The sequence below is a fragment of the Cibotium barometz genome, chromosome 3 (genome assembly GCF_041138505.1).
Source record: "Cibotium barometz isolate CiBa-2024 chromosome 3, ASM4113850v1, whole genome shotgun sequence".
Lineage (NCBI taxonomy): Eukaryota > Viridiplantae > Streptophyta > Polypodiopsida > Cyatheales > Cibotiaceae > Cibotium > Cibotium barometz.
In genome coordinates, this window is record NC_141048.1 from 37073750 (window position 1) to 37145838 (window position 72089).

A 72089-nucleotide genomic window follows, 5' to 3' on the forward strand; every position below is an offset into this window, starting at 1 on the left:
GAGAAGGTTGATTTTTTTGGGTTCATGGAAGATGAGGCCCAAGTAAATTGGAATGCCATAAGAGAAGTATACAATGAAGGGCTAGAGATGAAGGGTCGAGAACAGTCATGCTTGTTCCACTGGGCACAAAGCCTCAACCTTCATACCACAAAGTATGTCATGAAAGCAGTCCAAGGTGTACACAAGAACATGTGTGAGCAATGGCAAATGGCAAAGATAAAAATAGTAGCACAAGCGCAAGCTCATGTCATCCGACAATGGTGGAAAAGTGGTATTGTGAGTGATCGAGACATACCTGCTATGGACATATGGTTCAGTTGGTGGGAAATTCGTATTACCCATTGGGGCAATATAATGATTAACTACTACCCCTATCTCTTGTTAAGTTTGGGTTTTTGGAAACATAACCTGTGGAGAAATTATTATCATTAGCTTATTTGAGTAATTATTATAGGTAGAGAAGAGTAATGATCAAGCATGCACACCACGCTCAAACTTATCAGAATCCAAGCATGGAAGTTGGCTAGCTGGGGAGGGTTTCAAGCAAAGAATTTCATTATATGATGCTTGTGTTACAAACATGGCCAATGCCCTCTTGCAAAGTGCAAAACAGAATTCTTGCAACCTTGACAAACACATTGGAGTAGGGCCTAGTCTTGAGAAGCTTGTTGAAAGGGCAAATTCTACCACTCCTAATCTAGCACAGGTCATAAATAATAGACTATGAAAAGAAGCACTGCAAGTACTCCCATGTACTCCCATGTAGGCACCAACTCCTTTAAGTGACTGCTTGCACTTGTCTCTTCATCTAAGAAATGAATCTTTCTAGGTCTTCCAATTGGTTTTCTATCTCGAATATACACATTAAACTCTCGCCTATGGCTTGCATCATTCTCCACATTAATTACTACAAAAGATTACCTCTTACACCTTGTTGACTCTCGATCACCAAAATCCACATATACTAGTGTGGTGGAAACACCAATACATCAAACCTTCTGGGGTAATTAGGAGGACTCCAGAAAATAGTAGGGTCAAATGTCTGGGGCATTTAGGAATGATGGGAAAATGTGGGCGAACTATTGTGGGATGTGCAAAGGGGGCACCTGCTCTCTCATTTTTTTCAACAAGGTCACATGTGGCTGGGAAGATTAGTTAGATGATGGTCAACATAGATGTAATGCACACATGGGCCATTGATAAGAACATTGATCATCCTCCACACAAAGTCCCTTCAATTTGGCCTGTGGTGGTGGCAGAGGGTACCAAACTCTTAAAAGATAAGGTCGATGCATTGCTTCTTGCAGGTTTCAATTTGCAAATGAAGAAAGTGGAAGGACAGCTATCCTCCTCTACAATACAAGGAGTGAGCTAGGAGATTCGAAAGGAGGAAACAACAGCCAGCAAATGTCACATCTCGAGAGGGGTGATGCATGAGATACAGGACTAACATCTCAGAGCAAGCAGCGAACAAGAATTAAAAGAGCACTCAAAATGAAAGCAAGGGTAACACAAGAAATGGTGATTGAGTCTAAACAACATGAGGTTTTCACTATAGAAATTTTTGGGGAAGGCGTAGAAGTTGGTGTAGGGAGTGTAGGGAGTGTAGGGAGTGTAGGGATTGGGTATGGAGAGGAGAGAATGTGAGTGAGGGAGATAGATACATACTATGAAGAGAGTAGAGAGAGAGAGAGAGGAAAAAAGCACTCGCCAAAAAGGAAGATTTGCTCATTGGAAATCGCTCGCCAAAAAAATGTGTTCCTTTATATGATGCAGTTGTTTCAGACCTCACTAATGCCATCTTGTAATCCACAAAGAATCATGCATTCATGCAACATAAATATCACGGTGCAGGCCCTACAATAACAAAGTTAATGGGAGAAGGCCAAAACATCAAAAGCTCCAAGTCTTTCAAGCACTAGCAGATTGGTGGGGGAAGCATGAGTAGCACACCAATGCACATGCAACCAAACTTTTTTGGTGATAACATTACTATTAGCCGATGTTGAAAACCCACAGTTATAAATCTTGAGAAAGATAACTCATCACATCGTCCAAAGTATGTCACAGAAAACCAACCATGCAAGAAACAAGGTAGGAGATTAAGCTTTCCACCCACTATTCCTTTGACTACAGGTGGTCAACACAATGTAGAGGGAGAGACAACTGAAGCAGAGGTGTAAGAAATTGTGGAGAGTGACATACACGATTCAATGTGGGATATACGTCAAACATCTCTACACAGCAAGGTAACTTGCCAAGGATGGTTAGGTGGCCAAGATGGTAAGTGCAAAAAGAGCATCAACAAGAAGTGCGGGCAAGGTGTTCTAGCTCCTTCTTTATATGGTATGAGAGAATGGCATGAGTGAACAGCAAGAAGCCACTGTCAGTGAGGCCACACAAGAAGAAACATAGCAGATGACTCCTCCTCAAATCCCAGCTCAGCTAATTTTCAAAAACCTATCTCCGCTCAAGAATTCTACTATGTCAAACACACCTGGGGGATGTAGCCAATGGAATGGAGTGAATCATAAAGCTCATATTAGGGAAAATTCATCATGGATTAATACAAGGTTAAGGATAATCTCATACAATGGCGATGATGCCTAAGTGAGTTAACCTCCCACCAAGAGGATGGAAATAGCCTTCCATAGCCATGAGGCTCCAAGAGTCATGAGATGACCAATATCAAAAGATATCAAAAAGTATAATGATCAAAAAGGTACAATGTCCATCATCCCTATGCCTCATATAGGATCCCCTAAAGGTACACATGTAAATGTCCCTAAGCCCAAGTGCCTAGGCCCCATTCCTCATGTGCATGTGCACCCAAACCTACTACTTCATTACAAACCATCCCCTCCTACAATGATTTCGTCCTCAAAATCGAACGATAGTCATGCCCAAAGAAAACATATACAAGTGGCTGTATATAAAAGCCAAAAAAAAATCACATTCATGACTGAATGTACCCGAAGACCTGTGCATGAATCATATGACCCCCTGGATCAAATGGAACGGATAGAGGACTCCTGATAATGAGGCTATATATGCAACCTCCTAGATCAAAAGGAAATCCGAGGCATACAAAATCCAAGGCAATGGCTCCATAATAATCTCGTGCAAGTGGAGTAGATAAGGAACCATTGTCAATGACGAATCTAGTCGAGTATCCTCCAAGATCAAAGGGATATGTATGGTATATACCCTGAACTATTGAATCCCACACTGCATGTGGAAAAGCACCAATGTGCTCAAAATGACCAACCATGCATGAACAAGGGCTAAAATGCACGTGTGAATGCCCAAAATACACCAAATGGCCTAAAATGTGCACGTGAACGCTCAAAATACACTAAAATGGTCCAAAGTGTGCACGTGAATTCTCAAAATGTACCAAATCAACCACACGGCACACTATCCACCTCCAGGAGGCTCAAAACATGTGAACAACCCCAAATAAGAGCATCAACATGTGTGACACACCTCACACGTATGAACAATCACCCAATATGCCCACTTGACTCATGAAATATCTCCACAAACTCAAGGCATGAGGACGAACCCCATCTCCTCATGTAAACACCTCTAACTCAATAGTATACTAGCATGCGTGGGAGCTACCACTAGCACTAGCAAGGGTGTGGCAAGGGTCAAAGTGTGCAATGGCGAAAGAATCCAAAGGTTGAGGGTGTGGAATAGTCAAAATATCAAGGGTTGGGGTGTGAATGGCCAAGGGATCTAATGGGAGATGTATGGGCAAGATGGGTTAATGTGAAAAAGAAACGAAGGGACAAGATGTAAAGTAGATGGAGGGTGGAGATGTAAGTGAAAATCTATACAAAATAAAGGTGTGTGTCCTATAGGCTGTGTGTGTGTGTGTGTCTGAGAGAGAAAGAGATAGTGTGTGTTAAGATAGTTTTTCCTACCAGAAATGGTAGGTTCTTAGTAAACGGCTATAGGTCACAGACAGAGAAGTTTTTTTCCTGAAAATGGCTACAGGTCATTCTTGAAAACGGCTATAGGTTAGAGACAGGAGGCGGCAGCATACAAAGGCTTGAAGGAGGAGGTTGGGATTGAAAGAAGAGGGTCATGTGAGGATGAGGGTTACCTGTGTGAAGGTGATGTACTAGGCGAGCTGTATGTAGCCCTAAAGTTCAACATTTTCGAGGACGTACATTGGAAAAACTGGGTGCAAAACTATCAACCTTGGTTACCATTTCGACACGTACGTTGGGAAGCGTTCATCATGAGTTGACCACTATTGCTGCTTCCAGTGGGAACGCCTCCGGGTTGCCCTCCGTTCATGGATCACACAACTGTACAAAATTAGGGCTATGTAATGAAGCCCTTTAATCAATCATCCCCTATAATTAGGGCTACTTAATTCTACATGTAAGCAAGCTATGAGTAAAGGGTTCTCAAAGGAAGTGAAGGGGCATTTACTTGAATTCTACAACATAATAGATCTTAAGTGCGAGCTATAAAAGGAAGGATGGGATGATGTGATCAAAATCTAATATATAGCGACAATGGCACATGTGTGAGTTATTATGTGGGGAGCATGGAAAAGCTAAGGAGGAGGGAGGTCATTGGAGGCTTTGCAACTGGCTCAGAAGTGATGCCAGGAGTCGAATCGCATGCACACACACTCACCTTCGCCTCCTCCAACTGCTTCATTGCTTAAGGTCTTTTATTTTTCTCAAGGTCATTTTTTAAATATATAATATATATTTATAGAGGACTACCTAAAGATTCCAAACAAAATGTATTATATATATATATATATATAGAAAATGTATTATATAAACAAAGTGTATACAAGATATAGGGAGAGTGTAGAATGATTTGTTTTGTTTTAAATAAAAGATATATATATATAAATATATATATATATAGAAAGAGAGAGAGAGAGAGAGAGAGAGAGAGAGAAAGAGAGTGTGTGTGTAAAATGATTTTGGATTTTTTAAATAAAAAAAGATTTGTTTATATGTATGTATGTATGTATGTATGTATGTATGTATGTTGTATGTATGTATGTATGTATGTATATGTGTATATATATATACATACATATATATATATATAGAGAGAGAGAGAGAGAGAGAGAGTAGAATAATTTGAGTTTTTTAATTAAAAAAATGATTGAGAAAAAGCGATTGCATTTTGCATTTTAAAGATTCAGATTTTTGAAAATTTTGGTTATTCTATGTATCCCAGGCACCTCAGCCCCAACAGCCAGCTCTGAGCTCCACGTGGCTGTGCCTTCGCCTCCTCGAGCTCCTCAACCGCCTTCGCCTCCTCCAACTGCTTCATTGCTCAAGGTCTTTTATTTTGCTCAAGGTAATTATATATATATATATATATATATATATATAGAGGACTACCTAAAGATTCCAAACAAAATGTTATATATATATATATATATATATATATATATATATATATATATATACAAAATGTATTATATAAACTAAGTGTATACAAGATAAAGGGAGAGTGTAGAATGATTTGTTTTGTTTTAAATAAAAAAGCATTATCATATATCTGACGACCTATAATTACTAATTAAGGTCAAATTGTATACATGAGTGTTGTAATGAATTGTTTTATAATTAATGATGTAACCTAATATAAACAGCAATTCAAAACCTTTCTAAAAAGTTAAAGAATGATGACTTTTGATTAATGTTAGTGTGTACATAACCCTACTAGAAAGTTAAGGGCATGATTAATTCGGACCACTGTTAGTGTACAAAAAACGTAATTAGAAAGTTAAGACTAGGATGAATTGTGATTAATGTTACTGTGCACTAATCTTTTCGTGGCTACTGTTGATGACCTGCTTTCACTTTCCGCACATCACAAGATCTGGCCAAGATTAATCACTGCCTTGGTTTTTGTTGTGATACCTGAGAAGCCCATGGGACCAAATCCCTTCTGCATTGACGGCTATTGCCTTGCAATTGATCCTGCAACCTGCATGATGATTGGCGTGTATGTCCAAAGGCTTCTTGGTGTTGGTGACCAAGAGAGCATTTCCCCTCATACCTCTTATGCTCGAATTATCAACATGAACGCCTTGGAGAACAAATTTCTTTATGAAAGTTGACACAATATGTGTCCTCTACATGGGGAACATGCATGTTGTTCAAACAATATGTGTCCTCTACATGGGGAACATGCATGTTGTTGAGATAAAGAGAGTGGCTCTCACGAGAAGTGTAAGGGAGTTCACTAAAGAAAAACACTCTAAATGCATTGAAGGAGTAGTTTAAAACTCTTTGGTCTATGAAGCTTGATGTTTTAAATATACCCATTTTTCATTGCTACAGATGTATCTAAAACTTACAACTTTTTTCATTCTCTGTTGTGGATGTATGTAAAACTTTATGTAAGTTGATGAAATTGTAAGCCCCTTTTGTTTAACTCACATGATATTTTACATATTCCTAGGTGAATCCCTTGATCCCGCACTCTCATGATATTTTATATATTCCTATTTTACAAGATAAAGGAAGAGTGTAGAATGATTTGTTTTAAAAGATATATATATATATATATATATATATATATATATATATAGTGGTTGCATTTTGGCTAGCCTTCAGATTTTAAATTTTTTTGGTTATTCTATGTATCCCAAGCACCTCAGCCTGCAAGCTTTGAGCTCCACGTGGCCGTGCCTTGGCCTCCTCGAGCTCCTCAACCGCCTTTGCCGCCTCCAACTGCTTCATTGCTCAAGGTATTTTATTTTATTCAAGATCATTTTATATATACAAGATGTATTATATAAACAAAGTGTATACAAGAAAAAGGGAGAGTGTAGAATGATTTGTTTTGTTTTAAATAAAAGATTTATTTATATGTAATATATAGAGAGGACTACCTAAAGATTTGAAACAAAATGTATTATATATATCTATACAAGATAAACCACAACCCCACCTCCCTCCATGTGGGCAAAGGAGGTGGGGTTAATTCAAAATAAAAAACATGGAGGTGTTTTAAATATACCCATTTAGTTAACTTTGAGGTAATAAACTACAGGTTAAACTTACAACTTTTTTCATTCTTTGTATTTTAAAAATCAAAATTGTAAGCCCCTTTTGTTTAACGCACATGATATTTTACATATTCCTAGGTGAATCCCTTGAGCCTACACTCTCATCTATCTTTTTAAACGAGTTCTAAAATTAGGTGAAAGTTTGAGACTTACAAGAAGGTACCATCGCTTCATCGCTAGAAATAGGACCTCATATAATGCAGCTAGAAGAGTAAATGAGGGTAACGTAATTACAATGTCTTCCTTTTCTGTCCATGTATGTATGTATGTATTTGTATATACATAAATATATATGTATATGTATGTATATATATACTGAGTGATCCAAGGATGTTATCTTCTGGTGAGAGAGTACATGCACCATTAAATGGAGTTACTGAAGAAGCCAATATATTTGATGAGAGAGATGAGGTAGATTGTCTAGGATGAAAAGATGCAGGGGGGAAGAGAGCTTGAGCTCTTGCAAGCACACACACACTCACAAAACCCTAATAGAGAACACACAAGGTGAGAGGCTGAAAATCTTCTTCTTCTTCACTCAACACTCAACACACCATATACAAGAATAAGAGTACACACAATATGAAAGGTACTCAACCAAATACATACACGGGTTCTCTATAGTGTGAACCCGACTAAATGAGCTGGCGCTATAACTATGCCAGTCTCTAGAATGGTTGTCACGCAGCCTGTCATCCCACTGGCCGCATATCACCCAAGATCTCACCAACCATGCCAGTGGTGTAAGTGTGGGGTCTATCCCCCAAGCGGGTCATCAGTGTCCACCGCCTGACTAGACGAGCTTGATATCTCAACACTCCCCCTCGAGCTCAACTCCATCTCATGTACACCAAGCGAAGCCCTGAATCTGCGGAGCTTCTCTATACCCAATGCTTTGGTGAAGATGTCAGCTACCTGATCCTCTGTGCTGACATAAACAAGGTCAAGATCTCCTGCCAAGACCTTCTCTCTGATGAAGTGGTAATGGACCTCTATGTGCTTCGTACGAGCATGAAAGACTGGGTTCCTAGCCAACTGTATACTGCTAATGTTGTCACAGAAAATAACAACTTGTCTATCCACTGATAGACCCAGATCTGCAAGTAGCTTTCTCAACCAAGCTACCTCACATGCTGCCATAGCAGCTCCTCTGTACTCGGCCTCTGTACTGGATAGAGCAACCGTAATCTACTTCTTGCTGCTCCAAGTCACAACAGCACTCCCCAAAGAAAACATGAATCCACTAGTAGATCTTCTATCTGAGATACTACCAGCCCAATCAGCATCTGTGTACCCATGTACACATATCTCTGTCCCAGTCTCATAGAATAGTCCACAGTGCAAAGTAGACTTCACATACCTCAGTATGCGTCTCACTGCATCCAAATGCGGTTTCCGTGGAACCTGCATAAACTGACTCACCAACCCAATAGCATAGTTCAAATCTGGTCTGGTGATCGTCATGTAGATCAAACTTCCTACTATGCGCCTGTACATAGTAGGATCCTCCAATATCTCTCTTGAATCTACACTCAACTTGCCATTCTGATCCAATGGTACAAAAATAGGCTTACAGCTTATTTCTGGCCTATCATACCATACTTGGACATGTCCAAGCCATACTGTCTCTGCAGTAATCCAATACCATGTGGTGACCTAATCACCTCAATGCCCAAGAAATATCTGAGCTCCCCCAGATCCTTCATCTCGAACTTCTGTCTAAGCAAGATCTTTACATCAAAGATCTCTGCATCATGGTCCCCCGTAATGATCAAGTCATCTACATAGATGACAACAAGCACAACTCCTCTATCACCATGTCTCACATACAACGAGAAATCTGCATTGGCTACATGAAAGCCAATAGTGACAAGATATTCAAAAATCTTGTCAGACCATGCTCTTGGTGCTTGCTTTAAGCCATACAAGGCTTTCTTCAACCTGCAAACATGCTCAGGGTGACCCACATCCTCATAACCAGGTGGCTGCAACATATACACCTCTTCTTGCAAATCCCCATGCAAGAATGCATTCTTTACATCCATCTGATGTAAAGACCATTGCTTTGACGCAGCCACTGCTATCACAACTCTCACCGTTGCCATCTTGGCAACTGGGCTGAAAGTTTCCTCATAATCAATCCCATATGTCTGTGCATATCCTTTGGCTACCAATCTAGCCTTGTACCTGTTTATGCTTCCATCACTGTTGTGTTTAACTTTGTACACCCACTTGCATCCAATGGCTTTCTTGCCTTCAGGCAATTGCACTAAATCCCAAGTTTCATTTCCATATAGTGCATCCATCTCCTCATCCATGGCTTTCTCCCAACACACATTTCCAACAGCCTCATCAATGCATGTGGGCTCAACAACCTGCACAACTTTTGCCATATATGCATAGTGATGTGCCACATAACCATCATATGTAAACCTCTGCACAGGGTTTTTCACTCTCGCAAATCTTCGTAGCTTTTCATTCATTGCTTCCATAGCCTTCTTTACACCAGCAGGTGTTCTCATAGCTGGGATCCCAAGCTCTTCATCAAGGCTCATATCTGAACCACTAGACTCTCCATCAACATGAGAATGCCCACAGAAATGTCAGGCATACCAAGGGGCTCAACCACTTTCTCTTTCCCTTTACGTGATGTACTAATCACATTTGCAGGACTCGTATTATGACGCAGCCTGCCACTCCATGGTCTATCAACAGACCCACTAGATGAGGACTCTCCTGGTCCACTCAAAGACTGTGATTGCTGACCTGCATTCTGTGCAACCACACTTCCACTCACATCAGCCCCAACAGCTTCTTTTTCAGCAGCATACCAACTGCTCATCTCATCAAAAACAACATCCTTGCTTACCCTCAACTCACGTGTAGCAGGGTTATAACACCTGTATCCCTTTTGCTCAAGGGAGTATCCAATAAACACACATTTTTCAGCTTTTGGATCCAGCTTAGTTCTCAGCTCATCTGGCACATGCACATATGCAATGCATCCAAAGACTTTCAGATGAGACAAATCTAGTTTTCTGCCAGTAAACCTCTCCTCTGGAGTTACATCATGTATGGCTGCAGTTGGAGTCCTGTTCATGATGTATACTGCTGTAGAAACAGCCTCAGCCCAATAGCTATGCGGCATATTCTTCTCTTCCATCAATGCTCGTGCAATCTTAGCAATGTGCCTGTTTTTCCGCTCAGCAACTCCATTTTGCTGCGGAGTGTATCTAAATGTAAACTGTCTCCGAATACCATTCTTCTTCAAAAATTCAGAGAACTCATTGGAGAAGTACTCTCCCCCTCCATCTGACCTTAGGCACTTTACATATTTCCCTGTTTGATTTTCAACCAAAACTCTGAAATTCTGAAAGTGAGTGAATACCTCACTCTTCTCCTTCATGAAATATACCCACACTTTCCTTGTGTGGTCATCAATAAAAGTCACATAGTACCTGTAGCCTCCCATAGATATGGTCTTTGTAGGACCCCATACATCTGAATGCACAACATCTAGTGCATTTCTGCTCACATATCTGTTACGTGGAAACACATGCTTTGTTTGCTTCCCAAATTGGCATGCTTCACATATTTTCTGCATACCTTTCACTTTAAATTTTGGCAGCCCTGTCTCACAATTCCCTTAGTCTGCATAGACTTCAATCTCTGCACATTCACATGTCCAATCCTTTTATGCCAAATGTCTGTGTCTGCAATAATTCCTGAACCATTTGCAAACATCGCAGCACTCATTTCAGGCATGTCTACATTCAACGTAAACATTCTGCCCACTCTGTTGCCTTTTGCAACCAACCTGCACTTGTCTTTGAAGTCTTCGACATAACAACCATCAGGGTTAAACCGAACCTGCAAACCCTGCTCAATCATCTGGCCAACGGAAACCAGATTCTTTGTTATGTTCGGAACGTGAAGTACATCTGCAAGGTACTTCACTTTGCCATCCTGCATAGACAATGGCACATCTCCAACATGGGCAATTGGATGAGCGGTGTCATCCCCTGTTTCCACAAAACCTGGTCTTTCCGGGTTTTTCATCTCCTTGAACCACTCCCCATGACTTGTCATGTGGTTCGAAGCACCTGAATCCACATACCACACATCATTTTTTTGTGCTGCTTCAACATTTTCAGACATGGCATTCAGGACATGTTGCATAACAAACAACCTTTCATTATCCTCATTATTTCTGCTTGAGGATGCATAGTTGTTTTGCTGCACTTTCCCATTTTGCATGTCAGCTTGCTTTTTATAACATTCTGCCTGCACATGTCTAGGCTTACCACAATAATAGCATTCACGTGCATCATTATACTGCCTTTGCCAATTTCCATGGCCTCTTTGACTCCCCCTGCCTCTGAATCTACCTCTTCCACCTGTGTGTTGTTGTTGTTGCTGCTGCTGCTGCTGGCCATAATTCTGATTACCTGTTCGGCCACCTCCTTGACCGCGTCCACGGCCTCCTCTACCTCGTCCTCTTCCTGAACCTGTGTAGAAGTCCTGTTGCTCTGAACTGTTTTTGGTTTGTGAAAACTGTTGGTCTTCACCCAAGCTCTTCTCTTCTATAATCAGCATAGACACCAGATCTGTAAAGTTGGGAATGTTTTCCCGAGTCTGAATAGACGTCTTGAACGCCTTATATTGTGGCCCGAGACCACGTAGACAGACTTCCACCTTGTCATCATCATCTACTGACACACCAATAGATGCAAGGGATTCCACAATACCCTTTATCTTCAGCGCATAGTCATTCACAAACATGCTCTTTTTCTCTACAGTATGAAGTTCATTCTTCAACTGTATCTTAAGTGCCTTGGTATTTGTTTCATAGAGCTTTACCAAGGTGTCCCACGCCTCCTTGGGGGACTTGGCATCCTGAATGTGCCCAATCATGGTGTCCTGTATACTAATGGAAAGCCAATACATAACTTTCCTGGCTCCTTGGTTCCAGTCTTTAAACTCCTTCACATCTGCAGACAGCAGTCTGTCCGGTATCTCTGGTGCATCTTCATGCTCACCTTCTATGTAGTCCCAATAGCCTTTTCCCATCAAGAAATTCGTCAACCTAAACCTCCAAGCATGGAAGTTATTCTTGTCAAGCTTCTCAACCACAATCTGAGTTATCCCATCATTTGATATCTTGCCAAACACACAATTTTACCAGAAACAGCACTCTGGTTTTTCTGCACAAATTGCTATATTTTCTGCAGCGGTACTGTAGTACTCTCAAATGTCATAACCAGTGACTTCAATGTGCATACATACACCCAATGGCAACTGTAGACCTCTTTGCAGCACCCACAGTGTCTGCACAGTCAATCTGTCTTCCTGCAATTCTTAAAACAGAGTTCTGCAGAGAATCGATGACTTACTCGCAGTGCTGGAAATCGCCTGCTTTCTGAAAAACGGAGGTCCAGACGCGCCCGAAACGAGTTTTCGGCCCTGAAATTTTTGTCCGATAGGACGTTATAGTTGCCCTATAGCTTTACTCCCGCGAAGAAAGCTCCTCAATCAGAGATCGTTTGCCGGTGCCTCCCGTAGAGCTCCCGACAAGGGTGTAGTCACCAACACAAATAGGGAAGAGTAATTGCAGCTCTTACCCTCGTACCGCTTCCTGTGGTTCTCTTGCTTGTAGCTCAGCCCTTAGCACGAACCAGGCTCTGATACCATGAAAAGATGCAGGGGGGAAGAGAGCTTGAGCTCTTGCAAGCACACACACACTCACAAAACCCTAATAGAGAACACACAAGCTGAGAGGCTGAAAATCTTCTTCTTCTTCACTCAACACTCAACACACTGTTGAAATATACAAGTGAATAGGGTGTGTGTGGGAACAAGCTCTTGGATAGAGGCTGTAAAAGAGGAGATGTAATTGTGAAAGAACCTGTGAAAAGGTTAGAAGAATCTACTGGGAGAGAATAATGGGTAGCATGAGGGAATTTAGGAGTGTGGAGATATTCTTGGAGATATTCAGGGAAAAGAGAAGAGGTGGAGAGAATCAGGCAAGAGGTGGAGATATTCTGGGAATGAATCATGGAGAAATCAATGGGATTTGATGCTTGATGTAAACTCTATAAATTGAGGCATAGCCCTAATGAGAATTTGCTGGTTTTTGAGTATCCATGCCTACATTAATCTATTTGCTAATTATTCACTAATTACATCTTAATCATTTGCTAATCACTTTGTTAATGATGTTGATTCTAGTGTTTGATCCACCATAGCTCATCATTATGCTCAAATTTCAACATGGTATCAGAGCCATGCCTAGAATCAATTAGGTTTATGATCCCATTAGTTAATTAATTAGAATTAGTAGAAAATTAGCAAAAAAATAATTTTTTAGTGAGTTTTCACTTCTCCCCTTCACCCCCAGCCAGTTTGGAGGATCTCTAGCACCTTGCACACTCTAAATTAGGGCACAAGCTTCTAACACAAGCTAGCCAACTCCTTTGGCTACAAGCACATCAAGACGGCGCTGCAAACCGCGAAGAAACAAAGCAGAAATCAGCGATTTGACCGGCACGTTTTTTCTGGAGGAGAATTGAGATTTCTACTTGCTCAGTTCAAATGTCTCTAATTCCTCTTAGCCCAAGGGGTAATCAAGCATGCTCTACAAGCTGGTGAAGACAGAAATCAATTTCATCAAGTCTACAGTGAGATCCAAGCTCTTTATCAAATCTGCAGGTGACTTTGGTAAAACAGAGATTAAGCTTTCAATATTTGGTCAAATCTTGTGTTTCTTGGCTTAATCCTCTACTAGACTCATTGCTATTGATGCCTTTGAAAGCATTTGAGCTCATTTGAAGTGGAAGGTACCAAATCTGGACTCTCCGCATACTCTGTTTTCTGCACACAAACCAGAGCATTAATTTGCTAATCAATGATTAATCAGTGCTAATCACTGTATTTTGGTACAATTGAGGGTTCACATTAACCATTAGGTATCTGATACAGATCCTTAAAGCTTCAGATTGCAAATCAGAGTTGGTTTGATACTCCAACCATCTTGTACAAATTGGTTACCCTTAATTTAATGTAATTTCTGGTGATTTTATGCTGATAAAATTATTGTAATCATCTATTAAACACCAGATTGAGTTGTAAAAGGGTAGACACTGCCCTTGAATCTTGAAATTGGATCAAGAGGTAAGACCCCCTTCACATCACCACCATGAGTTCAGCACAGGAAATAGCCAAATTTAATGGGGAACAGTTTTATACATGGCAGACAAAAACCATGTATTTGCTGATGAGGAAAAATCTGTGGGGATTAGTTTGAAGGGAGAGATGAATGCCCAGAGAGAGGAGAAAATGAGTGGAAGAGTAGGAATGAAAAAGCATTGGGACTTATTGCACTCAGTTTAAATGATGAAATCATTCATCATATCACAGGGATACAGTGGGCAAAAGATGCATGGGATGAACTCAATAAATTATTTGGTACACAAGCAAAAAATTCCAAGATAAATCTGTTAATGCAATTCTACAAATTGGACATGAAGGAAAGTGAACCTTTAATCACACACTTGAACAAATATAAAAGCATTAAGCAACAGCTAGCAGCTATTGGCAAAAAGGTAGAAGATGATGAAGCATTAGCTGTACTTCTGAAGAGTGTGGACAAAGGAGATTATGAAAACATTGTAGCAACAGTAAAGAATGTACCTGAATTGAAGATACATGAGATAGAAGCAGCTCTACTAGAGTAAGAGAGCAGAGGCAAAGAGAAGAAAAAGGGTAGACACTGCCCTTGAATCTTGAAATTGGATCAAGAGGTAAGACCCCCTTCACATCACCATGAGTTCAGCACAGGAAATAGCCAAATTTAATGGGAAACAGTTTTATACATGGCAGACAAAAACCATGTATTTGCTGATGAGGAAAAATCTGTGGGGATTAGTTTGAAGGGAGAGATGAATGCCCAGAGAGAGGAGAAAATGAGTGGAAGAGTAGGAATGAAAAAGCATTGGGACTTATTACACTCAGTTTAAATGATGAAATCATTCATCATATCACAGGGATACAGTGGGCAAAAGATGCATGGGATGAACTCAATAAATTATTTGGTACACAAGCAAAAAATTCCAAGATAAATCTATTAATGCAATTCTACAAATTGGACATGAAGGAAAGTGAACCTTTAATCACACACTTGAACAAATATAAAAGCATTAAGCAACAGCTGGCAGCTATTGGCAAAAAGGTAGAAGATGATGAAGCATTAGCTGTACTTCTGAAGTGTGTGGACAAAGGAGATTATGAAAACATTGTAGCAACACTAAAGAATGTACCTGAATTGAAGATACATGAGATAGAAGCAGCTCTACTAGAGCAAGAGAGCAGAGAGGCAAAGAGAAGAAAGGGCTCGACTCAACAGCAGGAGAGGAAAAAGCATTCTTCACCCGAGGAGGATTCTCTCGAGGACGAGGACGAGGAAGAGGCATAGTAGGAGGGAGGACCTTCACTTGCCATAAATGTGGAAAGCCAGGACACATGGCGAGAGACTGCTACAGCAAACCCAGTGAAGAAGGAACGACATCGGCAAACTTCATGGAGGCTCCAAGGGAAGTGGAGTCGGATCATCTTTTCTGAGAGAGTGAGAGAGAGAGAGACCCCACAACCCAATGTAACCTGCCCCAATAAAGTAAAACCACCTCTGAGCCACCGATGATGTAGGCCAAGTGGTAGATGTATGTGTGAGCACTTTAGTCAAGGTTGCGGGCACTTATAGTAGCCTTGGACACATAGAGAGAGAGAGTGTCAAGGACTATGGAGTTTAGGGACTTGAGGCACTGGTCGCGGGCTATCAAGTAAGAGGGAAACTTGATACAGGGTCCAGGTGTGCTAGGATTATTCACTTGAGGGGACGTGTTGAAATATACAAGTGAATAGGGTGTGTGTGGGAACAAGCTCTTGGATAGAGGCTGTAAAAGAGGAGATGTAATTGTGAAAGAACCTGTGAAAAGGTTAGAAGAATCTACTGGGAGAGAATAATGGGTAGCATGAGGGAATTTAAGAGTGTGGAGATATTCTGGGAGATATTCAGGGAAAAGAGAAGAGGTGGAGAGAATCAGGCAAGAGGTGGAGATATTCTGGGAGTGAATCATGGAGAAATCAATGGGATTTGATGCTTGATGTAAACTCTATAAATTGAGGCATAGCCCTAATGAGAATTTGCTGGTTTTTGAGTATCCATGCCTACATTAATCTATTTGCTAATTATTCACTAATTACGTCTTAATCATTTTCTAATCACTTTGTTAATGATGTTGATTCTAGTGTTTGATCCACCATAGCTCATCATTATGCTCAAATTTCAACACACACCATTTACAAGAATAAGAGTACACACAATATGAAAGGTACTCAACCAAATACATACACGGGTTCTCTATAGTGTGAACCCGACTAAATAAGCTGGCACTATAACTATGCCAGTCTCTAGAATGGCTGTCACACAGCCTGTCATCCCACTGGCCGTATATCACCCAAGATCTCACCAACCATGCCAGTGGTGTAAGTGTGGGGCCTATCCCCCAGGCGGGTCATCAGTGTTTAGCGCCTCACTAGACGAGCTCGATATCTTAACATAGGAGTAGTAATAGATGGCGAGAGAGTAATGATAGAGGCTAAAAGTGTATTGGTAGGCGGTCAGAGAGTACTGGCAGAGGGTGAGAGTGTATTAGAATTTGTAAATGAGGGTGATGCAACTACAATGTCCTTATTTTCTATCCGTGGAAGAGAGAAGTATCATTTGCTACTACAATAAGAAGAAATAATCTTAGCTCTCGAATTGCCTTGGAAGGATATTCAACAAGAGTGGTAGAACTTTTCACCGTGAGATTGCTAGGAGTACGACTCTTTTGAAAGAAATAACAAGGGAAATGGCAAGTGGAGTTAATTTAGGGATATCATTGGTTGAAAGTTTAAGACTTACAAGAAGGTACTGTCGCTTCATCGCTAGAAATAGGACCTCTTATAATCCAGCTACAAGAGTAAATGAAAGTAATGCAATTACAATGTCATCCTTTTCTGCCCATGTATGTATGTATTTGTATATACATATACATATATGTATATATATATATACATATACATATATAGATGTATATACAAATATATATATACATATATATATATGTATATACATATACATATACATATGCATATATATATATATATATATATATATTCATGTGGATACCTTTTTACCATTCATTTATATATATATTTTTAAATAAAATAGAGAGAATAAATTTCTTTAGAGAGAGGGGGCCTGGGAGGTTTAATGATTCATGATTATATAGAATATAATATAAAATGTCTTAATGTGTTATTTTTATGCGTTAATATATGTTTATTTTTATGCGTTAATATATGTTTATTTAAAAAGAATTTCTTTGTGGGGGAGAGACAAAGAGAGATCATATAAGCATCTATAGAACTTTGCCAGCGGGTCATTTCGCTTGCCCTTCGACATAGACCTACTAGAACTTTTGAGTTTATTGATTAGGTTACCACTTAAGACATAAAAGAATGCCAGATCAAAGAAAAGATTCTTTCACTTGAGCGTAGTTGGGTCTTAATCTATTCTACGTATGTGTGATTTGGTTTGTGATTCACTGTTTGGATTATTTTCATAATCCATAATTTCTTCTAGATTAAATAAAATTGAAAAAAATATTTTATTAATATATTTCTTAATGATGTACAGTATGGATAGTGAGGAGGAAATTATGAGGTATTCCATGGACATTGAGGATAGAAGCCATCGTACAGAGTATTCAAGACCTCAACAATTTGAGGCAAGAGAAGATAATGAGAAGGCTCAACGAATAATGCATGCTTTTAAGCAATGCCAGAGGAAACTAAAAACCTCTACTAAGTGGGTGCAACGTAACCATGGTAAGAAGACTCAAAATGGAAAGAAAACAATAAATGTAACATCAGAGAATATACTCCATTTGGTCAACGACACAAACTGCCATGTATTAAATGTGGAGAGCTTGATTACTGGTCTTGGTCAATGCATAAGAAATCATGGAAGTGGGGAGAGCAGTTTAGCTCGAGAATGAGTTTCTACCATTGTAAGTGGCAATCACGAGATCAAGGATATTGTCGAAGCTACCTACCTCCACATAATGGATACATGTGGTGCTTTTGGAGAAGCACACCTTTGTGATATTGGTTGTCAAAAGACAATTGATGTTATAAAATAGCAACAAAACAAGTTAAGTGCCCATGTTGATAGGCTTGGAAATGGAAGTATCAAGCCTTAAAGTAACATTGAATAGGTTTTGGGCTTTACTTACCAAAATGAGTCGTAGATTTCAAACACGTGGAATGTAATTATTCATTTGGTTTGTCAATTTAGGAGTTGATCTTATGATCCTTTTGTAATTCTTATGACACTATTATCTTTTTGTAACTTTGGGCTCTAAGTACTCGAATGATAATGATGGTCCTTTATGTTAAAATTACAGCAATGTGATGAGCTATGGTAGATCAAATGCTAGAATCAACATCATTAATAAAGAGATTAGATTATAATTAACATGTGATTAGTGAGCAATTAATTGATAGCTTAATGTAAGCATGGATAATAAAAAACCAGCAAATTCTCATTAGGCCAATGCCTCAATTTATAGATTTTACATCCAAGCATCTAATCCCACTGATTTCTCCTTGATTCACTCCACCTCTTTTGCTTGATTCTCTCCACCTCTTTTCAGAATATCTCCACACCTCCTAAATCTTCTCATGCTACCCTTTATTCTCTCCCAGTAGATACTTCTCACCTTTTCACAGGTTCTCTCACATTTACAAATTCTTCTTTTACAGCCTCTAGCCAAGGGCTTGTTCTCGCATACACCCTATTCACTTATATGTGTGTGTGTGTGTGTGTGTGTGTACATATACATATACAATATGTATATGTACACACACACACACACACACACACACATATAGAGAGATAATAAAAACATATTTTGTGTATTTTTGGAGGCTATGGCCTATTATTGGAATAACAATTTGTAAATACTCATGTGTGGGAATAGGCTCCACACATGAGGGGGGAAGATTGCACCTATTGTTTTTGCCATGTAGAAGCTAAGTATTTTGATGTTTTCTCTTATGTGCTATTTTTCAAGCTTAATTTATATTGAATTTGTGCCAAGTATTTTGATGTTTTCTCTTATGTGCTATTTTTCAAGCTTAATTTATGTTGAATTTATGGTAAGTGTTTTGATGTTTTCTCTTATGTGCTATTTTTCAAGATTAATTTATGTTGAATTTGATGCAATTACTTTAGGTTGAATGGTTGATTGAGAAATTAATTCCACAAATACCTAGATGGAGATTCTTGTGTCAGCGATACTAGAGCTAAGTTTGGGTCAATTTGCGAAAGAGATTGAAAAGGATTGAAGCAACAACTGAAGGTTAAAATCAAAGGTTGAAGGAGCCTAGAGGTGCTTGTGACCATTGGGCAATAACCAAATGGCAAAGGGAGGTGGAAAACCACTTTTGTGTATTCAAAACCACTTCAAAATCCAAAACCATTTTTTAGTCCTTAAACCCTCTTCTTAATTGGGCATAATAGATATGATTAGCAAGCACATAGGAGCACTCAAACATCAGCAAAAAGATTCAATTTCATCATCTCCTATCAATCAATGGTTGTAGGTGACTAAAAAATACTCCCCCCTAAAGCAACATTTGTCACTTTCATAAAACCATGGTTTCAGGTTGTAAAAGATTAAGCTACTAAGCATTAGGACCTCAATGGAAGGCTTCTTGGGCCCTTTTATTTGGCAGTTTAAGGAGTCAAACCTTTTCTCTTAAGAAGAAACGTTTTCTAATTAGAAGCTTCAAAACGGCTACTTTATTCAAATTTGAATTTTGGGGGAAAAATGGAATTTAAAATCTAGCAGACAAAACCATATCATGTAACATATCTATGGAAAGCTCTTGATGCGTAGATCACGGATCTATAATCTCCGCTCAAATCGGAGCTTGTATGTAGAAGTTATGGAGGTCCGAAAATTGTAAAATTGCCTCCCCCCTTTTTGGGGGAAAAAGTGCACCCTTTGACCACTCTTACACCTCTCTTACAAACCCAACATTTCAGTCCACATGGCAACCCCCCATTTGGCTATTCCTTAATCACCTTGATTAGGCTTGGGCAAATTAAAGGGCCCAAGAAGACCCCATTCACTTCCTAATGCTCAAAATATTTAAAAATGGCTTCAAAATGGCTCAAAAGTTCTAATTTTTGGAGTTTCCAATGGTCAATTGACATGATGTGATTTTTTGGGAGTCATACAAGGATTCAGAAATCATCTCTAGAATGTTCAAAATTTTTGGGGATTTTTAGTAATGTTTTGAGGCTAAAAAGACATTTTGGCCTATTTTAAGCCTAAAAGACCTAAAAATACCCAAATCCAAAAAACAAATCCCAAAAAACTTTCTTCACCTTTTGGGAGGAGTAGAATTTCAATTTTAAAGTAAGAGGTGAAGGAAAGTAATAAATTTTGACCACTTTTTGGCCTACGGTCAAGTCTCTTGTACCTATATGGACTCTATCTAGAAAATTTGTGTGAAGTAAGACTCAAAAAGTGTTTGCTCAACTTCAACATGAATTTGAGCCATTTTGGGAGTATTGAGCTAAGTAAAATTTGTGTTCTTTATTTATTTTGGGGGTATTGAGCTTAAAATTTGAGCCATTTTGAGAGTATTGAGCTAAGTAAAATTTGTGTTCTTTATTTATTTATTTATAAATTATTTACTGCACTTGCTTTATGTATTTATTTGCTTGCACAAAATGGCTAGTTTACCTACACCACCCACAATCCAAGAACAAATTGCTGCACTTCAAGAGCAAATAGCAAATGAGCGTGATCATAAGCGTGAGTTAGAATGCCGTATCAAACATTCTAAGTGTAAATGGGATATTTTTTATTGTGCTGAAGAGAAAAATGATCAAGTTAGATGCACTATGTTGAGGCTGCTTTGCTTACCTAAAAGGCATTCACTTTCTAGAATTATGATGGGAAGAAAGACATCGTGTGCTTATTGCTTGGCTCAGTCAGTTAGATGATTACTTTACAAGTTAAAAAAATCTTAGAGAAAGACAAGAGGAAATGTGCTTGCAATCATTTGATTGAAAGCACTTCCTTATGGTGGAATGTGATTAAGCAAGGCAAGCATCGACCGAGTACTTCCTGACGGTGGAATGTGATTAAGCAAGGCAATAAGGAGAGGCACATTTCACCAGATTGTCTTGAGAAGAAGAAGAATAACATATTTGTGGCTCGTGTCAATATAGTTGAAGAAGATGATAATGATGATTCACCCAAGAAAGAGGGTTTCAAATAGAGACTCTAGTTTCTAAAGTAATGTTTGGATTGCTCTTTTCTCCAACTTAACTTTTCCACATCTTTTCATCTGAAAATGAATGGATGGACTAAAGTTACTAACAACACTATCTTGGTTCTAATTAGAGCCTATATTGCCAAGCAACCTAGTTCAGAGGATAAGTACATTCATCTTCTCTAGTTTGCTTACAAAATAATACCCCTCATTCATCTTCTCCAATTTGTTTACAATAATACCCCTCGTTCATCTTCTCCAATTTGCTTACAATAATACCCCTCGTTCAACTATACCGGTCATGCACCTTTCGAGATTGTGTATGGAAAAGCTCTCCCTATTCCAGCTACGAGACTTTCCAACAAAATTAAAGCTGTTGATCAATTTACTACAGACTTTACTTGTATTTTGAGTGAGGTATGAGACTCTATTACAAAACTCAAGAACAATATGTTAAGAAAGTAAACAAAAAATATAAAGCTATACCTTTTGAAAAAGGTGATTATGTACTTTTGAGAATTGAGAAGTGCAGACTTCAGAGTGTTAAGAAATTCCTAGCTCTCAAACTTGAACCAAGATTTTATGGACCTTTTAAGGTGATTCACAAAATTAACAATAATGTTTATAGATTAGAATAACCTTCTCATATTGGTAGATTCATAATTCATTTTATATTAGTCTGCTTAAACCTTTCCTGGGATCACTTCCCACTCATTATGTGTATGAGGATCCACCTCTTATTATGGAGAGGGCGAGGATGAAGTTTTGATTTAAATGCTATCATTACAACAGATTACATTGACTTGCATTGGTAACAAATATGTCAAATATTTGTTCACTTTGAAAAATCATCCTTGTGAAGATGCAAGATGGGTGCCTAAGAAATATTTTCGTATCTAACATTCCATGAGATCCGAGAATGTTATGTGAATGTATTTTAAGATCTCTTAAAACTGTTATTCTACCATCTTAGATTATTTGGGGATGCCTGGATTGTCTTTGCATCGTGCCAAACTATTTTAATATTGTGGGTGATACCATTACAAATATTAATACAATTGATGCACATTGACATATGCTTGTGGCTTCCTATGTTTTCTATAGTGAAAGGGTGATTCGTGGAGTAATAACACTTGATGAACATGTGTGTGGTGATGGTTTGTATGCCTATGGAATATATGTTGATTTTATTGAATTATTTATTGGATATTTTATAGGTGAGAAGGACTTGGAAGATTGAGATGGATGTACACACAATTATTATTTTGGAAGGCATTTGTAATTGTGAATTATTTATTGGATATTTAATAGGTGAGGAGGACTTGGAAGATTGAGGTGGATGTGCACATAAACTGCCTGCTTCCCATTCTTTGGAAGCACGGGGAGCAGAGGCACGAACTTTCTTTTGACCGGCCTTTGAAATCTATTTTGCTTGTTGCCATTCTATAAGATGTTCAACCTCCTATGCTGTGAAGGATCCACCAGCTTTGGGTCTTACAACTAGTTGAAATGGTGGCTGCCTTGGAGGATGCCATGTCTATGGAGGAGCTTCCAGACAACTCCACCCTTGAGAGGCCACTCCTAGATCTTGTGAATAATGTTGGTGGGAGAGCCGGAGAGGATGCAAGGGTGGTTGGGGCCGAGCACATAGCAGTACATCTGAGCAAAAAAAACAATGGTCGGGACGGTGAGGCTGCCGTCCATATCAAAGATCACACCACGCAAGCGCCGCAACCTGCAGGAGAGAGAGGTTGACGTATAGCTGATGGCTTTTTTTGTTAATTCCTTACCGGCAATTTTCCACCTTCTGTCATCTTTGCGTTGTGTCCAAATACGCATTATCTTTGCTTTCATTTCTCCAAGGTAGCCAAGAGTGTCATTTTTCTAACAGTCATTCGCTCTTCTATTAAGGCTCTTTAGGCCACTATGGCCTTTACCATTACTGTGATTAGAGAGTCTCCACTCACTTTTTACAAGCTTGCTGTCCAAGCTTTCGCACACCCATTTCTACACCAAAATGTGCTCTCTTTCACCTGAAAGCACCCAAATATATGCTCAACCACCTTGAGCATATTCCATCAAATTTCTTGCAGCAATAGTACCTCCCATTAAAGCACTCTCCATGTGCCCAACCAAGATGAGCACCAAAACAACATTTGCAAAACCAAGAAATTGAAATGGAACTTGAAACCATACCATATCTTGAGACACCATTGTCCCCTTGGCAGCTTCCTTGTTGACAATGTAGACTCCAAAGGTCTTCATATTGCTGAAATCTCCATTTTCAGCTTTGTAGGCAGCTTAATGATCTCTCTAATCACCAATAACATAATCTCTCTCCAAATGCAATACTAATGGTAATGAGTGTGCTTAATTTTTTCATAATAAAATGAAAATAATGCTTAATCAAATAACCTCATAAATAAGAAAACTATACATAGATATGTACCATGATCAAGAGCCCATCCTAGCTCTGATACCATGCTAACAATCCTAAAATGGGATTGATCATAGTGTTAGACATAGATTAAGCAATATAATTAAGGTGGATTAAACCACACTAAGAACTTCATAACTAGAGAGAGAGAGAGAGAGAGAGAGATTGCATGCTCAACACTCAATTCTATTACGTATTACAAATGAACCATACAATGATATAGCCTTATCTCACTTTACACATCATCATCCATGTGGCAACTCCTTTTTCCACTCTTTTGGTCAACACTCACACACCATACATGTGGCATTCTTATCTTACCACAATATCTTACACCTATAGGGTGCTTTCCCACATACACACAACACCGCGATTACATCTCTCAACATGATAGACCACACACATGAGGGATAAAAATTGCACCCATTAATTTTTATGTGTAGAAGCTAAGTATTTTGATGTGTTATTTTATATGCTATTTTTCAAGCTTAATTTATGTTGAATTTGATGCAATTACTTTAAGTTGAGTGGTTGATTAATTTATTTGCTTGAGAAATTAATTCCACAAATACCTAGATGGCGATTCTTGTGTCAGTATATATATATAGATATGTATATATATATATAAACATATGTATATATATATATATATATACATATCTATATATATATATATGTATATATATATATACATATGTATATAATATATATATATATACATATGTATAATATATATATATATATTATACATATGTATATGTATATATATATACATATGTATTATATGTATATAAAAGAGTACAATGATTATGCATGACTTGTAGATTCTAGAATTCCTCCACATTTAGAGTTGAAATCTACTTTTGTTCTCTCTCTCTCTCTCTCTCTCTCTCTCTCTCTCTCTCTCTCTCTCTGTGGCACGCGCGCACACACACACACACACACATACATATGTAAATATATATTATATTTAAGACACATATACCTATATGTGTGTGTATACCCACCCATCCCCCCCCCCCCACACACACACACAATTATCTATATACTTATTTCCCCCTTCCACATGGCCAAAGGAGAGGACCAAGGGAGAAAAGGAAGCGATTCAAGTTGCCCCTTTCTGAAATTTGAATTTTTAAAAGGAGAGCTATCCTTTCTAACCTAATGATTTTCTTGAGAGAAAAAATAAGAGCCTCCCTCTTAAAAGGTGGGCTTCATGATAAAAACTTCAACATGTAGGTGTCTCTCTCTTTCTCTCTCTCTCATTTTGTAAAGAAAAGACAAAAGACATTATATGTAATATGCATTTATTTGAGAGTGAGTACATCTCAAATAAAGAAAATACAAAAGACATTACATGTGATATGCATTTATTTGAGAGTGACCACACCCCACTCATTAAAATTTAATTAATTCCTTACCACACACTCCCACCCGTTAAAATTTAATTAATTAAAATTTTATATTTTATGTGTGTGTATATATAAATTTATTCATATTTATAAATACACACATACACGCGCGCGCGCGCACACACGCACACACTCATAATACATATTTCCATTTGTGTGTGTGTGTGTGTGTGTGAGAGAGAGAGAGAGAGAGAGAGAGAGAGAGAGAGAGGTATAGAATTTCAATGTGTGAGTGAGTGTGTGTGTGTGTGACACACAGAGAGAGACAGAGAGAGGCATAGAATTTCAATGTATGAGTGAGTGAGTGTGTGTGGGGGGGGGAAAGAGTGCGCGTTTGCATTAGTGCATGTGCGGGTGTGTACATGTGTTTGTGTGTGTATGCGAGAGAGAGAGAGAGCATGTGCATGTGTGTGTGTGCGCGCATAAAGAAAGACATTACATGTAACATTTATTTGAGAGTGAGCACACCTCACCACACATCCCCACCCATTAAAATTTAATGTGTAGTGCATGTATATATAAATTTTATAAATTAAAATTATATGTGTAGTGCATGTATATATAGATTTATAAATATACATACACACACACACACATATATATATATATGTATGTATGTATGTATACGTGTCTAAATATAACATATATTTACATGTGTATATGTGTGTGCGTGTGTGTGTGCGCGCGCGCGCGTGTGTGTGTGTGTGAGAGAGAGAGAGAGAGAGAACAAAAGTAGATTTAGATAAAATATCAATACAAATTAAATTAGAATAAATAAATAAATGTATTTGTGTGTATTTTTATTTACATTTATAAACACCCATATATGTGTTATATGTGTGTGTATAATATATCTATCTATTAGTTTTTGGGAGGGGAGGGGATACATGGTGGTTGGTAGGGAAAAGAGAGGAGGAGGTGTGATAGGAGCCACGTGGTAGGGTAGAGGAGAGAGAGAGAGAGAGAGGAACATGGGGAGAGAGATGAGTGTAGGGGTATGGAGAAGAAAATTTAAATACCCATTAAAATTTAATTAATTAAAATTATATGTTTTATGTGTGTGTATATATAAATTTATTCATATTTGTAAATACACACACACGTGCACACACACACAAACACACACACACTCATATATATATATATAATAAAACATAATATTATATAAAATACATATTTCCATTTGTGTGTGTGTGTGTATGTGTGTGTGAGAGAGAGAGAGAGAGGGAGAGAGAGAGCGAGAGGCATAGAATTTCAATGTGTGGTGAGTGTGTGTGTGAGAGAGAGAGAGAGAGAGAGAGAGGGAGGCATAGAATTTCAATGTATGAGTGAGTGAGTGTGGGGGGGGGGAAAGAGTGTGTGTTTGCATTAGTGCATGTGTGGGTGTGTACATGTGTGTGTGTGTGTGTGTGTGTGTGTGTGTGAGAGAGAGAGAGAGAGAGAGAGAGAGAGAGAACAAAAGTAGATTTTAATAAAATATCAATTTAAATTAAAATAGAATAAATAAATAAATGTATGTGTGTATACATGTATGTGTGTATTTTTATTTACATTTATAAATACCTATATATATATGTGTGTATAATATATATATCTATTAGTTTTTGGGAGGGGAGGAGATACGTGGTGGTTGGTAGGGAGAAAAGAGAGAAGGAGGTGTGATAGGAGCCACGTGTGATAGGGTAGAGGGGAGAGAGAGAGAGAGAGATGAGTGTAGGGGTATGGAGAAGAAAATTTAAATAAGTAATATAAACTTAGAGAGAGAGAGAGAGAGAGAGAGAGAGAGAGAGAGAGAGAGAGTACGTTGAGAGAAGAAAATTTAAATAAATAATATAATATAAAAATATAAAGATATATAATAAATATAAAATACATACAAGACAAATCTATATAATAGCAATATGTGAACATATAATAAGTAAGGATATTAAATAAGTCGATATATTAAATATATACTGGTATATTATAATATAATATTATATATAAGAATAATAATAATACATAAGTATAAATAATAAAATTAAAGACATACGTATATAATAATATATTATAAATATATTATTTTAATTTAAATATATATAAATAACATAATATAATATATAAATATACATAATACTATAATATAAATATATAATTAATAAATAAAATAGATAAAATAAAAAAACTAAAATATATAATAATATATAAATCAATATAATTATATAATAATATTATATTAATACTATTATATATAAACACATTCACACACACACATACGTATGCATACACATAATCACACACGTACATGCATGGTGTGTGTGCGGGAGAGAAAGAGAGGGAGAGAGATTCTATGTGTGTGAGTGTATATGCGAGATGGGTGTGAGAGGAGAGAGAGTGCATGTACACATATATGTGTGTGAGAAAGGGTTGTGTATGTGCACATGACACAGACATAGAGAATGCATGTGAGAGAGAGACACATAGATATGCATCTATATGAGAGAACATGCACGTACACATGTACACAAATACATATATACAAGTACAAGAACCAAGGAGCCGACAAGAAGAAGAAGAAGATGTCATCGACATCGACAAATCATAAGTAACAAACATGAGGGCTATAAGAAAAGAAACAATGAAGAAGAAAGAGAAGCAACAAAAGCCTCACATCTGAAATTCATCTCACTACCCATTTCTTTTTAAAAAAAACGTGTTGGTAAAAAAAAGCCTACTTCCTACAAAAAGTGCTTGTATTTAGCCTCTGGGATCAATGATGTACCCAAGCTAGAAATTCATCCCTCATCGAAGAGCTAAAGTAGCATTAAGGGGGGGGGGAGTGCCAAAGTAGCACATAGGCCAAAGTTGCTCACAGCACATAGGGGAATGTAAAAATTAAAAAGTCTAAACAAGACTTTGTAACCGACATCAACCACCTTGAGTAGCCCAAAGATTTGGCACCAAGGGGAGGTGTTGAGAAATATGGTGCCATGGAGCACAAGGAAAATATGGAGTGAGTGTGAGAAGCCACATCACCTAGTGAGAATTATCCCACATACAAGAGAAAGGCCAAGTTGTATTCTCCTCATATAAAAGGAGGACATTTCAAGCATTGGAATACAAGCACAACATCTCAAGTCTTTTTATGAGTACATGTTTCCATCATGTAACCTAATTGATGAGTCTAAACTTAATTAGCACATACTCATTCACAATGAGTCTTCTTCATTTTTATCCACATTAGATTAGTGTTGTCATTAGTGTAGGATTAGTTTATGATTAGATAAATATCTTGTTATTAGGATGTGTAGTTAGGAGAGCTCGATCCATAGTTTCAACAATTTTCTCTCTACACATGTACACAAATACATATATACAAGTACACACTCACTCATACATGCTTGCATACACATACACATACACATACACATGTAAATGCATAAACATATGCACACATTCATACACTTGCACACGCACATACATATGCATATAAGGGGACCTTTCTGCACGCCTGGTAGAAAGGCCATTCATGCCACAGCAAGGACTTCTGTTTTGTAAAAAAGCCCTGCGTGACTTGCAGGTCATGCAGAGTCATTAACCTCTTATATATATACATATACACTCTTAGTATACATATATGTGTTTTATGTAAGCTTGAAGAACAGCGACGTTCATATGGGAGATATATAAGGGTTCACACCCTTTCTCATATCTCATCTCATTCTTGCATATTTGTTGGAGATCATTGGCTGTTGCAAGAGTCTCTTATTCTTGTAAGCACCTACGGGCTTCCCTTGTGCTCATATTAAGCAATAATCAACTGTCTACAGCCTTCTATAGGTGGACTTGTGCCTACAACCTATGTTTTCTCTTTCTTTCATAACGTTGACCTACATGCAGGAAAGTGCTGCGTTTTTTTTAATTGGAGCAGAGGTTTCCTCAAGTGTGTTGGCGTTTTTTGCACCTGTAGCTTTGGACTGTTGCGGTTTTGCTTTTGGAGGTTGATGCCCTTTTCTAGGTGCCGAGGACAGGGTTCTTGAGGGATTTGCTTTCTCTATACCCTCCTCCCTTTCTTCTCTCTCCTCTTGCTATGCACAGCTTGAGAGGAGGCTATTTGCTGTTTTTTTACAGCCCTCTTGCTTCAAAGAAGGTTTCTTGTCAGAGGACATGGCTTGAGGAGAGTTCTCTACTGTTGCTCCTTCTCTTGTTGATACTCCAGGCTCCAGCACCTTCACAACCTGGATCCCCCGCTCCCCATGTGGTTCCTCTTCCCAATCTTTCTTCTCTGAGTTTCTCTCATCCAGTTTATGCTCCCACCCCTACCTTTATACCATCCTACACTCCTCCCCAAGTAAGTGACTCCATGAAGCTTACAACAACCAACTATCATATATGGTCTTTCTACACTCAGTTATTGCTAGAAGGAGTCGGTGTGTGGATGTGGACCTTGCTTTGAGAAGCATATTGGATGCTCGGGCCCATCTTATCATCATCCACTGCATGACTCCGTCTATATAGGTAGAATTTTCCTTTACCCGGAGTAATGCTCATTAGATGTGGATGGAGATCTAGAGGAGGTTTCGACAGTGAAGATTGCCAAACTGGAGTCAGATCTGGAGAAGATTATAATCAATGAGTCAGATTATAATCATTGAGTCAGATAACATGGTTGAGAAGATTGGAGGGTTCACCCGGATCAAGTTGCAGCTGGAGGAGTATCAACATTCCAATCCATAAGCTTCTTGGAAAATTTCCTGCTTGCTTTGATTCTTTTAGGGATCATATTTACTTCCGTGGTCCTCTCCCTCCTTTTGAGGAAGTTGTGAGTTATCTCCACGACAAGTGCATGCTTTGCAGAAAAGGCAAGTTGGAGTCTGCTTTTGTTGCCCCAAGACAAGGGCGAAGGCGGAAAAGGAAACCAACAACAAAAAAAAGGCAAAGGCAAGGGTAAATAGGATTCAAAGGAATCCAAGGACAAAAGTAACGAATGTGATTATTGTGGTAGGAAAGGTCATATTGAGGCTCGCTGCTTTGCTTGTCGCGATAGCTCTCGACGAGTAGTTGAAGCCAAGTATAAAGCCTAGGATGCTTCCAAAGCATCTGACAAGGACTACACCAAAGACAAGGGCAAGGACAAAGTGTCAGAGGAGAGATCTGCCAAAGTAGCATACATGGCAGTCAGTCACAGATCCATCCACTTCTTTACAGGATTCACTCGTCGTGATCACAGAGATGACTTCTCCAGAAGAGGTTAGTGACACACCTAAAGCGGTGGAATGGGTTGGTGATAGTGGTGCTTTTGCCCACATGACCAATCAAGCCCATATCCTAGAGGACTACCAGAATGTCTCTTCTTCAGTTCGCATCGGCAACAACTCCTTGCTTCACCAGTGTTGGTAATGTTTCTTTGGGTTCCTCTACCACCTTACATGATGTTTTATATGTACTACGGATTTCCAAAAATTTGTTTTCAGTGTACAAACTTCTCAGAAAGGACTTGGTGTGTACTTTGATGATGAGCTCATTGAAGTGATCGACAAGAAGACTCTCTCGGTTGTTGCTGAGGACTGGAAGGAACTGTGGTTTGTGTCAATGAATGCCCTTCGACGCGAGGAAGTCATCAAATGGGACAAACTCACCACCATTATCAGTCCTACAGAGAAACGAAACTGTGCCCCTAGACTGATTTTCCACCACCTCAATCCAAGTCCTAAAACTAGCAAAAGCATCTGACTTGCGATGTCAAAAAACATATGGAGACTTTGCAAGTGAAATCATCCACAACAAGAAGAAAATATCGAGCCTCTCCATGGGTCCATGCATGTATAAGCTCCAGTCTTTGGGTTGCTCGATGGGTGGCCTCTTCTGGAAATGCATCTCAATGATACTTGCCCATCATGCAAGATGAGCAAATGTGTGAAAGAGACCTGAGTTGAGGCAGTCCACTGACAACCTGCTGAGAATGGAACTTCTGTAAGGTAGCAATGGGTACATGATCGAAGCATGAATGCCACAGAGAAGTATCTGCCTCAGAAACCAAAGCCATCAAGGAATAGAAAAGGTGATGAGTATGGTCTTTCAGCTAAGAAACGCGGAGGTTTCGTAGTTTTTTCTATATAAATACAATAAAATGGTTTAGAACTTGTAGTTTGTAGAATTATTTATAGGACTACCTAGTGCTAGCTAGGCACTTAAAATATGGTAAAAGCTCAGGCAATTGTGGTCAATTGGGGAGTTGTGGAATTGTGACTCATGAGAAATTGAGCAATTGTGAGAAATTGGGAATTTATGAGAAATCGAGCAATTGAGAATTTAGGGAATTGGGAATATTCGGGAATTTGTGAGAAATTGGAGGAGAGAGGAGGAGGTGAAGAAGAGATGACTGTAGATCGCGTGCGAGAGAGAGAGAAAGAGAGAGAGAGCCCAACATTTTTTTAAAAACACGACCAAAAATAAATAAATAAATAAATAAATAAATAAAGACAATTTGTGGGGGCAATCCTGGAGTCATAGCAAGACTCGTAGAGGGACTGGGAGCTGCAGAAGCTGGTGCAACAGGAACTGGTGGCTGTAAAGTAGCAGCTCGCACTGAAGTTTCCGCAGTAGTAGCAGGAGGAGAAGGAGCTGGACGTGGAAGAGGATCAGTAACATTTACCGAGAATGGATCATCCAGAAAATTTGGAGAAGCACCAGGCGGAGAGGAGTCGATGCCAAACAAGCTCTCATCAAACCGAGCATCACGGGAAATGATGATGTCATCAACCTTCGAATCCCAAAAGCGGTACCCTCCTTTGGATCTCAAACTATAGCCTATGAAGGTCATCCTCTTTAACTTGGGTGCAAAAGCAATCCTCTTCTAATATGGGACATGCACAAAAGCAACACAACCGAAAACACGTAGGTGAGATATAGAAGGCTTGTGTCCTATAAAAGCCTCGTCCACAATCATCCCCTCAACCTCTTTAGTGAGAGAGTAGTTACAATAATAAACTGAGGTAGCCACAGCTTCACCCCAGAAAGTGGTAGGGAGTCCTGCATGATGCAACAAAGCACGAGCCATCTCTTTTACGGTCCGGTTCTTCCATTCCACAACTCCATTCTGCCAATGGAGTCCATGATGGGGTTCTCTACAAGATCATAGGTCACTCGCATTGACCAACAATTTTGCCCATCCATGAGACTTCACTCATCAGGGTCACCAACCCTTCCATGAGTCCAGATATTAACTCACTAGAGTCACCAACTCTTGCATGAGTTCACAGGGTCACCAACCCAAAGCCACTCACTAGGGTCGTGAACCCTTCCATGAGTTCATGAAATACTTATTGGACAGAGTCACCAACTCTTCCATGATCCCATGAGTTCAAATAGTGAGAAATCAGAGTCACCAACTCCTCTCGCTAAAACTCCTCTCACTGGACAGAGTCACCGACTCTTCCATGAGTTCAGACACTCACTCACTAGAGTCACCAACTCTTCCATGAGTGTTGTATAACATAAGATAAATCACAGGCATAGAGATCCTAGTTCTGCTTAAGCATGTCTACCGAGACAGATAGTTTTACAGGCATTTAGGCCGATGATAGAAATCCATAGAAAAATCCTCGATCCATGAGATATCCATTAAATCCACTGCAGCCATAGTATACTCAGTCTAGAATCAGCTAGTCCATGTTACTGATAAATAATTCATAGTTTTGTAAACGCATATGCGACAGACATATTCTAGCGTCCCATACCACGAGAATACTCCCCCATATGAGATCTTGGTGTAAGCAACATTCTAGCATCTCATACACAAGACCAAAACCATTAACTATTCATCAGAACCGTAGAGAAGCCTTTTCCAAAATCAGAATGGTTTCCAAGGAAAACGCCTTTTAGAAAAATAACTTTCTTAAAACACATCTCAAGATAGACATGAGAAACACTCTCCACTTGCGTCAGCAAGAGAGTTCAATATGTACAAAATTCCAAATATTGGCAAAAAGTAGCAACTTGGTAAAACACAAATTATACATAGCTTTTCTTTGTCGGGTTCGTCAAGAAGCCAAAAGAAATATCTCCTTAGCATACACATAAGGTATCTTGAGATATAGCTCCATATAGCTTGCTTGCAAACTTGATTTATAATCCAAAATAATCCATATGGAAAGAGTGCTGAACACGGGCACATAAAACCAACTCGAGGATAAAATCTGTGAATCCATAAATCCTTAGACCAAGCTCTCTACTCCTCATGCTCAAGACTGCTTTCATAAGCTCAATAAGCTGATGCATGCCCCTCACTACTGCACTGTGCACACCCAGCAGTGGGGGACAACACAGAGGGTAAAATGACGCAGTGACTACAGGACTCAACGAACAAGCCAAGATGACAATGACAGCGCAGACTGAGCTGAAAAAAGTATATACAGGAGGATCCCCAACGGTTCCATTGATGTGTCTTATAATGCTCTGGAGAGTCACACCATATCCAAGGATGCCATTCGCTGAGTATCTCCTATCTTTGGAAGATGCCAATGTATCCGTTGGTGTGCTTCTTGGAAGATCTGTTGGTGCGCTCCTTGGAGATCCTTCGAAGATCCGTTGGTGCGATTCTTGGAGATTCTTTGCAGATCCGTTGTTGCGGCCTCATGATGGCTCAAGATGACCTTGTTGGATGGTCCACAGCCCCAGGATGGTCTAGTAGGAACACTGCACACTACGCCTTGGTTTGCTATTCATTAGGGAAAATTTGGACTCAAAAAGGGGCCTTGTAAGAGATCCCTTGGGATGGTGATGTGGACAAAGCAAGCCAATAAATCCACATATAATATTGGAGGGCACGTGCGTCGTTTTTGAGTTCTTTATTCCATTAACTGACATGTAGGGTGTTTTTTAATTCAAAACAATGCATCTTGAGTATAGTTTTTTATTCCCACTATGGTGCCTTATTTTATTGAAAAAAGACACCACTCTCTTTCTTCATTACACTTTTGAATGTAACGAAGCCAACTCTGCTAACCGAACTTAGTCCCTGCAACCCATCATCTTGCATTGTCTCCCTCATTGTCTTCCCGATTGCACAACCACTACCACTCCAAATCCGAGTTTTTTTGAGCGGGAGGTTTTTGATTTTCTCTTCTTCTCAAGGCGGCAAGTTTTGAAAAAGGATGGAAAAGTATTTGTTCTTCATGCGCCATACCTGCTTGTGCATGAATAACAATCCCATTTCTTACCTTTTTCAAGTGAGGGTTGTGCTTACAAGTACTCTGTACATTTTGGTTCATCCAGGATACCAACAAGTTTGTTTGATGGACAAGGAGGTATTATTTAGTGATGTTGTCTTTTGGTTTTAATGAAGCAATCTTCTTCACGGGAGATAAGTGTAATATCTTTGGTTTTTTTTGGTTAAAGTGTGAGTTCATTATGCTTTTTGGTGTTGTTAAAGCACAGAACAATGCAATGGAACCTGTGCAGCAAAAGAGGAAAAAGGTGGACATCCACTTCCAAGTAGAACCCGATTATGCTCCCTGCTGTAAGAGAAATTGGTCTAGGCCAGCATGCGAAGCCCGCATTACTGAGCTTCGAAATGAAGGAAAGAAAAATATGGACCTTTGGTTGGATGGTAGTATTTACCCACCAGATCCAACCTCCTCTCAATCTCCATCATTCTTTGGGTTGACAAGTTTCTTCAAGTTTGTGTGTGAGGGTGAAAATGGATTGCTTGGGTATTGCAAAAGACTGTTTGGCCAATGTCAAAGTATCTTTGAAAGACATTTGAGTGATAGAGATGCCAGGATAAAAATGCTTGAAGGTGCGAATTTTTACTTGGCATCGATCACAACAGCTTTGCAAGCTTCAAACGAGGACAAGGCAAAAGTTTGTGCTGGGTTACAAAAAGAGTTTGATCATTTGCAGCAGACTATTTGTAAGATGCAGGACACTATAAAGGAGAAGAATGAAATTTTGGCAGTTCGAGAAATCAACAATTTCACATTGGAGAGTGAGAATGCACACCTTCGAAAACAACTTGAAAAGTTCAACAGAAAATTGCAATATTTGAAAGACACGCCATTAGGTGCTCGATTACGCAAGAGAAAGATCAAACCATTGGAAGAACTCAATGTTGGAGGTGGCCAATGGAAGCGTCGTGTAAAAGCTTGCAGGCATTGGGATCTATAATTTCTTTGAGCTTAAATTTCTTTGAGCACTCACTTTCATTTTCATCTTTAGTTCCTTTCTTGGAGATGGGGGATTGGGTGTGGGGGTGGTATAGTTAGATGAATGGTGGACTGAAATAGCTATCGTTGTTGCTTCAGGATGGTCACAGATGTTGTGGGTCCAAAAGAGCAAGGTTCTGATATATTTGGCAAAGTTCTGACAAAAGACATCGTGGAGTCAGCAATACAGCATCCTAAGTTTGCAAGACTTCGATCAGACATAGCAAAGCAATCCTTGCAAGAGGTGAGTGAAGCATTCACGCCTGCAGATGCACAAGGTATATGTGACATGGCTGGTATAAGCACAAAGTCTTACAGGATGTTGTTTAATAAAGTAAAAGAGGGTTTCAATTGCAAGCTTGGAAAAAAAACAGTAATTCCCATTCCAAAACCATTTCACGTAAACAAAGCTTGAAATATTCTCAACTTGGGAATGGTCAAACTTGTTGGAGAGCCTTGTCACGTGTCTAGCACATTGACAGTGACTAAAAAGAGCGGGGAACAGAAAATTATAGAGCTTAGAGAGTTCAACAATTTCATCATGGATGTTCGGAAATTACAAATGGCTATGGTGAAATTTTATGACATCAGTGTACATGAGTGCAATGGAAGGCTGAAATTTGTTTTGAAACTTGATGAAAGTGAGGTGATCAAAGGACAGAAGCTGGAAAGGGTTAGCATTACTTTAATGAATAGAGCTTTGGATGCAAGTATCAGTAATGCTGATGAGAAGCACTTTAGTGTACAATCCGAAAATGAGATTTGGTGGCTGGCTGCATTTGAGGTGATGTGCTATCCATTTTTAAATAAAGAATATTATGTTGCTATCCTCTTGTTATGATGTTGTAGACAATCTAACAGTTGTTGTTAACAGGTTCCAACAGAGACCCATGAAATTCTGAAGTGGTACTTCAACCAGACTGAGCTTCCTTCCACTATCCAGCAGCAGCAGTCGAATGGCGAAAAGCTTTATGTAGAAGGATATGGTGAATATGAGGTTGAATGGCACCTGGCTGCAGATCTTAAAACCTTGAAATGCATGTTTGGTATTTCCCAAGGAGCAATGGCCAAGTATCCTTGCCTGTATTGTATGACCGAACGAGGTGTCTCCAAAGGAGGAAAAGAGAGAGAATGGAAATGCCCAAATGCAATCAGTAATAGGCGTGAACCCCCAAATCGTGATGCTCCAGGAGTGGATCCTACTTGGGATCCAATTCTTCCTATCCCTTTGATCAGAGTTCATATTTGTGTTTTGCATGCGCTGGTTAGTAGAGAGTGAAAGAACTATTAAAAAAATAGAGCAAGTGCTTTCAGATGCAGGTTTACATTGTGGTCAAGTGAAGATTCAGAAGGACTTGAGAAGATCAGGGAAGACCGGAAATGTTCCTAGCAAACCATGTTTTGGAGGTGCAAAAGCCATAAAGTTCTTATCTAATCATACCTAGAGAGGTCATCTGGGTACAGATTTTGAGGTGTGGAGGAAGCTTCATGCAGCTGTACCTGACCAAGGCTCTTTAGGACAAGCAAGGGTGGCAAAGGCCAAAGCGTGGTTGGCACTTGATCGCCTAGCACCTTTGTTGCAAAAAGCAAGGTTTGAAGATGGGGATGTTGAGAAATTTGAGGCAGTTGTGACAGAGTTCTACACTAGCTATGAAAAGGCATGGGGTGCGACAAACTTGACACAATACATGGTTATTACTTGAAAACCTACAGCTTTGAGTATTTTTTGTTGTTCAAAAAATATTGTACGATACTAAATGTCTTGTTGTTGTTGAGCATTTGTAGCACATTTTGCATGCACATGGAACCTTTTTTGCGGAAGAGTTTGGAAGCCTTGGGATTTGGTCTACCCAAGGCATGGAAAGATCTCATTGGCAAGCACGTTATGCCTATCAAAGGGCCACTCAACATGGAGGAGGAATAAAGAAAAGTAATCCCATGAAGCAACTATGTCAGTGGTGGTATAGGCGGATTCAAGTGAGGGCTCGTGTGAAGATCAAACATGCTGAATCAGCTGTGTCATGTGCAATAAGAAAGGTTCAGGCTGAACGGAGACGTTCAATATATGTCTCCTCACAGGGAAAGCAGAATCATGCTGAATGGCTAAGACAACGACAAAGACAGGGCAGAGTGTGGAAGAAAATTGATCATTGAAATATATATTGTAAAACAATGATGTAACTGTGAAAGATTTTAAAAGAACAAGAGCTTTCATCTATGTCCCATATAAATGTTTCCAATATATATACATTTCATAGTTTGCAATGGTAAACAAGAAGAGTATTGAGAAATATGACGAAACTTCTTAGCAACTGGAACAATCTAAATTTGTTAATCTGGAACAGAGACTTCCCCCAGTCGAGCCTTTTTTGTTGACGTTTCTGCATCATCTTCTTCATCCTCTATTAATGGCACAAGAGGGACCTTTGGCCTTGCTGTTCTAAGAAGATGCTTCTTCCCGCAATCACTCAACAGATTGGGATCTGTGATTCCACATGCCAACCCGTAAAGCAGCATATGTTAAATAATATTTACATCTTAACGAATATACTCCAGGTCCCTCTCCAAAAATTCGAACAGCTGCTTGCCGCTCCAGAAGTATTGCCTTGTTTGCATTCAGCCTTACGTGGTAGCCACCTAAATACCTGGATAAAGTCTTTATCGCCATCAGAGGAAAACTGGCGTTGTCCTTGGAGTAGCTAGCGTGAAATATCACAATTTGAGGGAATTTTAGGCGGTGTATATATGTTCCTAGTGTCGAATCGTGGCCCAATCCCGCCATACGCTTGCTTGAAGCATGTTTGAGGAATGTGTCTTCATATATTTCCAACTGAAAAAATAAAGGAGCATTAGCCAGAAACAACATCACCAAACATTTCAGGACAAAGTTGATAAAGCCAAATCCACAACAAAAAAAAACTAACCTCTTGGTTCTCATCTGCTTCAAGCAAGGCGTCTTGCCATAAATTAGTGCTCGAACTAGGAACGTTTTCCGCTGACTTATTTGGCACATCCCTACACCCTCCCATGTTGGTGATATTCAATCTGTCCCTTGCTTCTTGTAGCTCTTCCTCTGTGGCATCTTTTCATTCATATCTAAGGGCATCAGCATAGATCATATTTAGTGTTGCTGCAGCAGAAAGGAACTCGGTGTCTTTCACATGGCTATCCACTAGTAGGTACTTGTCTATCCCATCATCATCTACAAAATTGTCATCGACCTCCAGATTCTAGGCTATGAAAGCTATGCAATGATCCTCCCTTAAGTTAAATACACGTTGTATGTCTGTCAGCAATATATACTCTGAATCTCCTACTTGGTAGGAGGGGAGTAATGGCGTTGGAATGGGGGAGGAGTCATCTGATTCAATCACAAGCTGACCTACATCACTGTTTTGTTCTCTAACTGCCTCAATATCAACCACCGAACTAAGCTTCCTCTCTTCTTCAACATTGAACTCCTCAATGACATGAGGAGTGTCCTCCTCTTCAGCAGCATCCTCAACGGTGGGACTTGCCTGACGAGAAATCGTGTCTTCACTTTCAATTTTTGCAAGCGGCTCTGTACATTCTTCATCTGTTAATTGCACGTTCATGTGCAAGAAGCATAAGAAGGCGTAGGAGTATTCCATCAAGCGGCACTTTCTTTTGTGAAAAGGGCAAAGCAAGGCTCTCTTCTTGTCACATGGCACCTTGTGCCAATCCCTGTTTAACCTCTGCTTCTTCTCCGGCGAAACCTTGAGATTAAAATGAATGTGACTTTTCCCATCAATCATCATTGGTTCTTCATTTGTGAGCTCGTCAAACTCTTGCTTTGCCTCTTCGAAGTATCCATGATGGCTAGACAATGTATCCTCCAGAGAAAAATCGCTATTGAACATCAACGAAATTGCAAGGTGCAAATCATGATGTCGACATTTGTACAGGAAGTCATATAATAGAGTTGCAGGAGTTTCTTTGATCTCTTCGTCCACATCAAATTCGACTTGAACTTGCGCCATGGCTGAATTCAAGTCTGTAGAAAAGACATGGAAAATATTAGTTCAGGCAATGAATCAAGAGACAGTCGATCTTAAACAACAAATCTCTGTGTGGTGTAAATGGATTCAACATAACGCGAGAGGAGATGCCAGAGGAATCCAGGTATTCCTCCTCGCGTTGTAGTGAATCTATTTTCCCTAACGCAAATAAAATTGCAGCTAAGTCAAGGACCTCTTCTCGCGTTATGGTGAATCGATTCACCATAATGCGAGGAGGAGTATTGTGCTTCCTATGGGACCTTCGCTCGCGTTGTGGTGAATTGATTCACCGCAATATGATGACTTTATCATCCTTTGGCAACGCCTCTAACGTTATGTTGAATTAAAAATAAAGATAGTTCTCCAGTACCCATACTGAGAGAGGAGGTGTCAAACGAATTAAAATACTCTTCTTCGCAGTCAATTCACCATAAGGCGAGGAGTCATAGGTTTTCAATTCACCTTAACGCGATGAAAAGACAAAGCAAGAAGTTCTCCACGACTGAAACCAAAACAACAAAATAACAAAAGAAGAAAATGTAAATGGATTCAACATAACGCGAGAGGAGATGCCAGAGGAATCCAGGTATTCCTCCTCGCGTTGTAGTGAATCTATTTTCCCTAACGCAAATAAAATTGCAGCTAAGTCAAGGACCTCTTCTCGCGTTATGGTGAATCGATTCACCATAATGCGAGGAGGAGTATTGTGCTTCCTATGGGACCTTCGCTCGCGTTGTGGTGAATTGATTCACCGCAATATGACGACTTTATCATCCTTTGGCAACGCCTCTAACGTTATGTTGAATTAAAAATAAAGATAGTTCTCCAGTACCCATACTGAGAGAGGAGGTGTCAAACGAATTAAAATACTCTTCTTCGCAGTCAATTCACCATAAGGCGAGGAGTCATAGGTTTTCAATTCACCTTAACGCGATGAAAAGACAAAGCAAGAAGTTCTCCACGACTGAAACCAAAACAACGAAATAACAAAAGAAGAAAAAAGCACAAAGGAGATAAAAATACCAGGAAAACGAATTGTATACAATCGTCGCAGGAGATGGAGATGAAGGAGGTTGGAGGTTTGTCTTTGACGTTGGATACAGGAGGATGATTGATGAAGGAGGGTTGGAGGAGATAGTCAGTCGTTGATGGAGATAAAGGCCGTTGGTGGGGAGATAAATGAGAATACGAACTCCAAAAGAGGCAATAAATGAGATGAGTATCCTAGAAAATCCGTTTTTAATGCTACGCGACACGTCAGCGCCGCGTTTTCACCCGCCATTCCATGAATGCCACGTGGCATCCCGCCGTGTACCTAGCACGTGTACAAGCTATAAAGTTTAATCAAAGCCCTTTTTAATGCTATACGACACGTTAGCGCCGCCTAGTCGCCCTGGCAGCCCGCCAGCACGTGTGTTCGCTCTAAAGACTAATCAAAGCCGTTAATCACGCCACCTTTTCGTCCTCTTATCGATTTTGCCTTGTCCGTCCTCCTGCTTGCCTCCAGCTGACTTCCGACTACCGCCACAGTACTGAACCGACTTTCCAACACCTGCACGACAGTCTCCATCCATTCACACGCAAGAAATGTAAGTTTTTGTATAATACTTGATTGTTTTGTAAGTTTCTTGTATATTGCTTGTTTGTTTTGTTTTTTCTTCGACTGTTTGCCCTGTGCCATTGTTTATTCTTCGACTGTTTGCCTTCTGCCGTGGTGATTCGATTCACCTTAAAGCACGCGACGGGCCATTAGAATCTCAATAAGCTCCATGTCTTATGGTGGATCGAATCACCATGGCAGAAGGCAAACGTAAGAGATTCGCGAAAATCGATTCACTATAACGCGAGGAGGATTGTTTTGCTTTGACTGGCCCTTAGACTCGCGTTATGGTGAATTCACCATAACGCATGACCAAAGGGCAAAGGATTCACGATAATCCACCTCTTATTGGTGTCAATTAAATCACCTCCTACACGACAGTCTCCATCCATTCCCACTCATAGAATGTGATGAAAGTGTATTACTTGATTGTTTTGTGTTTCTTGTATAATACTTGATTGTTTTGTTTTTCCTTCGACTGTTTGCCCCCTGCCATTATTTTCTCTTCGACTGTTTGCCCTCCGTCATGGTGATTCGATTCACCGTAAAGCAGACGACGAGTCATTAGAATCTCAATACTGCTCTATGTGTTATGGTGAATCGACTCACCAAACTGCAAGACGGAAAGGTAAGAGATTCGGGAGAACCCTCCTCCCGTTGTAGTAGATCGATTCACTATAACGCGAGGAGGATTGTTTTGATTTGACTGGCTCTTAGTCTCGCGTTATAGTGAATCAAATCACTTTAACGCAAGATCGAAGCTCAAAGAATGCACGATAATCCGCCTCTTATTGTTGTCAATGAATTCACCATAATGCGAGAAGAATTATTGTGTTTCTGTGGACCTTCATCTCTCGTTATGGTGAATGGATTCACCATAACGCGAGGAAGTGCATATTGCTTTCTTGGCCCCCCTCTCTCACTTTATGGTGAATTGTTAATCGTGTACTACTGAATAGCAAAGTTTTCTGCTTTTTCTTGCGTTTTCAGATGGCTCGTGTAAGGCATACAGCTAGACCCATTGATAATGCAGCTCCCTCATCTACTGGGAAGAAGATGGGCGTTCTGAAAGCCTCAAGATCAAGAAAATCAAGCAGTCCTTCCCGATTGTCCAAAACGCAGCCTAGACTCAGGCGTTTCGCAGAGCATTCGGCAGCCCTGCGAGAAATCAAAAAGTTTATGAAGCACCCGACAGCTGCTATTCCCAGATTGCCTTTCCAGAGGCTTGCCAGGAGAATTTGTGAGCAGAATGGAATTTTGTTTAGGTGGAAGGCATCGGCCTTGTTTTGCTTGCAAGAGGCCACAGAAGATTGGATGATCGAATTTTTTTTGGATAGTTACGTTCTTGCTGCCCACGCACACAGGGTGACAGTAATGAACAAGGATTTTTTCAGCCTAATAGCCCTTCGTTTCAGATACGATAAGTCACTTAGACCAGTTACGTTTACTGATGAACGAATGTTACAAATTTTGGATGTCCGGCTTGTACAAAAAGTGAGAATTAAAGAGGTGACCGAGGGAGGTCCAGATCATGAGCATCAGACTCGGGCAAATTTAATGACAAGCGCTCAAAGGGAACATCAAGCTGCAATGCTTGCATTGCAAACAAAAAGGAAAAATGTTCGCGCACTCCACGCCATGAATCGGGAGGCGCTGCAATTTTTGTTGCCGGAGTTCTATGTACCCTTTAATATTAGAGGGCATAGATGTTATTTCCCGATTCATGCTGAAGAAATCAACATTTTGTTTGATCCCAAAACTGAAGTCAACGACAAAGTGCTCAGATGTGTTTTAAGGTATACTCTTTTCTCTGTCCTCCCACAATTTTTCATTCTTGGCTCTTAAAGTTGATGCCTCACTCTTGATATGTTTCCTTGTGAAGTTTTGTTATTTCGCTATTGCCCGAGGATGTACAGCAACGAGTGTTCCAGATTGATTCACTGGTCTCAACACTGTTGCTAGTAGAGTCAGTTCCGTACCTCGATGTGCTGAACTGGTTTCGGGAGGTCCAGCTGGACGATGCCCGAGTATTTTTTTGGCATATCATGAAAAGTGAGTTTGTCTCTCTCTCTCTCTCTCTCTCTCTCTCTCTCGCATGATGTTTATAGGAATCACCGTACACGAGTTATATAGTGCTTCCTTTGGATTGAAACTAATAGAATTCTATTGTGCAGTTCCCATTGGAGTCTTCTACTAGTCGACGTGCAAGAAAATGTCATTTACCTTGCAAATTCGACATCTGGTGTCCATGGAAATGTTTTGCTGTAAGTAAAAATCATTAAGATACATATTATTGTTTGAGTTAGAAGTCCGGATTGATCAGGATAATGATTGGTCTCTGTTTACAGTGGAGTCAGGAAACTAATGGCAGCTTACGAGAGCCTCAGCATGGACATCGACACCCTGGATCGATCGACCATCCGTAGGGTTAGTGTCCCCAAACAAGAAGATGGCTACAGCTGTGGGTGGAGGGTTGCACTTAATGCAATGTTGCTGCTACGAAGCATTTTTCAGCTCCCTTCAGAGGATGTAAGCATTTTCAGCTCCCATACGCATTTGTGCGCTTGTTTATCTTCTTATATATTGTCATGTTGATCTTATTTATGCCTTGATGAATTGTGATGGCAGTTTCCATCAATGTCTCGCTACGTGGACCTAGACGTCCAAACGTTTAGGGAGGAAACGATTGCGAAATTGATCAAGGTCGCTGAAGTTATGCCTCCAGACGGGCCAGTGGACTTCATCCCGCCCAATCCAGGAGGGGGGATAGGCCCCCCTGAGCCTCTTACATGGGCTCCATACTTGGGAGAAGAGCCCTGGCTCCATCCTGAAGCCGATACCTATGGGTTCCAGCCATAAATAGTTTTTTCCTTCTTCCAACAAATGTACGTTTGTAAATATGCAGCTATACATGTATTGGAGGGAGAACATCAAATGTAAATACACTTATCATTTGAAAATCAGAGGATCAAATTTGCTACTGTGTTCCTTCACTGCTTGCTTTCTTACTTTAAGCCTTTTTTTGTGTACATAAAAATTCAATTGGGGAATTCTTGCCTTCATTACATTGTTTTAAACAATAAAGCATTACAAAAGCAATGTTCTGAATAGATAAGTTTATTGCATATGGAAAATACATTGTCACCGTATACATGGTCACATCATATATCTTCTAGTGCCTCCAATTCATGTGGGGCTGCAACATCTTTACAAATGATCTGATGCTCTCTTCTTTTACTTAGCTTCCGACCATCGAGCTTGAAGCAAAATTGATCTGGAGGATTCTGAATAGCTACTTCTAATTCCTTCCTAACATATTCGAGAGTCCAATTCTCTTCCACTTCCAATGTCAAAGATGGGTGACCCTGTCGAATCATAACTATATCTATCAAGCAAGAGTGGCTGCCATCTCTTGTATCTTGGTCCATGCTTTCCCAGTTGTTGTTGATCCATCGCCACCTTCTATAAGTAAATGACATGCACAGATGTTGCCTGACAATATAGTATCTGATTCCAAAATATCATTAGGATAATTTTCCGAGTATAATCAAATAAGCGTTGTAACTGTTTCACAAAAATACATTTTAATGTTTTAACACTCACCGAAATGCAATGTCGGAGGTGTTCAATCGACATTCGATCAAATCATCTCCCTTTGATGATTTCACTCTCCAACCTTTGTCAAACAAATGATCAAGCCAGACTTCATCTACATCTTTGCACACAAAAGTTGTTCTAGTTTTTCTCAATTGTTTACAATCAGAAAATAAATGAACAAAGCATGCAATTGGAACAAACAAACTTAAGTGCACATTTCTTGCACCAATGCTAGGCTTCATAGCACATTTAATATCATTAAACATTTTGGTCCTGTATGACTCTATCACTTCCGTGTCAAGCAATGGCCACTCCGGACTATCAAGTGCGGGCAACGGAATACGTTCCAACTTTCCATGTCGACTCGATTGAGTGGGCAAGGTATAAAATGAGTCATAGAAATATGTTCTACTTCTTGCGAGATCACTTGGTGCACGACCTTCATATTGAAGTTCCCCCACCTCACCATGTACGACATTCAAGAACCCCGTCAAGCATTGTGCAGGCTCCCACTCCTGAAGATTGGATGGGTACAAATCTGTGCAAGGCAGAAAAATGTATATCAATCACCTTATTTGCAACGTTGAAATACAAAACACAAGCACTTACAATGTGGTCTGTGTCTTGGAAGTCCTTCCAATGGTCCCACGTTGATCTCTTTTTGCATGAATACATGCTGGATCAACACTTCTTTGACAGTTTTCCCTCCTGGTGCCATCTTAAAGTCAAGGATCCTTCCTTTCCAATGTTTGGCCAAGTCTTCAGATGCCTTTCCCTTCACTCGGTAGTGGCCTTGTTTTCCTGGCTGCATAGTGACCCAAGAGTACTTCCTGTATACTTGGGGAATCCATTCTTCGTTCTCGTCTTTTATGTTATACAACACAACAGATGAGATACTGCTCCTTGCTCGTTTCAGTCCACTTTCGGGTGCCATGATAGAATAACAGACGTATGAGAAAGAAGAAGTAGCAGAAAGTGGATGACTGGGCTAACCGCTTTTGTGGATCAAGGAGGGAGGATGAAATGAGGGACGGTGTGTTCTTTTTGGGCGCCAAAGATGTTTCAAGATTCAAAAGTGGAACCAAGTTGAGGGAATAACCGGGAGAATGTGTATCTATCTATTCCAAGCATTCAAGCTTCATTAGTTCTAGGGGTGGTGGAAAGAATTTTTTAGTGCTCCACGTCTAACACAGGAATGTGGAAAACATTCTTTTATTGTGTTAGTTTCTGACAAAAAAACGGTTTTAAATATTTTAAGACAAGGTGATGGTTTTTTTTAATATTTCATGAAGATAAGAGTTTCTCCACGTTTTGGGTGGGTTTGTACAGAGGTCCCACCACCGGTGAATCTCGTTCGTAGATTACATGTCACTCAATCTATGTGTCTATTATTATATTATTGTTGAAACAGCCCTCTTTTGAGTCCAGAATTTTCCTAATGTGGAGAGTGAAGGCTAGTTGGCTGCTGTACTGCAGAACAGAGAACACAGGCGCTGAACCTTTCTCTCTCTATTTGGCTTTTGGAGAGTGAAGGGTAGTTGGGTGCTGTACTGCGCAGAACAGAGAACACAGACACTGAACCTTTCTCTCTCTTTGGCTTTTGGAGGGCTGGTTGGCTGTTGCGCTGCAGTGTATACAGGCGCCTACTACTGAATCTCCTTCTCCTGTGCTTTTGGCAAGAGGCTGGCTGGCTCTACTGCTATCCATACAGACAGAGCTGACACATAAACATGGATTGTAGGAGGGAGTGCAGGGCTGGACAGCAGGTTCACCCACAAGTGTTCTTTCTTTCTATCATGTCGAATCAGGTGCTAGATTGTAGGCGACTGCACAAGACAAGAGAACAGGACAACAGAATGGGGCTTTTCCTCATGCCTCCTCTCTCTTGTGAAAAGTGACACAAGGACTGTAAGTTTCTCTCTCTTTGTGAGCAGGTGGGACTACAGGAGGTGTCACACTGAGTCACTTTTTTCATTGGCTTGTGGTTGTTCCGGAGCTGTTTTCTTTGCCCCTTTGTGAGAGGAAGGGTTTGGCAGTTCAATGGGTGGAAACAGGGCAAGTTTGTGGACTGATTTGGAAGAGTTTATGGACTATTTCATGGTTGAGTTTGTGGCTATGTGCATGGTTCAGTTAGATGCATATTCAAGGCCTCATGGATGCACTGTCTTAGCAGATTAGAGGTGATAACAGTGTGGTGTTTTTGAGACACAAAGCTATGTGTAACCTCTATGCTAAGAGGTCCAGAGGATTGGCAGATTGGACATGTAGGCATACAAGCCATGATTGGCCATCATGTACTCATTTAAACTTTTCCATTGAATTTGAATACAGAAATATCGAAAGGGGCACCAAGCTTTGGGACCAATAGGTGTCGTTCTTCTTTTCGTGTTGGAGCACTCTAGTCCCCTTTTATTTGTTTATCTGTTGGACTACAATTGGTTTGGGTGACTGCTAGTCTACCGCACTTTGGTTTCTACCAGAGGCCGGTTTCAAGGTTCCGTTGTTGGGACCATCACCAACTTTCTTAATGGGGTAAGCTCGTGGTTATCTCGAGGAAAGTCATTGCTGAGAATTTCAGCAAGATGTCAGACTCTGAGGATGATTATGATTATGATGATGAGGAAGAGCAGGAGACCACTCCTGAGAGGACTGAATCTGAGGATGTACTTGCAGGAGAACAGGTTGCAGAAGATGCACGTTATGAGGATGTAACGTAGCCATAAGATATGCCAAGTAAAGAGGAAGATGATGCCTAGTTCAAAGCTCGTTTGGTAGGGACAGTGGATGTGCTTATGCAGCTCACGCAAAGTGAGAAGTTTGCTGAATTTATGAGGGCCCCTTCTGAGCCTAAGAAGAAGAAAAAGAAGGTGCATTCTAGGAACCCACCTCAAGAATAGTGGTGCCTTCCCACAGGATCTTGCTTGTGGACAGCTTTCTAACATGCAGAACACTTATGGTGCAAACCCACAGAGTTCCTTTTTCGGACAGCCACCTATTCCACAACAATCTATGCATCCAGGCTATTTTGGCGGTGGTTCCGTGTTCCAATCTATGATTGGGGGTTATCCTCAGGGAGGTATGGGAATGCAAGGGAATTTTGGAGCTAATTTTCAACCTGGTATGCAAGGCAACATGTATGGTAGTATGCAGTCCGGAATGCAAGGGAATATGTATGGGGGCATGCAGCCCGGAATGCAAGGAAACATGTATGGGGGCATGCAACCCGGTATGCATAGTGGTATGTTTGGAAACATGTATGGGGGCATGCAACCCGGTATGCATAGTGGTATGTTTGGAAACATGGGAGGATCAGTAGGATTGCATGGTATGCAAGGTGTGGGAACTGGCAATGTTGACCCTACTATGGGCATGAATTCAGGGGGTAGCAATCTTGTGAGGCCACTTCCTTACGATAATCTAATGCCTATGGGTAAGGCGAAGGATTATAAGAAAGATGGAGCTGCAGTAAAATTTGACACATTCAGTGGGGCCAAAGACAAGCTCAAGGCTCTTACCTTTTTACAGCAGTTTGATGCTGCTTTTTTGGTGGAAATTACACGGAATCCTTGAAAGTGAGAAAGGCTGTGACTTTTCTCAAGGGCAATGCATTGCAGTGGTGGTCCACTCTTCTTTTGCAGGAGGGCATAGCACCGTCTACTTGGGTACAGTTTAAACAGGTGTCCTCTTCTGTGTGGCTCACATCTACATTTGAGGTGGATGTAATGACAGCATGGCATAAGTTGGATGCATCGAAATGTGAGAATGTTAACTTATGGACGGACATGGAGACGTACTACGTTTTACGTCATGTAAATTTAAATATTCTGAGTCATGGGCCGGGCTTGTCGGCACCATATGTTAAGGATAAAGGGATTGGGTGATCGCCGATGAGAGGCGCACCTTGAATATCAGCAGGGTAAGGGTTAGGATCGGCCGGCCATGTATGGGTGCCCAAGTGTGAACGGCCAAGTCACCTATAAGAGTCAAATGTAACCCTAAAATCCTCATTCTCATGTGTTGTGAATACAAGAGTGCTCTTGCCTTATCTCCTTGGTTTCCTTCTCATGCGTGTGTGTGTGTGAGAGAGAGAGAGAGAGAGAGTGAGAGAGAGCGATCGAGCACTGTGTAGCGGCACGGCGGCGGAGAGGCGGTAGAGCGGCGACGGCGGCTCCTTCTTCACTGCGACGCGGGAATCCTTCAAGGCGGCGGTTGAGCGGTGAGTGACACACCTTTTGCATTCTGTTTGAGCTTGCTTTCCTGGTTGTATGCTTGCAGCCATTCGTGGCTCGCATACGGTGTTCGGCAAGTCCCCAGCTACGACCTGTGCGGCAAAAGCGCACATTTTTGGCGCCGCTGCCGGGGAGTTGCCCTGCACCTTGCCCTGCACCAAGCTCCAGTTTGCAGCTCGGGCTGCTGCGTGAAGTTTAATTTACACTGTAGGAAAGCGACTGTGTGTTTGTTGTTGAGGTGTTTCTGTGTTTTGCAATCTGTTTCTGCAATTTGTCTTTTGCATTTCTGTTTCTTTTTTATTTTTCCGCTCCGCGAGTGGGCGTGCGTTCTGTTATCTGGTTTTTTGCGTGTGAGGGAGGATTTTTGAATTCCCAGACCTGTGCTGTGTGCGAACTGCGCCGCGGCCAAGGCTGAACCCTAGAGAACTTATCTCAAAAAATAAAAAAATAAAAAAAACAATTTCAAAAAATAAAAAAAATAAAAAAATAAAAAATTAAATTTTATTTTGAAAAGAAAAAACCAAACGTGCGGAGAGGAAAGTTATTTGGAGAAAAAAATCTTGAAAAGAAAAAACCCCAATTGACCCTTAACCCACGACCCACGGCCCCGGCCTTCTGAATCCCCAGACCTGTGCTATGTGCGAAATACGCCGCGGCCAAGGCTGAACCCTAGAGAACTTATCTCAAAAAATAAAAAAATTAAAAAAATAATTCCAAAAAATTAAAAAAAATAAAAAAATAAAAATTTTTATTTTATTTTGAAAAGAAAAAACCAAACGTGTGGAGAGGAAAGTTATTTGGAGAAAAAAATCTTGAAAAGAAAAAACCCCAATTGACTCACGACCCACGGCCCCGACCTCGGGCTCGGTCTTTTGATATATATATATAGGAGAGTGAGCCTCCATAGCTTTCTTTCAAGTGAGAGCTTATGGGAAGTTGTGCCCTATATGTAGCCCACTCCCCAAGGAGTAAAGTGAGCATGTGGGATAAAGCCCTCACCATTTCCTCCACAAGCAAATAGGCTTTTGCCCCTTCCCCCATAGGAAAACGGACTGTTTTGAGGACCACGAGAGTTCCGGATAGGCAAACACGGTGCTGTAAAGCACGCTAGGACCCTTTGAACGATACGCTCGTTTCGAGCTATCACACGCCCTAGTCCAAGTTCGCGACCGTAAGTAAGGGGGTCAAAAACGAGTTAAAAATAAGTAAAAACGGGGTGCGAAACACCTAAGAAACCACTTGTGTGGGCTTTAAGGGTAGTTACCAACGCACGTAGGGTACCCACGTCACATGCATCTACGTTTTGGTCGGGTGCTAGAGCTTGAGCCACTAGAAAGCGTTTCAGTTTACACAGGCTCACACCATCCCTCCACGTTAGCATCTTGGCCTTCGACTGGAACCCAAGGGAGTGCAACCCAAGATCCACGAATAGTGGATAGTGACTCGTCCTCTGACTCAGAAGCCATGGAAGGGCACCCTACCAAGAACCCTGAGGAGACAAGCCAAAACATGCTAGTTTGGGTCCCACAACCCGGATCTAGCATGTTTAGTCGTCTAATAGAGACCTTTAGTAGAGCTACACGCTCTGAACATGTGACAAGTGAAGTAAATGAGGAAGGAGGGGTAGTAGATTCGCCATTCACATCTTATGTAGACCCTACCCTCCCAAAGAATGTCCATGTGGATATTCTACCCACTTCGTTTAATGAGGGCCCTACTGAGCTACCACCTTCCTATGCTCTTCCTAAAGTAGAGGTCCCTAGAAGCCAATCCATAAGAAGTGACATTGCGTCCACTTCAAGAGAACTGTTTGGCACACCAAGTCTGGATGGGATATTTCTCAATGAAAATTGGGAATATGATCTACACACAGAGACTCTAACTAACCTATACACGGGTTACACATACCATGTAGGTTGGTTAGAAGTCCTACAATCTACATCTAGCGCCACTAATCTAGAGGAGCAACAACAAATGATATGTGAGGTTATTCATAGAATTATCCAATTTGAGAGGCAAAATAGGGGAGTGAACTTAGTTTCCACTAGCCCTATGAGATTTTTGGATACGGGCAAGGCCAAACAACCAACCCTATCACAATTGGAGACTCCCTCGGTGAGTCCCATAGACCCTTCGTATGTTGTTTCGCCTGGAGTCTCAATGCAGGTTGAGCCCACGAGCAGTAACTTTAGCTTTCCAACCTTGGCTCAACTTTCCATTAAGGAATCCACAATGCCTACCCCAATGATGAGCATGACAAAAAGCACACCTTTTACCACTGTAGTTAGTACGACACCGCTACACTGCTACCTAGTGGAACAATAGCTACAACAGTGCGTGCCAGTGCCTATCAACCATATGTACCTATCGCTACTCATGCTCATGTAGCTCCTATGCCTCTTAGTATGCCAATGGCGTATGCTCCACAACCACCTTATCACAACCCTTATCCAAGAGGAGCTAGGCCTAGTCACATATCATATCCTACGTCATTTGCCAAGATACTCAGACCAACGCCAACTCCTATCAGCCAGGCTATCCCAGAAGTGCCTCCACCAGCTATGCCTGCTCACCTAGGTGATCTCGCAGCGTTTGCTCAGACGATCGGACGATCTATTGCGGAAAACATGCGGGGTATGCCTGAGAGAGAACCTAGAAGCAAGGCAGTACAAGTGGCTAAGCTCACTCAAAACTTCAGTGGGGCAACGAGGATGTTAGGAAGCACATTGAAGTCTTCGAACACGTGTGTGATTCCTTGGAAGAGCACAATGAGCTGCATAAGTGTAAAGCCTTAGGCTTAACCTTGAGTGGGAAGGCCGGAGATTGGTATCGAACCTTAAGGGTTGAAGAGCGCACTCACTACCTCACTCTCAAGAGATTGTTCTTGAAAGAATACATACGTGAGGGTGTGCTTTGGTGGGGAGTAGCATCTCAACTCCAAAAAGCTGAACGCGAGGAAGGGGAGTCAGTGAGAGACTTTATAAGTCGATTGAAGCATCTAAATTCTCGTTGCACTCCCGACGAACGCTTCAATAATAACCAACTGCTCGATAGATTCATCCGAGGATTGCGCCACGAGGACATATACAATGGCCTAGTCATTAGAGGTCTTACAACGTGGGAAGCAGTCACTGCCAATGCAATCCAGTTAGAAGACAACTTGATGATTTTGCAGGTAAAAAGGTGTCTTCAGAGACAAAATCCGTTAGTTTGCAAGTATCTGGGCACGAGCCAATGACGATGAAACCTATTGCCAAGGAGCCCAAGATATCTGAAATGTCTGTGTGACCGACCTTACTAAGGCTCTCCAAGAATACTTTAGGGGTAATCGAGCTCCTCAGAATAGCCATATGTACCCAAGGAGAGAGCAACAATGGTGTTCGGTTTGCTTAGGACCACATAGCACGAGTGAATGTCCCACATTCAGAGTCAAATTCAATGGGAATTGCAATGCATGTGGTAAGTATGGCCATCAATCTAAAGATTGCCTAGTACTTAAGCGAATGTTGGCAAATCAGGCACCACTAGCCTGGTCAAACACACCTCAAGTACCCGCGCTGATGGCTGCACAACCTGTCAAGCAACCGTCACAGCACATAGTTCCAATTAATCCGAATGTAGTCCCAGTCTGTGCCGCTACCCCACCGCCAGTGCTAGGACCACAACCTCCACATCCAAGGATTACCCCAATAAACCAGATGGGTTGTGAGTCACATAGTGCGTGTGGGGATTATGAAGAGGAGATAGACCCCACTGCTCCATATGGGATTGATACGTTTGAAATGATTCCCCAGTACTACATGGAGGATCATTTCGGGCAAGTCAAGCCTATATATCAAGCGGCTGCTCTCGCCACAAGAGGGCAAAACCTTAATACCTTGGCGAGGAGACCACCTCTTCAATGCTATGAGTGTGGTGGACCGCATCGTGTAGCGGAGTGCCCTAATAGGCTACAGAAGATCGCTACTCAAATGCAACCAAATCAAGGGAGCACATCGGGAATGTCGGTACTTACATGTAATCGTTGTGGCATAGATCATTTGATCGCTCAATGTCCACATAATCCTAATGCACCCAAGATTACGCCATTGAATTTGGTTGAGGTCAACCAAGCACGAGGAACCACACCCGTTGTACCCGCGAATGTAGTTACACGATCAATGCTTCAAAATCAAAACTACATTCTTGAAGAGAGGGATACTGCATCAATCGCTCAGGCAAAGAAAAAGAAAACACGGCGGAAGAGATCGCTTAATGCCACGAGCTCCAAGCCCAGTTCAAAGACTAACATAGGGACAAGAGACGACCCCGTGTATATGAATGATCCTGAAGATGATTCTGATTCAATAGAAACCATGGGGACCAAAGCCACTACCTTAAGGGAGGAACCCACTCGGGAGCTCAATGAAGGAGAATCAAGCGAGTACATAAATAAGGGAAAACAGAAGGAAACTTCCTTGGCCCCACAACCAAGTCAGTTAATGCCCTCTCGACCACCCAAACTAACTGAGACTCCCCAAGACAAGCCACGTGGGCCAAAAACCCTCAAGAAAAAGATTGGAACTTACCCAAACCCAGTTGAGGAGATTGAACAAGTGCAACACTTAAGGGGTTTAGTGGAAGAAACACAAAGAGAACTGGAGCCAAACCCGAGAGAAATCAAAATTCCAAACATAGTGTTTCCTACGCAAGTTCAGCCTCACAGGAACCATAAACTGTTAGCTATACCTAGTATCATTCGGGAAGAAAGTGAGGATAGGACATCAGGAAGTGGGAAAACACCCTTTTTTCTTGAAAGAATGTTTAGTGAGGGAATGCCTGACCCCATCGAAGAGGAAGTGATTCCATCTTCACCAATCCCTAGTCAAGGGGCGATGTCTCGAAAAGTACCATTGAATGTGTCTAAGCTAATGGATTTCATGTCCTCTGAAATCAGAACCACGATCATATCCAAATTATACGGAGATCCTGAGCTATTCTTAGCTCTTCGGGCATTTCTCAATGGAGAACTAAAGGCGGGGCTACCACAATTTGCAAATATGGATAGACCCAACACGCTTCAAGATGAAGGGGAACATTGGGATCTACGACCCAACCTAGATGAAGACTCGGTCGTTGAAATACCTGTTAACAAGTTGGGACAGTACTTTGAAGGTGACGAATCTAATGCAACCCTCCCCATTACTACCAAGGGATTAAGTCTAAAGGGAATCCTTGATGGTGGTGCTGGAGTGAGCATTGTGACTAAAAACTGTTGGGAATCTATGGGGAGACCTCACCTCGAAGTCACAAACATAGTGGTTAAGATGGCGAACGGAACTATTGCTAAACCTATTGGAATGTTAAGGGACCTTAAGATCAAGGTTCTGGGATACAAGGTAAGACATACCTTCATTGTAATGGATTTCTCCAAGCATCCTATGTCATATCAAATGATCTTAGGACGTCCTTTCATGAGGGAGGCACAAATGGTGCATGACTCGTCGAAAAACCATGTCTATCTACAATTCCAGGACTCTGTCATTCGAGTTGATCTTGAGAATGGTCGTGCACATCCTTTAGGAAGCAAGGTTATCATGGATAATCGATCGGATACCACTATTCACTCTGCCCCATTAAGGTATTGCTATACATGCAAAAAAGAGACTGATGATGGGAAAGATTCTCCTTATATGGATGTCCTACCGGGTATGACTGAGTCAGATAACGTGGATTGGGTACACCTAGCGGCAACCATATACACATGGGGAAATAGAGGCACAAGCTGGGTAACACCTGAGGGGCAAGATATCCCACCGTTAGTGCCAATAAACATGATAGGTGTTATGCACTTGACTCTTGGATGGAGAGAAAGTGGCAAACTCCACTGACACTAAAAGTAGCGAAGACTCTGACCAATGCAACTCTGAGTATGAATCTCAAGAAGAAACTAACTCTGAGCCTGATGGGAGGGATGAATCAAATATTCACCCAAATGTGGAAGCAAGGTGCTCAAGGCCTAGGAGGACAGTGACCTCCTGCGGTTCATCCAAAAGTGAGGGGGGCACAAGTGAAGATCGACCACGTGAGTCTGAATCTGATAGAAACAAAAATCAAAAACTTGGTAAGAAGAAAACGAGACATAAGCGCCAACGCTATCGAGCTAATGTACACACTGCAATAAACAAGGAAAGATCCACTGCAGAATGGCTTAGTTATGTAGGAGCCATTGATGCTCATCGGAAGTTAGCAGATAATTGGGGACAATACCTCCAAAGTGTCATGTGGTGTATTCCGCAACCTCATGACGTCGCCCAATTAGAAATCGAAGAGAAGCCAAAACTAAGTCGTACTGCAAGAAGGCGGCAAAACCAAGAGTTGGCTCAACAACAAAAGGAAGTGGAATTGAAAGAAAAAAGCCTGGCACAACAAGAACCAGTAGACTTACACCCCGCACCCGAGCATTTCAAATCCTTTAGCACAAGGGAACGTAAAGTGGTCTGGAGTAGCGATGCCTATGATGGCCCTGCGGTAGTTAAGGAGATAGACTTAGCAGATCCGGGTGAGGAGTCTAAACCAGTTTTTATTGCTCAAGACCTCACCAAGGCGGAAGAAGCTGCACTTACAAAGCTTCTTAAAGAATTCAAGGACATATTTGCTTGGACATATCATGATATGAAGGGTGTTCCACCCTCGGTGGTGCAACACACGATTCCAATGATTAGCACAGCTAAACCAGTCCAGCAACGTCCCTACCCAATGAATCCTAAGTACGCAAAGATTGTACAAGAGGAAATTGAAAAGCTTGTAAAATGTGGATTCATATACCCTATTGAGCACTCAGAATGGGTTTCTCCGATAGTCATCGTACCAAAGAAGAATGGGAAACTCAGAGTGTGCGTTGATCTCAAAAAGGTTAATGCAGCCACCAGAAGGGATCATTACCCCTTGCCATATTCTGAACATGTGCTTGAAAGAGTGGCAGGCAAGGAGGCATATAGCTTTTTAGATGGGTACTCAGGTTACAATCAGATCACAATTGCAGTCGAGGACCAAGCTAAAACAGCATTTATCTCACGGAGTTTGGAGTGTTTGCCTTTCGCGTCATGGCTTTTGGCTTGACCAATGCACCTGCAACATTCCAACGATTGATAAACACGGCCTTTAAGGAATATCTAAGGGACTTCTGTGAAGCTTTCTTAGATGATCTTTGTGTTCATTCCTCTTGGGACGAGCACTTGATGTGTTTACGAAAAATATTTGAAAGGTGTAGATTATATCGCATCTCATTGAATCCTTTCAAATGCCAATTCTGGGTTAAACACGGAGTTATCCTAGGGCATATAGTGTCCAAAAATGGGATTTCCACTGACGAGAGTAAAATCAAGGTCATTCTAGAATTAACCCCACCCACCAACTATAAGGGAGTCCAACAGTTTATGGGCCACGTTGGTTATTATCGAAGGTTTATTCTCTTCTTCACCGAGATAGCTCGACCATTGTATAAGCTTCTCATCGAGTTTATTTGGACCGAAGAATGTGACCGTGCCTATGAGCTATTAAAGAAGGCCTTGGTGAGTGCTCCAATCTTGAGAATGCCTAACTGGGATTTACTCTTCCATGTGCATATTGATGCATCAAACTTTGCTATTGGGTGTGTGTTAACTCAACCTGGAGAACACAAGCTAGACTACCCCATTAGCTTTGCCAGTCACGATGCTGAGATGAACTACACCACTACGGAGCGAGAAGGGTTGGCAATGATATATGCAGTAAGGAAATTTTGTTATTACCTCCTTGCCACCAAGTTTGTTTTATATGTGGATCATCAAGCATTGTTGTATCTGGTAAACAAACCATGCTCCACAGGGAGAATCACACGATGGCTATTGATTCTTCTTGAGTTTGATTTCACTGTTGTTGTGAGACCTGGCAAAAAATATGTTATGGCTGATCATTTGTCTCGCATACCTAATGGTGAGGCTCCTACGGGGGTTGATGATGACTTACCTGACACTTCCCTGTTCATGGTGGAGACAATGCCTGAATGGAGTGAGAAGATTGTTAACTTTTTGGTTAATGGCTTTCCACCCAAGGAGCTTCGTAAAAATCTAGCTCAAAAGCTGATCAAAGAATGCGAACCCTATTGCCTGATAGCCGGGACTCTTTATAAAAGAGGAAAGGATGACGTTCTTAGGCGTTGTGCCCGAGAGGATGAGTATCTATACATTTTGCAAGAGGCACATATGGGCGTAGTTGGTGATCACTTCTCAGGAGACTTAACTGCGCGAAAGATCTTATAATCAGGGTATTGGTGGCCCACTATGTTCCAAGATACATCACTCTTTGTGAAGGGTTGCGAGCGATGAATGCCAACGATACAAGAAACCCCAGAGGAAAGATCAGATGCCCCTACATCCAATCAAAGTAAACCAACCATTTGAAAAGTGGGGTTTAGACTTTGTAGGTCCAATTAGCCCAGCAGCCCGAAACACACAATCTCGCTATATTATTGTGGCCACTGACTATATGACCAAATGGGCTGAAGCGAAAGCGACACGTAAGACAGATGCGAGGACAACAGCCAAGTTCCTCTTTGAAAATATAATCACACGCTTCGGTTGTCCTTTTGAACTTGTGAGCGACAATTTACAATCCATCAAAAGAAGGCAGCTAAAGAACAAGCTGAGCTTAAAAAGATACAAGCTGAACAAGCTGAGCTTAAAAAGATACAAGCGAGAGTCGAAGCCAAAGAATGTCGACAGCGTGCTAGGCGACAACGAGAAGCCAACTTGGGAATTACGCAAGTATTTTTTGAGGAGGCAGAGGAGGATTCACTGGAATCCGACCCACCTCTAAGATACCCAATTTAGTTACAGAGTCCTTACGGGGAGGTGCTGTATAATGCATTATTGGATACAGGAGCTCAACACAATTTGTTATCATATGGCATGTGGTGTCAACTTGGAAAACCACCTTTATCCAAGAGTGCTATCCAAGTTCAAGGAATCAACAAGAAGAAAACCCCTATCTCAGGAATTCTGCACACTCCGGTTGCCTATGACAAGGGGACCGTAATTCAAAGTTTTTTGGTTATGCCTGCACGGGTACCATGGAAGGGACTGTAAACTTAGGGCGCAAATGGATGATGGCCACCAAGTGCAATATCGATTGGGCAACTAGACGAGTCACAATGCAAGAACCAACACTAGGTCTGACCGCTCAAAATCCCGCACCTAAGTCATCCACTCAAATATTAGATAATGAAAAATCACAAAGTCCAATGGCAAAACCATCTTTGATTGTTTGCCATCCCTCTAACGCTTCAACGCCAAGAGTGGAAACATGCAGGGTGGTCTCTAAAGCTCCGCTTACTATGCCAAAAAATACATACAAATGGGTCCCAAAAGCTTCGTTGGCAGCTACTTCCCCTGCTCAATCTCGTTCAGCCACCAAGAAGCCTCGTAAAAGGAAAGCAGCTACCCACCCGAGAAAGGGCAATGTAACATCGCGATGGATCCCTAAAAAATTATTAGTAGCCCAAGGGTACTACGACGAGGGGAATGACTAGATTTGGGTCCCTAAACATAAGCTGAATCCCTCTACATCACCTGTAAAACCTTGCAAACCAATTGTTGCCACCCCAATGACAATTCAAGACCGTGGTAAGGGAAAGGTAACAGAGTGCTCCGCACCACTTCTTCCAGAGTTAGTTTGGATTCCCAAACGATATCGATCATTACCACCTAGCTCAGGAAGGGGGGAGCCACATGAAGCTTCTAGCTCCTCATGCCAGGCACACACTCATATAGAAGTTTCTACATGCTCTACACCTACTCTTGTCAACACCCAACAAAAAATCGATGAGTCTACGTCTCCCCTTGTAATAGTATCATTGGAAACCATTTCCTCCATTCATCAATGGGAGCGTACACTACCATCTCTACAATTGGATGTGGCCACAAGGGTCATAAAAAGCTATCTGCCCACATCACAACCTATGACCTGCTGGACAAATTGGTTCCAAGAGGCTGCAACATCATTGCAAATAATATGATCTACCCAAGGAAAGGGGAAGCATGTACTCACGCTTAACATTCTAATGCTTCCTCCTTAACCTTCTCCCCCCCTGACCATGTAATTGCCAAATTCAAGGGGATGTATATATATAGCTTCATACATTTTTTTTAAAAAAAAAACAAAGAAAAGAAAAATAAAAAAATAGTAAAAAGAGCAAGAGCACAAAAAGAGGAGAAATATCCGTATACAATCAAGAACTAGATTGACTTGTCACACAAACCTACTGATGCTATATCTGTGTTTGCAGATATGGCAGATACACGATCATCAAACACTTCATCCACTCCCACCTTTGGTGAGAGGTATCATCTGTACCTTTCTCAGATATTTCACATGTGCTATCCTGTAATTGAAACTGAATGGGATCATATAGATGTACTAGCCAGACAGGAAAATGTTGAGGAATTAGAATGGCTAATTCGCCTATTGACCATGACTGACCCCTACTCCGTAGAGGAAATATCCCCGATAGCCCAATGCTTTCCTTTTCCACAAGATGACTATCCTCGCATGGTTACATTCTTGATGAGTTTATGTGGATGGGAAAATGAAAAGGAAATATCTAACAATGATGAATGGACGGATGAAACTCATGGCACTACTGAGGTTGACTTTATTTATTTGGATGATGCGGATAGAGGCTTAGCCTTAGGGCTAGAGCCAGGACTCTACAATATCCTCTTACCGTATCCTCAGTAGTAGTGTGGTGATGACTGGTAGGTAGGTTAGTGTTTTCAAGTTTTTTTTCTAGTTTGGATTCCTTAAATGAGTCTTTAATTTTTCACACTGATGTGCCTCTCGAGGTATAGTGCTTGTTAGTTGATTGTACAGGTTGAATAGTTTGAGGTGGGTTCGCTTTCAAGTCCTGAGATAGCCGCAACGCTCATACATAAATATCTCATCAAATTGCGATCATTTCTCTCATCAAATCAAGGAGATCTCCAAAATACAGGTGTAATTCTTCCATACCCACTCTCTTTCGTTTTTTCTGTTCAATTAATTGCATGAACTATAATGCATGACCACATGGAAATTGTCAATGTACTACTTAGTTTTTGAAGTTGCTTGACGTGCTAGTGTAAATCATTAATGAGCTTAACCTTATTGGGTATATTCCTAAGAATGCATGACGTCTTTAGTTAACCTTGGAATACGATTGTCTTAGGTCTAGGGTCAAACCATCTTAATGTTTGACACCTGGCCATGTGTGTGTTGACCTCTAGGACATAGCTTTTACCCCTTTGTCGAAAGGATGCAAGATAAATTATAGTTCAAGAGCGAAGATCAAAAGAAATTATTTTAAAAAAAAGAAGAGCCTATAATCAATGGCAATACAAGTCTATGATGTGCTTTAATGTTGGCCTATCGCCTTATTGATACTTGGTAGGCGAGGAGTATTCTACTCCACACCGATGCCTTGGTTAATAGGGGGTAGCCTTGCCTAAAGTAAGCTAATAGATTCCTGGATAATGCCTTGTGTTAAACATGGTACCAGGATCGATGTTAGTTTTGCCTTAAGAAGGTCGCCATTGAGTGTAAAAATTATCACGTGCATAAAAAAATAAAGGCAAAAGGCCCCTGTAACTCTGATGTTTCTTGTGTCCCTAGGCTCATGGTATTAACTTGTTCTTAGACACAGTGTGGTCATCTGTTTATTTATTAAGCTTGGTTATTTTCCTTGACTTAGGCCAGTTATAAACCTTGATTAACCTTTGACATCTTGATAACTCTTTATTTACTTTCAATAATTTTAAACTCCTGTTAATTTGCTACACTAGCTCATTCATGTGACCCTTAAACTAAGTTCTCATAGCAACATCCATTGTGGTCTAACATGCTTGAATTTATACACTTTATATCTTTTGAATTCCAGTATACTTTCACTCTACTTCCCTGTTTTGCAGATGGTCCACCACAACAACCCTATAGAGCTTACCATACCATAGATTCCGAGGACAGAATCTACATCAGGAAAGGGGGCATGTTAACTTATGACGGACATGGAGACGTACTACGTTTTACGTCATGTAAATTTAAATATTCTGAGTGATGGGCCGGGCTTGTCAGCACCATATGTTAAGGATAAAGGGATTGGGTGATCGCCGATGAGAGGCGCACCTTGAATATCAGCAGGGTAAGGGTTAGGATCGGCCGGCCATGTATGGATGCCCAAGTGTGAACGGCCAAGTCACCTATAAGAGTCAAATGTAACCCTAAAATCCTCATTCTCATGTGTTGTGAATACAAGAGTGCTCTTGTCTTATCTCCTTGGTTTCCTTCTCCTGCGTGTGTGTGTGAGAGAGAGAGAGAGTGAGAGAGCGATCGAGCACTGTGTAGCGGCACGGCGGCGGAGAGGTGGTAGAGCGGCGACGGCGGCTCCTTCTTCCCTGCGACGCGGGAATCCTTCAAGGTGGCGGTTGAGCGGTGAGTGACACACCTTTTGCATTCTGTTTGAGCTTGCTTTCCTGGTTGTATGCTTGCAGCCATTCGTGGCTCGCATACGGTATTCGGCAAGTCCCCAGCTATGACCTGTGCGGCAAAAGCGCACAAAGAATCTTGAGGATTACAAGAAGAAGTTTTGGGAAGCTTTACTCCCAGTTACTTCTTATCATGCAGTGCCATTGTCAGAGCAGGTTGAGAAGTATTGTTGTGGGTTGCCCAAGGAAGTGCGTGACTATTACATTAAGACTCGAGTAACAAGATGTCGCAGATGATAGAGAATGCCATGATGTCAAATGCGTTACTCACTGGGGTTTCAATTGGCTTTAAGGGCAGCAAAAGCACTAGCAAGAAAACTGAAAAGTTAGGGCATGCATTGCGTGATGCAACAGTGCCTGCAGAGAAGCAACGTAAGATGTTACCAATGCCCAAGAGAACTCGAGGAGAAACAGGCCTTGTTGGATGCCAAGAAATGCTTTTTCTGTGTTGAAGAGAGATATATGTCTTTCAATTGTCCCAAGCGTAAGTCCCACAAGGACTCTGACACTAAAGGGGAGCCCAAGTCTAAGAAAGCAAAGCCTTCTGCAGGGTTAGTTCTTGACCTTGTTGGGGACAGCCAGGCAGATTGGGGATCCACGCAGAGGAGATGGGGTCTTTGTATGAGGCTAATATGGTTTGTCCTGGGTATGCAGAACCCGTTATCCCTTTTATTGGGAAGCTGAGGCTTCATGTGCAGGGTTATGTGGACAGTGAGGAATTCTATATCATGCCACTTGATGGGGGTGATGTTTTGTTGGGTATGCCATGGTGTCATAGAGTACATGCGGTGGTGGATACGTACAACAGGAAGATTACTTTGACTCATAGAGGGAAAGAGCATATTTTGGATGTAAAGCTTAAAGGGAAATCTATTCCTATTGTATCGGCTTTGGCCATTTTATTAGTAATGAAAAAGCATCTTTCCGTGTACTTGGTTTTTGTAAAAGATGCAAAAGATGATGAATCTATTGCAAGGAGAACTTCCTCCAGAAAGGCCAGAAGTTCATGCTATTGATATTATTCCGGGGAGTACCCCACCAAATAGATCGCCGTACCACGATAGTGCAGCCCAACAAGAGGAAATTATGAACCAGGTACAAGAGTTGTTGAAAAAGGGGTTGATTCAACCTATTTCATCACCCTTTTTCTCACTTGTGCTCTTAGTGCAAAAGAAAGATGGTTCTTGGTGCATGTGTATAGACTACAAGGTGCTAAACAAGAACACCATCAAGAATCGATTCCCTATTCTGAGAATTGATGATATATTGGACCGCTTATTACAAGGCTCCATAGTCTTTAGTCGGATAGACTTAAAAAGCGGGTATCATCAGTCTTTAGTCGGATAGACTTAAAAAAAGCGAGTATCATCAGATACGCATTAGACCCGAGGATGTGCATAAGAGCATTTCGGACCACCTTTGGGCTATATGAGTTCTTGGTCATGCCCTTTGGCTTGACAAGTGCTCTCTCCACCTTTAACAATATGATGGATAGGATTTTCCGGCCTCAGAGCGTTTGTGGGCACATTCTTTGATGACATGATTGTGCATTCATGCTCAGAGAGAAGAATAGGAAACATTTGGCCACTATGTTTGAAGAACTCCGGAGGCATAGGTTGGTCATAAATGGCAAGAAGAGTGAGTTCTTCTTGGAAGAAATACACTTCTTGGGGCATATCGTGTCTAAAGATGGAGTCCGTATGGATCCTTCGAAAGTGGAAGCAGTTCTCAATTGGCCAGATTTAAGAACCGTTCGTGATGTGCACAGCTTTTTTGGGATTGTGTTTCTATTACGGGTGGTACATAGGGTTTTTTGCTGAGATTGCTTCGCCCCTTCATGCTTTAACAAAGAAGGGAACTCCGTTCCGATGGTTGATAGAGAAATTGAAGCCTTTAAAAAGCTTAAAGAAAAACTTGGTTCGGATTCCGTATTGGTACTACCGGATCTCCGAAAAGCTTTTGTTGTCCAATGTGATGCATGTGTGAACAACATTGGGGCAGTTCTCATGCAGGAAGGACATGTGATAGCCTATGAGAGTCGTATATTATAGAATGTCGAGAAGCATTTACAGGTCTATGAGAAAGAGATGTTGGCTGTAATTCATGCTCTTTCTACATGGAAACACTATTTGCTTGGGGCTGATTTCACTGTGCAGATAGATCATCAGACCTTGCGTTATTTTCTCACGCAAACTAAACTTTCTGAGAAGCATATGAGATGGGCTAACTTTTTGTCTATGTTCCACTTTCAGATTGTACATGTGGAAGGCAAAAATAATGTTGTGGCAAATGCTTTGTCACGCAGGCCATAGGTCTCAGCAGTTTCACTTGCTTATCATCATGAGCTTGATGCGATGAAAGAGCAGTATGCCCAGGATGAGGATTTTGGCAGGGTCTATGATCAGATGTCCGAGGGTCAACGGCACGATCATTATACTCTCAGGGATGGCTTTTGTTGATGCATGGTAGACTGTGTTACTAGGCAGGTTACGACTCAAGGTTATGATTGAAAGTCATGCTCCACCATATGCATGTCATAGAGGCATTGACGCCACAGGAAAGGCAGTTGAGGCTTTCTTTTATTGGCCGACCTTGAGAAGAGATGTTGATGCTTTTGTTAGGCAATGCATCGTATGTCAGATTGTGAAGTTTGACCGTCAGAAGACACCAGGGTTACTTCAGCCTTTACCTATTCCAGATAGACCATGGGAGAGCATTGCCATGGATTTTATATTTGATCTTTCGAGGACACAAACGGGGAATGATCGCATTTGGACTATCATATGTAGGTTCAATAAGCAGGCTCATTTCATTCCCGTGCGCAAGAAGATCAAAGTTGATCACATGATGAAGTTGTTCATGGCAAACATCTTCAAGTATCATGGCATGCCTTTGTCTATCATTAGTGACCGTGATCCACAGATGACGAGTTTAATTTGGAGAGGGTTGTTTGACAACATGGGTACAACTCTCAAGTTTTCATCATCGTTTCATCGACAGACAGATGGGCAGTCGAAAGAGGCTAATTCCACAGTGTTAGATCTTCTCAAGTGCTATGTGTTAGTGCATAAGCAACAATGGGAAAAGTATCTTTCTTTGGTGGAGTTCGCTTATAACAACACCATCCATACCTCGACGGGCAAGGCGCTTTTTGAGATTGTGGAAGGAGGGAAGAAGGTACCACCCATTTTGCACACAAAGGATAAGATCTTTGAGGTTGACCAATATGTGGAGAACATGGATGAAGCTTATAGGAGAGTTAAGTTGGCACTCCAAAAAACTCAACAAAAGCAAAAGAAGGCAGCAGACCGTCACAGGCGTGCATTAGAGTTTGCATTGGGTGATTGGGTTCTTTTGTGATTTGAGAAAGCTAGGCTCAAAAAGATGAAGGGTAAAGAGCGCGTATTCCCTAAGTTGAGCATGCGCTATTATGGACCTTTTCAGGTATTGGAAAAGATCGATGAGGTGGCCTATCATTTGAAGCTACCAAATCACTGGATGCATTTCATGTGAGTCTACTTAGACCTTTGCGTGGGGATGTGCTTGAGGATGTATCAGATGAGGCTCAGTCGGAAGTGGAGAAACTTGATGAGGTTCTTATTCCCAAGCAGATACTGGCACATAAGGAAAGAAAGGTACGAGGTAAAGTTTCCCGTCGCTATCTTGTGAAGTTCAAGAACTATTCATCGATGGATGCGAAATGGATGGAGAAGGGTGACTTAGCAGATTCACCTCATGTATTGCAGCTTTATCTTGATGCCTTTGAGTTGGAGCCGACTCTTGCTACGGCTCATTCAGGTTCAGCAGAGCATAGGTCTGGAGCATTGCCTAATGCTCAAGAAGGGGGTAGCACCTCCGCTCCCTTGATACAGACAGGCTCAGATGTCATCTAGAGGTCGCTTGGTGCAGTTTTTGTCTCACCCGAAGGTATTGATAGTAGCTGACAGTACATCTGCTTATGGGACTTCTATGATATATGTGTACTAGTCGCATTGGATAATGTGGTTGTGTATGGTTCATAGTGGTATACAACTTGGACTATTACTACACCATTGGTTTGCAGTGAATGTTGTTACATATGCATGGCTTAGAGAGATTGGAATGCTGATCTTACCATATTGTACTTTTCACTTTTAGCTAGATCACATGGCTGATATCTTACTGTATTGGGTAGTCTTCGTTATCAATGTGGTTCCGCTTTGGATGTCTTGCTGTATCACTAGAATGCAATCGAGGACGCTTGCCATTTTTCAAGAGGGGGTATGTCATGACCCTGTGAATTTGTGCAGCATAAGTGTGAGCATAGTGGTCGGAGAGCAAGATGTATGTTTAAGGTTTATAACCTTGTGGTGGGCAACTCCATGTGTGGATGTTTAAGGTTTATAACCTTGTGGGAAACCCCAAGGGTGGAGGGGACAAAAAGGAATAAAGTTTAAAGGTTTATAACCTTTATGAAATCTTTTTTAAAGGATGGTGGCCCCTAGGTTAAATTGGGAGGCCTACACCTCTTTTGGAGGTTGGGGCTAGCACGCCTCTCTCTCTCTATCATGCTTTTTGGAATAAGGTTGCTGGCGGGCTGCGCTTCTCACTTACTCATGCTTTTTGGAAGGGACTTCTGGTGGGCTGCACTGTAGTGTATACAGGCGTTGCTGAATACCACACCCTGGTCTGCTTTTTGGAGAGTGAAGGCTAGTTGGCTGCTGTACTGCAAAACAGAGAACACAAACGATGAAGCTCTCTCTCTCTCTCTCTCTCTCTCTCTCTCTCTCTCTCTCTCCAGCAGCATACCAGCTACTCATCTCATCAAAGACAACATCCCTGCTTACCCTCAAATCACGTGTAGCAGGGTTTTAACACCTGTATCCCTTTTACTCAAGGGAATATCCAATAAACACACATTTTTCAACTTTCGGATCCAGCTTAGTTCTCAGCTCATCTGGCACATGCACATATGCAATGCATCCAAAAACTTTTAGATGAGACAAATCAAGTTTTCTGCCAGTAAACCTCTCCTCTGGAGTTACATCATGTATGGCTGCAGTTGGAGTCCTGTTCATGATGTATACTGCTGTAGAAACAGTCTCAGCCCAATAGCTATGCGGCAAATTTTCCTCTTCCATCAATGCTCGCGCAATCTCAGCAATGTGTCTGTTTTTCTGCTCACAGCAACTCTATTTTGCTGCGGAGTGTATCTGCATGTAAACTGTCTCCGAATACCATTCTTCAAAAATTCAGAGAACTCATTGGAGAAGTACTCTCCCCCTCCATCTGACCTTAGGCACTTTCAACCAGTGACTTTAATGTGCATACATACACCCAATGGCAACTGTTCACCTCTTTGCAGCACCCACAGTGTCTGCAGAGTCAGCAGTTCTTAAAACAGAGTTCTGTAGAGAATCGATGACTTACCCGCAGTGCTCGAAATCGCCTGCTTTCTGAAAAACGGAGGTCCAGACGCGCTCGAAACGCGATTTCGGCCTAGAATTATTATCCGATATAGGACAGTATAGTTGCCCTATAGCTTTACTCCCACGAAGAAAGCTCCTCAATCAGAGATCGTTTGCCGATGCCTCCTGTAGAGCTCTCGACAAGGGTGTAGTCACACTCACAAATAGGGAAGAGTAGTTGAAGCTCTTACCCTCGTACTGCTTCCTGTGGTTCTCTTGCTTGCAGCTCAGCCCTTAGCATGAGCCAGGCTCTGATACCATGAAAAGATGCAGGGGGGAAGAGAGCTTGAGCTCTTGCAAGCACACACACACTCACAAAACCCTAATAGAGAACACACAAGGTGAGAGGCTGATTATCTTCTTCTTCACTAACACTCACTACACCATATACAAAGATAAGAGTACACACAATATGAAAGGTACTCAACCAATACATACAAGGGTTCTCTATAGTTCCTGACTAAATGAGCTAGCGCTATAACTATGTCAGTCTCTAGAATGGCTGTCACACAGCCTGTCATCTCATTGGCTGCATATCACCCATGATCTCACCAACCATGCCAGTGGTGTAAGTGTGGGGCCTATCCCCCAGGCGAGTCATCAGTGTCCACCGCCTCACTGGACGAGCTCGATATCTCAACAAAGGCAACAACATAACTCTCTCTCTCTCTCTCCCCCCCCGCCTGCTGTCTATCTTTCTCTCTCTTCGCAACAGCCCCCTCTCGCCTCTCTCTGTGGGAAGCGCTGTAGACACGCATAGTCCTATGGCCAAGGGTTAATTAATTTTTAACCCAAAACCAGCCTTTTTCAGTCCAAGACAAGATGGAGAGGATCGACATTGAAGACCTGATCACAAGGCAGCCATCCAACAACACAAGAAAGAGACGGACAATGCAATTAATATGGTCAACCGGAGTCTTTTTGACAAAGTCAAGAAGCTTGAAGCGCGGATAGCAGCCCAAGATGTAGAGATCGCAAATCTCAAGATAGAGATAGAAGAAGCACGTGCTCAACATAAGCTTGAGGAAGGTGAAATTCAGCCCGTCGTGATGGAGGAGCTGAACACCATCAAGGCCCAAATGAGAACACTTCAAGAGGGAGAAGAAAAGAAAGCCCGGGAGACCTCCTTGTGGGTGGAGGTGCTCACGAAGATGCAAAAGCAAGTAGATAAAGCAAAGAAATGGATAGAAGTGGTCAAGAAAGGTAAGAACAAGGAGGCTGAAAGCACATCTACCTCGAAGATTATCAACCAGGAACAAAGAAGAAAGACAAGGGAACTTCATGTGCGGATCACGAGGCTTAAGGACGGTGACAATGTAGAGGAAGAAGCCAAAGATTTATACACACGCATGGGCATTTCGAGGCCTACACACACGGGGGCTTGGAGAGTGGGCAAGAAAGACAAGAATGGAGGAGAGAGCTCGAAGGAGAGAGCTCTCATTTTACGCTTTCCCACCTTTGAGGCCAAGAAGGATTTCTTGTCCAAGCGCTCCGCCCTTAAGAAAACGGGCATCTTTTTAGGAGATGACCTCACCTTGGCACAGCTAGCACATATGAGGGAGTGCATGCTGGAGATTAGGGCAGCCAAAGAAAAAGGGAAGCTAGCATTTTACAGAGGAGGCAGAGTGGCGATACTAGAGAGACGCACCACTTGACGGTGCGAGACCTATGGGACCAGTCTAAGACTTGCAGTATGGAACTGCAGCAGCGGAGCATTGAGACTGGATGTGGGGGCCTTTGAGGATAGCTTCAGAGATAGGGACATCATCTTCTACTCGGAGACACATCAGGCCCCAGGCAGCACATTATCGAGAGTGGCGAGATACAGATGGGAGACGACTTTAGACAGGAGGCCCGTTCAAAGCATGGTGGTCGCGGATCCGGGGGAGTTGCAGTTCTTTTTAGAGAGGAGCTTCAGCCACTCATCCATGTTATGTGCCGTGATGAGAGCGCGAGGTACATGTGGGTCAGAGTGAGGGCAAGTATTTGGCTTGCATGATCTTCTCCGCATTTATGGAGAAGTGAATGGCCATAAGATTCAAATTCTTCTAGACCCTGGCAGCTCACACAACTTTGCTAACTACAAACTTGTGCAGAAATTGAGTCTTGATATGACACTCATCAGCGATCATACCTATGAGGTACGCCTACCTGCGGGAAGGCAAGTATGGGATCGAAAGGTGGAGATGCTTTCAATCCAGATTCAGGACTACAAAGATACTCTAGAATGCTATGTTATGGACCTAGAAAATGTAGACTTGTTATTGGGGATTGAGTGGTTTAAGACTCTTCAAGTCCAGATAGATTGGTCTAGTCATATTTTTTCTTTTCAGCATAAGGCCACCAAGTATAGTATTTTAGGTGATTGTATACATCCCTCTCAGGGACCTCTTGTAAATACAATTGATTTTGGAAATATAATGGATTCTTCTTTGTATACCGCTTTCCATTGTGTATTGATTTCACTTTCTTCATTTCTCATACCTTCCAAGGATGTCAATGAATTAAGTGTGTTTGAAAGCAAAGAATTACAGAAGATACTTGATTCGTTTCAAGACGTATTTCCTAAGGAACTGCCATCGGGTTTACCACTTGAACGAGCAGTAGATCATCGTATTGACTTGATCCCTGGTGCTCATCCCGTCAGTATTCCACCTTACAGGATGAGCCAAGCTGAGGAAGATGAGTTGGCTAAACAACGAAGATTATTTAAGGATAGGCCAGATCCGTCCAAGTAAATCACCTTGGGGTCCACCTGTGTTACTTAGAAGAAAGAAGGACAATACGTGGAGAATGTGTATAGATTACAAGAGATTGAACAAGCTGACCATTAAGAACCATTATCCTCTCCCTAAATCAGATGACCTGATTGACCGGTTAGCAGGAGCAAAATATTTCACGAAGATCGATTTACGTATTGGCTATCACCAGATACGTATTCATGAAAGAACCGCCTTTTGGACTAGGTATGGCCATTACGAGTTTCTCGTATTACCTTTTGGGTTAACCAATGCTCCAGCCACCTTCCAGTAAATGATGAACGATCTTTTTCGTGAACATTTGGGGAAATTTGTGGTGGTGTTTGTGGATGATATTTTGATATACATTCGTACTCTTGAGGATCATGTTAGACACCTCACGATTGTCTTATCTATTTTAAGACACAATCGACTATATGCTAAGTTAAGTAAATGTGAGTTCTTTATGACAGAAATCATTTACTTGGGACACAAGATCACTAGAGATGGATTGAGCATTGACTATGACCGAGTTCAGAAGGTTCTGGACTAGCCTATACCGCGAACAGTGAAACAACTTCGTTCTTTTCTTGGTTTTGTTATTTTTCTTCGAAAATCTGTGCGAGAGTACTCTCAGCTCACACTACCGATGACCGACTTATTGAAAGGTCATGGACGTAAGTCAAATCAGCCTATCACTTGGAATAACGATTTGGATATGGCCTTCAGACTTTTGAAAGATAAAGTCAAGGAAGCACCTATCTTAGCATTACCTGGGCCTTATGTTCTTGAAAGTGATGCCAGTGACTATGCTATCGGGGCTGCTCTATTTCAAGATGGTAGACCGGTTGCTTTTGAAAGTAAAAAGCTAGACGACACTCAATCTCGTTGGCCAACCCTTGAGAAGGAGCTTTATGCTGTGATTCATGCTCTCAAGGTTTGGAGAAAGTTATTTATATGGCTCCAAGTTTGTGGTATTGACTGATCATCAGTCAATCAAGTATGTGTGTGACGCGGATGATTTGAGAGGAAGGAAAGCTCGTTGGGCGGAGTTAATGGAAGATTTTGATTTTGAGATCCGTTATATCGGAAAGGGTCCATGAATAGTGTTGCAGATGCGCTTAGTCGAATTAGAGAGGTGAATTCTTGTCATTCACTGAGATTTCTACTGACTTATTTCAGTCATTGAGAGGGCTTTGCAGGACTGATATTTATTTTGGTCCATTTTGGCAGAAGATCCAAGATAGGAGCTCATTGATTGACCAAGACTCAATGACTGAGCAGTCTACCATTCAGGCTACAGGAGGCCAGTTGGATGATTTGGAATGGTTTACTATTCCGTAATGACAAACTTTGTGTACCACAGATCCCGGACATTAGGTCCAAGATTCTTAAGGAGTGTCACGATGCCCCTTCTGCTGGACACCCTGGGGTACACAGGACGCTATCGTTAGTGAAACACACTTTTTATTGGCCAAAGATGAAAGGGTATGTAGAAGATTATGTTCTCAAGTGTCAAATTTGTCAGGCAAATAAAGTTGAACGCTTTAGATAGGCTGGGTTGTTGCATCCTTTGCAAATCCCAGGTAATAAATGGGAAAGTATTTCCATGGATTTTATTTACCGGATTGCCAAGAACACATCAAGGCCACGATTCTATTTGGGTTGTGGTAGATCGCTTGACAAAAATGGCTAGATTCTTACCGACTCGGAAGACTATTACAGCTACGCAATCAGCACGACAATTTATCGAGTAATTGTTTAGATTGTACGGGTTACCGCCGCAGGAGGACATAGTCAGTGTGATAGGGACTCTAAGTTTACGAGTGATTTTTGGAAACTTGTTTTTGAGAAGTTGGAAACAACTTTGAATTTTTCCTCAGATCATCCTCAATCTGATGGCCAGACTGAAAGAGTGAATCAGATTTTGGAGGATATGCTTCGCGCATATGTATCCAAAAGACAGAGTTCATGGGAGGATTATCTTCCTATGTTAGAATTTGCATATAATAGTACTAAGCATACGAGTACAGGTTTTAGTCCTTTCATGCCTTATGTATGGTTTTCAACCTAGATCACCTGTTACAGTAGAATTCTCAGGACTTCAGCATGATGGAGCACGTAATTTTTTGCAAGATATGCAGGAAATGTTACAAGTTGCGAAGGAATCTATTAGAAGTGCTCAAGATAGAGACATGTTTTATTCTAATAGACATCGTTCACCCAAAGAGTTCTCTGAAGGAACGATGGTGTATTTGCGAGTTTCGAAATATTTCGAGACTTTACGGGACAGGTCCATCTCTGAAATTATCCCCTAGATAATGTGGACCATTTCGTATTACACGACGGATTGGTTCAGTTGCATATGAATTGGATTTGCCTTCTCATCCTGTATTTCATGTGAGTAGACTTAAGGAAGTATTGGGTGGA

General features: G+C 41.2%; 1 protein-coding gene across 1 annotated transcript; it reads left to right on the forward strand.

The window, feature by feature from the left end:
• Positions 1 to 31291: 31291 nt before the first annotated feature.
• Positions 31292 to 37011, forward strand: LOC147640022 (uncharacterized). The gene is made up of 5 exons (XM_086824405.1): positions 31292 to 31385; positions 31802 to 31991; positions 36085 to 36277; positions 36368 to 36730; positions 36988 to 37011. The coding sequence occupies exons 1-5, from the start codon at positions 31292 to 31294 to the stop codon at positions 37009 to 37011; spliced, it is 864 nt and encodes a 287-aa protein (XP_086680531.1).
• The last annotated feature ends 35078 nt before the right edge of the window (positions 37012 to 72089 follow it).

Bases quoted from the DNA above. Each gene is read 5' to 3' on its own strand.
- LOC147640022 (XM_086824405.1), top strand. From the start codon at position 31,292: ATGAATGCCACAGAGAAGTATCTGCCTCAGAAACCAAAGCCATCAAGG. The intron at 36,278-36,367 runs GTGATGTGCTAT...TGTTGTTAACAG, and splicing joins GGTGGCTGGCTGCATTTGAG to GTTCCAACAGAGACCCATGA. The intron at 36,731-36,987 runs GTTCATATTTGT...AGCTTCATGCAG, and splicing joins TTCCTATCCCTTTGATCAGA to CTGTACCTGACCAAGGCTCT.